Here is a 72089-nt window from a genome sequence, read left to right as displayed (position 1 = left end):
CCAGGGGTCTCTGAGATTGTCCTCAATTCTTTTCATTCTTTTTTCTTTATTCTGCTCTGCAGTAATTATTTCCACTATTTTATCTTCCAGGTCACTTATATGTTCTTCTGCCTCAGTTATTCTGCTATTGATTCCTTCTAGGGAATTTTTAATTTCATTTATTGTGTTGTTCATCATTGTTTGCTCTTTAGTTCTTCTAGGTTCTTGTTAAACGTTTCTTGTATTTTGTCCATTCTATTTCCAAGATTTTGGATCATCTTTACTATCATTACTCTGAATTCTTTTTCAGGTAGCCTGCTTATTTCCTCTTCATTTGTTTAGTCCCATGGGTTTTTACCTTGCTCCCTCAGTATTACCTTGCTCCATATTTTTCTGTCTTCTCATTTTGCTTAACTTACTGTGTTTGGGGTCTCCTTTTTCGCAGGCTGCAGGTTCGTAGTTCCCATTGTTTTTGGTGTCTGCCCTCAGTGGGTGAGCATGGTTCAGTGGCTTGTGTAGCCTTCTTGGTGGAGGGGACTGGTGCCTGTGTTCTGGTGGATGAGGCTGGATCTTGTCTTTCTGGTGGGCAGGGCCGTGTCTGGTGGTGTGTTTTGGGGTGTCTGTGAACTTAGTATGATTTTAGGCAGCCTCTCTGCTAATGGGCAGGGTTGTGTTCTTGTCTTACTAGTTGTTTGGCATGGGGCATCCAGCACTGGAGCTTGCTGGCCACTGGGTGGACCTGGGTCTTAGTGTTGAGATGGAGATCTCTGGGAGAGCTCTCACCAATTGATATTATGTGGGGCCGGGAGGTCTCTGGTGATCCAATGTCCTGAACTTGGCTCTCCCACCTCAGAAGCTCAGGCCTGACATCAGGCCAGAGCACCAAGACTCTGTCAGCCACCCAGCTCAGAAGAAAAGGGAGAAAAAAAGAAAGAAAATTAAAAATAAAATTATTAACATAAAAAAATAATAATTAAAAAAAAAAAGAAGAGAGCAACGAAACCAAAAAACAAATCCACCAATGATAACAAGTGCTAAAAACTAAACTAAGATTTACAGAAATATGAGAAAGAAATCAATCGCAGACAGCAAACCCCAAGTTTATAGTTGCTCCTAAAGTCCACCAACTCAATTTTGGGACAATTCGTTGTCTATTGAGGTATTCCACAGATGCAGGGTACATCAAGTTGATTGTGGGGATTTAATGTGCTGCTCCTGAGGCTGCACCGAGAAATTTCCCTTTCTCTTCTTTGTTCGCACAGCTCCTGGGGTTCAGCTTTGATTTTGGCCCCACCTCTGCGTGTAGGTAGCCCGCAGGCTTCTGTTCCCTGCCCAGACAGGAGGGTGTTAAAGCAGCAGCTGAGTAAGGGGCTCTGGCTCACTCATGCCGGGGGGGGGGGGGGGGTGCGGGGGGGGAGGGTACGGTAGTCATAACTGGAATGCGGTGGGAGCCTGTAGCAGCAGAGGCCAGCATGACATTGCAACAGTCTGAGGCTCGCTGTTTGTTCTCCTGGGGAAGTTATCCCTGGATCACGGGACCCTGGCAGTGGCGGGTTATACAGTCTCCTGCAGGGGGCGGCATGTGGATAGTGACCTGTGTTTGCGCACAGGATTCTTGGTGGCAGCAGCAGCAGCCTTAGCATTTCATGCCCGTCTCTGGGGTCCAAGCTGATAATCACAGCTCACGCCCGTCTCTGGAGCTCGTTTAGGCGGTGCTCTGAATCCTCTCTTCTCACGCACCCCGAAACAATGGTCTCTTGCCTCTTTGGCAGGTCCAGACTTTTTCCTGGACTCTCTCCCAGCTAGCTGTGGTGCACTAGCCCCCTCAGGCTGTGTTCACGCAGCCAACTCCAGTCCTCTCCCTGGCGTCTGACCTCAGAATCCTAGCCTCAGCTCGCAGCCACCACCCACCCCTGCGGGTGAGCAGACAAGCCTCTCGGGCTGGTGAGTGCTGGTCGGCACCAATCCTCTGTGTGGGAATCTCTCCACTTTGCCCTCTGCATCCCTGTGGCTGTGCTCTCCTCCGTGGCTCCGAAGCTTCTCCCCCCACCCACCCCCCCCCCCCCCCGTCTCCACCAGTGAAGGGACTTCCTAGTGTGTGGAAACTTTTCCTCCTTCACAGCTCCCTCCCAGAGGTGCAGGTCCCACCCCTATTCTTTTGTCTCTGTTTTTTCTTTTTTCTTTTGCCCTACCCAGGTATGTGGGGATTTTCTTGCCTTTGGGGAAGTCTGAGGTCTTCTGCTTGCATTCAGTAGGTGTTCTGTAGGAGTTCCACTTGTAGAACTACTTCTGATGTATTTGTGGGGAGGAAGGTGATCTCCACATCTTACTCCTCTGCCATCTTGAAGGTCTACCTATTTATTTTTGAGTGAGCTTTGATACTTTATTTTTTTAAAAGAATCTAAAATTGCTTTTATATTAGACTGTGGTCAAGATAATTTACCACTTAACAAATAATAGCAAAAAATCATAGGACTATCTTATAGATGCAGGAAAATAAATTAATAAAAGTTGGCAGTTTTTATAATAAAAAATTAGCAAAGCAGGAATAGGTGAGAACTTCCTTAACATAATAAAGGATAACTAACAATAGTGACAGGAGCAAAACAAATACTACAACAAACATCATGAGTTGAAGGATTTTCCTCTGAAATCACGCTTTTCTTCTGACTAGATTTTTGCTGTTATCACATATATTCAACATTTGATCATCATTTCCAGTCATACAAGCTTTGATACTTTTGTCATTCAAGAGATATATCTATTTTATCTAAGTTGTCAAATGCATTGGCATAAAATTATTCATAATATTCTCTTATTATCCCTTTTTATATGTATAGGATCTGTAGTGATGTCCTCTCTCATTACTGATATTGGTAATTTATGACGTATCTCTTTTTATCTGATCAGTCTGGAGAGAGATTTACCAATTTTATTTATCTTCTCACATTGCAGGGTGTTGAGCAGAGGAGTGACATGATATAATTTACATTTAGTACTACCACTCTAGCTACTTGATCTAAAATAGAATGCAGAAAAACAGCACGGTATTGGCACAGAAACAGACACACAGATCAGTGGAACAGAACAGAGAGCCCAGAAATAAGCCCACGCACCTATTGTCAATTAATCTATGACAAAGGAGGCAAGAACATAAAATGGAGAAAAGACAGTCTCCTCAACAGTGGTGCTGGAAAAAGTGGATAGCCACATGTAAAACAATGAAATTAGAACATTCCCTCACACCACATAAAAAAATAAACTCAAAATGCTTTAAAGACCTAAATGTAAGACACGAGGCCATAAAACTCCTAGAAGAGAACATAGGCATAACACTCTTTGACATAAATCATAGCAATATTTTCTTGGATTAGTCTCCCAAGGCAAAAGAAGTAAGAGCAAAAGTAAACAAATGGGACCTAATTAAACTTAAAAGCTTTTGCACAGCAAAGGAAACGATCAACAAAATGAAAAAACAACCTACTGAGTGGGAGAAAATATTTGCAAATGATGCGACCAACCAGAGGTTAATATCCAAACTATACAAACAGCTCATACAACTAAATACCAAAGAGATAAACAATACAATCAAAAAATGGGCAGAAGGGCTTCCTTTGTGGCACAGTGGTTAAGAATCTGCCTGCCAATGCAGGGGACACAGGTTTGAGCCCTGGTCTGGGAAGATCCCACATGCCACGGAGCAAATAAGTCCATGCGCCACAACTACTGAGCCTGTGCTCTAGAGCCCATGAACCACAACTACTGAGCCCACATGCCACAACTACTGAAGCCCACGTGGCTAGAGCCCGTGCTCTACAAGAGAAGCCACTGCAAAGAGAAGCCCGCACACCTCAATGAAGAGTAGCCTCCGCTCGCCGCAACTAGAGAAAGCCTGCATGCAGCAACGAACACACAGCACAGTCAAAAATAAAATTAAATAAAATAAATAAATTTATTAAAAAAAAAAATTGGGCAGAAGACTTGAATAGACATTTTTCCAAAGAAGACATACAGATAGCTAACAGACACATGAAAATATGCTCAATATTGCTAATTATTAGAGAAATGCAAATCAAAACCACAACGGGGTATCACCTAATACTTGTCAGAATGACTGTCACCAAAAAGTCTACAAATAACAAATGTTGGAGAAGATTTGGAGGAAAGGGAACCCTTGTACACTGTTGGTGGGAATGTAAATTGGTGCAGCCACTATGGAAAACAGTATGGAGGTTCCTCAAAAAGCTAAAGATAGAACTACCATATGATCCAGCAAGTCTACTCCTGGGTATATATCCAGAAAGAATGAAAATACTAATTTGAAAAGATACACACACTCCAATGTTTACACTATTTACAATAGCCAAGACATGGAAGCAACCCAAGTGCCCATCAATAAACAGTTGAATTAAGAAGATGTGGTATATATATACAATGGAATATTACTCAGCCATAAAAAGAATGAAATACTGCCATTTGCAGCAATGTGGATGGACTTAGAGAGTATTATGCTTAGTGAAATAAGTCAGACAGAGAAAAACAAATGCTATATGATATCACTTATATACGGAATCTAAAAAATAATACAAATTAATGTATACACGAAACAGAAACAGACTCACAGACATAGAAAACAAACTTGTGGTTATCAAAGGGGAGAGGGAAGTGGGGAGGGGCAAATTAGGGGTATGGGATTAACAGATACAAACTACTATATATAAAATAGATAAGCAACAAGAATTTACTGTATAGCACAGGGAATTATACCCATTATCTTACAGTAACCTAATGTGGAATATAATCTGCAAAAATACTGAATTACTATGCTGTACACCTGAAACTAATACAATATTGTAAATCAACTATTCTTCAACAAAAAATAATCTGTATTTTGACATACAAACAACAAAAAATAAATTAAATAGAATGTAAAAGAGGAAGAGAAAAGCAGGGAGTTCAATTAGAAAGGTATTAAAATAAACCAAAGAAGAGATAATGGTGGTGTAGGTCAGGCTGTTAGTAGTGGAAATGATAAGTGGGTTTTTAAAAATAATTATTTATTTATTTATTTATTTTTGGCTGTGTTGGGTCTCTGTTGATACACGCGGGCTTTCTCTAGCTGCGGTGAGCAGGGGCTACTCTTTGTTGCAGTGCGTGGGCTTCTCATTGCAGTGGCTTCTCTTGTTGCAGAGCACGGGCTCTAGGCAAGCGGGCTCAGTAGTTGTGGCTCGCAGGCTCTAGAGCACAGGTTCAGTAGTTGTGGCGCACAGGCTTAGTTGCTCCGCGGCATGTGGGATCTTCCCGGACCAGGGCTTGAACCCATGTCCTCTGCATTGGCAGGCAGATTCTTAACCTCTGTGCCACCAGGGAAGTCCCGATAAGTGGTTTTTGATATATTTTGATAGTAGGATAGATAGGATTTGCTGATAGTGGGAATTAAGTTATGAAGTAAAGAGAAGAATCAAGTATTGCTCCCCGTTTTTGGCCTGAACAACTGAAATAATTGTCATTTAATGAGAAGAGAAGAAGAAAGCTTTTGGAAATGGAAAGGTTAAGAGCACAGTTTTACAATTCAATCAAAAAAAATGGGCAGAAGACCTAAACAGACACTTCTCCGAAGAAGACACACAGAGGGCCAACAGGCACATGAAAAGATGTTCAACGTTGCTAATTATTAGAGAAATGTAAATCAAAACCACAATGCAAATCAAAACCTCACACCAGTCAGAATGGCCATCATTAGAAAGTCTACAGGGACTTCCTTGGTGGCTCAGTGGTTAAGAATCCGCCTGCCAATGCAGGGGACATGGGTTCAAGCCCTGGTCCAGGAAGATCCCACATGCCGTGGAGCAACTAAGCCCAAGTGCCACAACTACTGAGCCTGTGTGCCAGAACTACTGAAGCCCGCACGCCTAGAGCCTGTGCTCCGCAACAAAATAAGCCACTGCAATGAGAAGCCTGTGCACCACAACGAAGAGTAGTCCCCGCTTACCGCAGCTAGAGAAAGCCCGCGCGCAGCACCAAAGACCCAACACAGCCAAAACTAAATTAATTAATTAATTAAGTTTTTAAAAAGTCTACAAATAATAAATGCTGGAGAGGGTGTGGAGAAAAGGGAACTTTCCTACATTGTTGGTGGGAATGTAAACTGGTCCAGCCACTATTGAGAATGGTATGGGGTTCCTTAAAAAACTGAAAATAGAGTTACTATATGATCCAGCAATCCCACTCCTGGGCATATATCCAGAAAAGATGAAAACTCTAATTCGAAAAGATACATGCACCCCAATATTCACAGCAGCACTATTTACAATAGCCAAGACATGGAAACAACCTAAATGTCCATCAACAGAAAAATGGATAAAGAAGATGTGGTATATATATATATACACAATGGAATATTACTCAGCCATAAAAGAGAGCAAAATAATTCCATTTGCAGCAACATGGATGGACCTAGAGATTATCACACTAAGTGAAGTAAGTCAGACAGAGAAAGACAAATATGATATCACTTATTTGTGGAATCTAAAAACAATGATACAAGTGAACTTATTTACAAAACAGAAATAGACTCACAGACATAGTAAACAAACTTATGGTTACCAAAGGGGAAGAGGGGGGAGGGATAAATTAGGAATTTGGGATTAACGCATACACACTGCTATCTATAAAATAATAAGGACCTTCTGTATAACACAGGGAACTATACTCAATATCCTGTAATAACCTATAATGGAAAAGAATCTGAAAAAGAACATGTATATTTTTATATATATATAAATACATGTATTTATATATATGTGTAAAACAGAATCACTTTGCTGTACACCTGAAACATTGTGAATCAACTATACTTCAACAAAAAAATAAATTTAAAAAGAAGAGCCCAGTTTTAGGTACATTAAATTTGTGATGTCTGTTAAATTTCCAAGCAGGCAGTTGACTATACAATTTGGAGTTCAGAGAAGATTAGACTGTTGATATAAAATTTGAGAGTCATCAACATATAAATAGCATCACAATTTGGGTTTTTTGGGAAGCAGATTCTGAGGCAGACTTCAGTGTTTGGATGTTTCCCAGAGAATGTCCTTGGAATCAACATCTCTGGAAGGCAGGTAGAAGAAGCAGGATTGGGCAGAGGGAGTTGAGCTGTGATGCAGGCCTGACAACCCAAGTTGATTCCCTGAGAAGCTCTGGAGCTGAAATGGCCTGGCAGAGTTGTCCTATGTGAGGCTGAAATAGTAAGCCTTTATACTCTTGCCTCAACCAGTTATTGAATGTCGACCACCTCCTGAAAGACATGGCCTCAGGCAGGGAGGCTCTGTGCAGCTGAGGTTATCCCTGAAAGGGCTGACAGATGAAGGCCGTCCACTGATGGTAGCCTTAGCAGCTGGGGCACAAATCCTTCCTTGAAGGGGTATGTGGATGGTACATAATAGTGTCCACTGCTGATAGTATTTAAAATTGTAAGACTGGATGAGCTCACTAAGAGAGTGATGTAGTTAAAGAGGTACAGTGACAGGGATCTGGGACAGCTTTAGGGATCAGGGGACTGAAGTAAGAAAAAAGATGAGTGAGTGTGAGATCCTGGAAGCCAACTCAAGAAAGCATATTACTACTACTACCAACTACTACCAACTACCACCAACTACTACTACTACTATTCTTAGTACAACTTAATCTTCGCAACACTATGAATTAGATGATATTATTATCATTCCCATGTTATAGATAACAAACTTGAGGCACAGAGTTTAAAGGTCTCTCTCAAGGTTACACAGCTCGCGGTGGTGAAGCTCTAATTTTGAACTTTTGCTGGCTCCAGAGTCTACACTCCTGACTGCCTCACTACCTGGACTCCAAAGGACTGTGTAAAATGCTGCCAACAGGTGAAGTAAAAAGACCAAGAATTAACCATCAAATCTGGCAATGTGAACTTATCAGCAAAGGCAGTTTTGGTGGAATATGGGAGTGAAAGCCTGAAGAGAGTAAATTCAAACACAGTACTTACTGGGAGTTCCCTGGTGGTCCAGTGGTTAAGACTTCCCTGACAATGGACCAGACTATTGCTATCCCTTGGCCTTGAAAACTGGTTTGTTGCTATCAAATGGATTCAACCATCATTTTATTTTGATTATCAAAGACAATGCTTTCCAGCAGACATAATATGGAAGACTATGAGAAGAAAAGAAAAATCGCTTGAGAAACATAGTGATCTCTATTTTTTTGGCCACGCCGCATGGCAACCCGGGCCCCCTGCAATGGAAGTGCAGAGTCTTAACCACTGGACCACCAGGGAATTCCCTCTTTTTATATTTACTGCATGACTTTGATAGTAAGGGGAAAAAAGTTGAAACAATTTAATTGTAATAAACCAAATTATCCTTCCACCCCCCAACTCCCTCTAGTCTCCCCTTTCCTACCTCTCTGAAGAGCCTCTTCATGAATTTCAGTCAGAGAGGAAACATGTGTACTGTGCTTCCCTGTGCCGGAAAGTCTCTCCTAAAATGTATGGGATCTTTCATCTCCTCTCACCCAGAGCAGAGGCCTCTCCTTGTGGGTGGACCCACAAAAGTATCAACAGAGAAGCTGAAGGAGGAAGGGACTCACTAAAAACGGATAAATATTAAGCCCTGCTCTTAGGTACTTGAGGCAGTGCAGGCAGGAGAAAATATGGACCAAAAGCAGCACCGGTAATATGTTGCCAAGTATTAGTCAGGTTATGATACGTGACGGAAAGCTCATATCTCAGACAAGCTGGAGCCAAAAAGGGATTTATTGGCTCCTGTATTTAAAAAGTCCAGAGGCACCCTCCCTTTAGGCAAATCTGGATCAGGGACTCAAAGGATATCATCATAACTCACTCTCTCTCCCTATCTCATCTGTGTCTTCTCTGTACTGGCTTCATTCTCATACTGGCTGATCCCAAGTTGGGGCAAGTTGGCTGCCAGCAGTTCTAGGCTTATATCTTTCTACTTTCAGGTCTACAGATAGAGAACTTCTTATTCTAACAGTCCATTGAAAGTCCTAAAACTGAGTCTCATTGGCTCTGATTGGTCTAACTTGAGCACATGGCCATCCTTGAATCAATCAGTACACCCAAGGAAATATTTTATCAGTTAGAGATGCCTTCAATTTCAGACAACAGAGTACTTGATAAAACAAAATGAAGTTCATGTTCCTTATATTAAAAGATGTGGGACTTCCCTGGTGGCACAGTGGTTAAGAATCCGTCTGCCAATGCAGGGGACACGGGTTCGAGCTCTGGTCTGGGAAGATCCCACATGCCGCGGAGCAACTAAGCCCCTGTGCCACAACTACTGAGCCTGAGCTCTAGAGCCTGCGAGCCACATCTACTGAAGCCTGCATGCCTAGACCCTGTGCTCTGCAACAAGAGAAGCCACCGCAATGAGAAGCCCGCGCACCGCAACGAAGAGTAGCCCCTGCTCGCCGCAACTAGAGAAAGCCCGCGCGCAGCAACAAAGACCCAATGCAGCCAAAAATAAATAAATAAATAAATAAATAATGTGTGGAATAGATAGCTACTGCTGATGATTCAATGGACTGACATTTTTTTATAGTTCTTTGGCTTTTTCTTCATTATTGCAAGATGGCAGCTGCAGCTCCAAAAAATCACATCCAGGTTCCAGGCAGGAAGAAGGATGCTACGGGCAGCAAACGTCCCTCGTTGAAGAAAGCGAAAGTTTTCCCAAAATCACCCAGCAGACTTCTGCTCATGACTCACTGATCATAACTGGGTCACAAGGCTACTCCTACCCTCAAGCAAGGCTGGAAAGCCAAGTATTTTGCTCTTCCAGACTCTCCAGTTGAGTTAGGCTGGGAAGAAGGGGGTTGAGAATGGGGATTAGGTTAGCCAATCAATGGGATCTGCCATAAATGTAATGCTCTGATCGGAAAGGCCTGGCTTACAAGTCCACTTCTGGAGCTGGCGTGGACTCTTCTCCCCCCAGGAACAATGAACTGAGAATGATAGAGGAAAACTAGGTGCTATAACATAAAAGGAGGAATGGATGCTAGTCAGGCAAGAATAAAAGCTGTCCATTATATACGTTTAAGGCCAACTTGTGATCTGGCCTCCCCAGAAGTGCACAGTATCTATCACCAGACATAAGAAAGCAAAAGTTACATGTATTTACCTCAGCATTATCTTAGGTGATGTATCACTTTCCTTTCGATTCTAAAAGGTGAAGTAATAATAGCTACAATTACATGAGCACCTCCAATTTATTTAATAACAGTTCAATTAAAAACTTTCTCCTTTCCTCCCTCCCTCACTCAGAGCATCTGTTGGTGTGTTAAGGAATATCTGTTTTACTTAGGAGACTGTATTCAGATTAAGTAATGTATTCTGAGCATTAGTGTCAGGTGCTTCCACGTGGCTTATCTTATGAAGTTCTTACCACAACAATCCATTTACTGATGAGGAAAACTGAGGTTAGGTGACTTGTTCAAGGTCTTGTGATCCATACGTTCCAAGCTAAGTGTTTTCTTACTCCAAAAATAGTATTCTTCTTGCCATACCACAACTGCACCACAACTTCTCAGAACAGACTGGGTCCATGCCAATGAAATCAGGTCACCGGGGCAGTTTTTGAATATTCCAGAAACTTTTTTTTCCTCCATGTAGAAGTGAATGAAGTGCCAATCACTCCTGGACTGAAGGTCCTGAGCCTCTTCAAGAGGCAATCCTCTACCTTAATTTAAGCGTGGTTATTTAGGATGCCTTGCATGGGTTTTGTGACTTTTTCCAGCTGGATTCTCCAAGGGGTTCCAACCAGCCTAGTGCCCTGAAGCAAATAAGTCTACCCAAGCACTGGCTCCCCTGGCTTCTGACAATCCTCAGGGTGGTGGTACCCTCCATTATTCACAGAGAAGCAGAATTAGCTTCCTGCCACCACAGCAGACAGTGTTGAACAGCGTGTTCCCAGGGAGGGATTAGAAAGACTAACCTGTCAAGCCTGCTGGGCCTGGCTGCCAGAGACCTCCTTTGATTCCTAAGTGTGGCATTCTAGGGCGGGGGTACGAGTGCATTTTCTTAATTCCTCCCTTGGCAGAAACTTAGCTCTTTGAATAGAGATTCTTCTCCCATTGCTGTGCACTTAATATGAGCTTTTTCTTAATGTGTGGTCGACTAGGTAGATGGTAGCTCCTTTTTAAAAATCCAGGTTGTAAAATCATACACATGAGTAGATAACATAGCACACTCAATAAATGTAGAAGATTCATCTTTTTGGAACAAATTTTCTTCACATTGCAATGATCAGTTGTATGATAACCAGTGAACAATTATAGACACTTCTAGCATTTATTGTTAGTTGGGGTAAGTTATGCCCAACTATTACATATATGAAAAAAATACCTGAACTCTTATTAGATACTATTCTGATTACAATTTAAAAAGAAAAATGTCTTATATACTTCCTTCCAGCTTTAGAATTAATGTCATTGAAGTGTGACCTAAATTATAAAATTTAGACCTAATTTCCTAAAATTCCATGAGCTATTTTAAAAATCTGTTACCATTTGTGACTACTTATTTTGATCAATCATCAATCATTTCAGTACTATGCAAACAAAATAAAATGGAGAAATAAATTATTATGTAATATTCCAGTTTCAAAATTTTCTATTTATAATGATCAAAAATTTGCTCTGGTAAAGTCACTGACCTTAATAAGTTAATATTACAAATTACAACTATAAAATATAGTCATTCAAATTTTCCTGAAAAGAAAAAATACTATCAACAAATACTGAACTCTAGTTAGTGCTATGTATGCTGAACTATTGAGAGGGAAGTTTATTAATGTTTGCAATTTCCTTTGAAAGACACATGCACACTGATATTCACTGCAGCACTATTTACAATAGCTGAGATATGGAAGCAACCAAAATGTCCATCAACAGATGAATTAACAAGAAGACACACACACACACACACACACACACACACACACACAATAGAATATTACTCAGCCAGAAAAAAAAAAAGAAATCTTGCCACTTGCAACAACATGGATGGATACAGAGGGTATTACACTAAGTGAAATAAGTCAGACAGACAGACAAAGACAAATACTGTATGTTGTCACTTATATGTGAAATCGAAAAAATAAAACAAGTGAATGAATATAACAAAAGAGAAACAGACTCATAGGTATAGAGATCAAACTAGTTGTTACCACTGGGGAGAGTGAAGGGGGTGGGGAGTTATAGGGGTACAGGATTAAGAGGTACAAACTACCATGTATAAAGTGAATAATCTACAAGGATATATTGTACAGCACAGGGAATATAGCCAATATTTTATAGTAACCTTAAATGGAGTATAATCTATAAAAATATTGAATCAAAGTATTATATACCTGAAACTAAAATACTATTGTACCTCAGCTATATTTCAATTTTAAAAAAGAATACATATGATGTCAAATAAGCACATGAAAAGGTACTAAACTTCACCAGTCATTAAGAAAATGTAAATTAAAACCACAATAAGGTACCATTTCCTATGCATCAGAATGGCCACAGTAAAAAAAACTCTAACAATGTTAAATGTTAACAAGAATATGGAGCAATTGACCTGTAATACATTGCTGGTAAAATAGTACAACCACTTTGGAGGACTTAGTAGTTTCTAATGAACTTTTTTTTTTTGGCCATGCTGCAGGGCACGTGGCGTCCTAGTTCCCTGACCAGGGATGGAACCCGCGCCCCCTGCGGTGGAAGCACAGAGTCCTAACCACTGGACTGCCAGGGAAGTCCCCTCTAATGAACTTAAACATACCTTTACCCTATGACCTAATAATTCTACTTTTAGGTATCTACCAAAGAGAGAGAAAAGCATGTGTCTATACAAATAGTCACAGCCGTGTTTGTTATAAAGGTCTCAAATTGGAAACAACCTATAAGTATATAAACAGAAGAATGGGTTTAAAAAATTCTGGTGTAATCCATGAAGGAAATAATTGATAAGCTTTACTTCATTAAAATTAAAAAACTTGGCTCTGAGAAACACAGTTACCAAGAGAATTAGAAGAGAAGCCAGACTGGGAGAAAATATTTGCAAAAGACACATCTGACAAAGGACTATTAATCAAAATACACAAAGAACTCTGAAAACTGAACAATAAGAAAACCTGATTTTAAAATGGGTCAAACACCTTAACACCAAAGAAGATATACAAATGGCAAATAATCATATGAAAAGATGTTCCACATCATATATCATCAGGGAAATGCAAATTAAAACAATAAGATCCTACTGCACACCTATTAGACTGGCCAAAATCCAGAACACTGACAACCTCAAACACTGGTGAGGAGGTGAAGCAACAGGAACTTTTAAAAATAATTTATTTATTTATTTATTTATTTTTGGCTGCATTGGGCCCTCGTTGTTGTGCGCGGGCTTTCTCTAGTTGCGGCAAGCGGGGGCTACTCTATGTTGTGGTGCGCCTCCTTCCCATTGCGGTGGCTTCTCTTGTTGCAGAGCATGGGCTCTAGGTGCACGGGTTTCAGTAGTTGTGGCACACAGGCTCAGTAGTTGTGGCTCGTGGGCTCTAGAGCGCAGACTCAGTAGTTGTGGCACACGGCTTAGTTGCTCTGTGGCATGTGGGATCTTCCCAGACCAGGGCTCGAACCCGTGTCCCCTGCATTGGCAGGCGGATTCTTAACCACTGGGCCACCAGGAAGTCCCGGAACTTTTATTCATTGCTGGTGGGAATGCAAAATGGTACAGCCACTTTGGAAGACAGTTTGGTGGTTCCTTACAAGACAAAATATACTTGTACCAAACAATCAAGCAATCGTGTTCCTTGGTATTTACCCAATAGAATTGAAAACTTATATCCACCTACAAACCTGCAGAAGGAGGTTCAGAGCAGCTTTATTCATAATTGCTAAAACTTGGAAGCAACCAAGATGTCCTGCAGTAGATGAATGGATACACTAATATAACCCAGATAATGAAATATTATTTAGCACTAAAAAGAAATGAACTATCAAGCCATGCGAAGACATGGAGGAATTTTAAATGCATATTCCTAAGTGAAAGAAGCCAATCTGAAAAGGCTACATACTATGCGATTCCAACTATATGACATCATGGAAAAGGTAAAACTATAGAGACAGTGAAAAGATCAATGGTTGCCAGGGATTTGAAGAGGGGGTGGTTGGGGGGTGGAGAAGATGAATAGACAGAGGACAACAACTTTTTAGGGCAGTGAAAATATTGTGTATGATATTATATAAAGATAGATACATGTCATTATACATTTGTCCAAAACCATAGAATGTACAACACCAGGAATAAACCCTTAGGTAAACTATGAACTTTGGGGATTATGATGTATCAATGTAGGGTCATCCTTGGTAGGAAAATGTACCAAAATGTACCATTTTGGTGAGTGATGTTGATAATGGGGAAGGCTGTGCATGTATGGGGGCAGCGGGTATATGGAAAATACCATTTCTTTCTCATTTCTTTTTACCTTCCTCTCAGTTTTATTGTAAACCTAAAACTGTTCTAAAAAATAAAGTCTTAAAAAAAATGTGGTATATTCATATAATGAAATACTACTCAGCAACTAAAAGGAACATGCTACTGAAATTAGCAGCAACATGGATAATCTTAGAAATATGCTGAGTGAAAGTGTCCAGGCATAAAATAGTATATTACTGTATGATTCCATATATGAAGTCCAGGACAATGCTAAACAAAGCTATGGGGACAGAAATCAGAAGTGTGTTTCCTTGGAAAGAGGGGGAACAGACTGGAAAGGGCAAGAAGAAACCTCCTGGGGTGACAGAATGTTCTATATCTTTTTTTTTCAGGTGGTGGTTAGAGAGGAATATAAGATTGTCAAAACTCATTAAACTGATCGCTTAAGATCTACACGTGTAATTTTACCTTTATTACCTCAATTTAAAATGGAGAGGGGAGGGGGGCTGGAGGAGAGGAAATGTGATTACTGTGTTCCAGCAGCTCCTACCTTCAGCCTCACCTCCGCCTTCTCTCTGGTAGCTCCCTAGCTAGGGGATTTGTTTGTTTATTTTTTATTTGGGGGTAGAGGAGAAAGAAGAACAAATGCATGTGTTCTTATTGGATGTGGAGTCTGGCTATGGGAGTAGTACATGTTCATGTGACTGATGATTTCTGTGGAAGTATTGTTTAAAATGGTGTGTATTACTGACACCTGCAAATGAGTGTTTGGAGGAATTTGGTTGTAAGGGTAGGGCTAATGCAATCTTCTCCCAGAAAAACAAATTGTAATTCTCTAAAAGTTTTTCCAAGCAATTTTCAGAGTTGGAATAGCATAAGAATGTTTAGAACTATCCTTAGAGTTTTAATATGAAAAATGTAGCTACATGATAAATGTGATTTTCTAATTTCTTTTTTTTTTTTTTTAAATAAATTTATTTATTTATTTATTTTTGGCTGTGTTGGGTCTTCGTTTCTGTGCGAGGGCTTTCTCCAGTTGCAGCGAGCGGGGGCCACTCTTCATCGCGGTGCGCCGGCCTCTCACTATCGCGCCCTCTCTTGTTGCGGAGCACAAGCTCCAGACGCGCAGGCTCAGTAATTGTGGCTCATGGGCCTAGTTGCTCCGCGGCATGTGGGATCTTCCCAGAGCAGGGCTCGAACCCGTGTCCCCTGCATTGGCAGGCAGATTCTCAACCACTGCGCCACCAGGGAAGGGAAGCCCTCTAATTTCTTATACAATGTGACAATATCTTCAAATCAACACTTTTTCTTTTGATGAAATAATCACTGCTCCTCAAGAGCACCCAGATAATGAAAATAATAGGTTTCATTTCATTTCATTTCACACATTTCACTTCATTAGCTATTCTATATGACTTCTATTAGTAAAATTTATTCCTCTTTTAAAGTAAGATGGGAATGTAAGTTTGATTCATTATCCTGTTTCTTCCAGCTATATTTTGCCATTAAAATTTTTTAAATTTTGCCAAAATAAGCATAGGTTTGAAGATATTCTTTCATATAACATCCAAATTACCTTATTTTTTTTCTCACAAGCTTCACAACAAGCTGATTTCTCATTTCTTTTTTCATTCTATCCTCTTCAGATGGTAAAATCTGCAACAACAATAACAATGAAAAACAACCATATAAACCTCAAATTTTTCATTTAACTTGAGGGCCCTAAGTCAAAAAAGTATAAAATACTTAAAGGTTATCTTTTTGGCCCTGTATTATATGTATTTTCCACCATATATCACAACTTGTTAAGCATAGCCATAAGCAGTGCATTTTCAGATTATTTACCCGAAACAGCGAAATGATAAAGTGCTCTAACTTGTCTTAGAAAGGAAAGAGACGTGAAGCAAGGTGATGGCCCACCCAGGAGGGGCGCTGGCTGAGATGCAGGTCGCAGCTGAGCCTGGTGAGAAGACCTCCTCCAGGCGCCAGCCTGTCGGGATCCCCTTGCTAGAGCAGGAACCCGAGGAGGCGCTGGGCCTGAACCAACTGCCAGCCGAGCTGCTCCTGATGGTGCTGAGCCACGTGCCCCCCCACATGCTGCTCAGGCCCCGCCGCCAGGTGTGCAGGCGCTGGCGCGACCTGGTGGACTGCCAGGCCCTGTGGCTGAGCATCCTGCCCCGGAAACACGCCGCCCTGTGGCCCATCGTCAGCACCTGCCTGCCCGCCGCCGACGACCTCAGGCCCTGCGTCCTGGGCCGCTTCTGCGAGCGCAGACCCATAGGACGCAACCTCGTCCTGAACCCCAGGGGCCTAGATGGCTTCCCAGAACAGCCTATGCTGAGTGGTGGGGATGGCTGGACAAAGGAGGGAAAATGTAAGGGCATGCCTGCAGCTCCTTGTGATGTCCACTTCCTACCTGCCTACTACCTACCTGGTCACAGGTGGTTTCAAAGGAGGGAAGTTTTGGACCTGGAGAAGGAGGGTTTCTGGCCAGAACTCCTGGATAGTGGAAAGATTGAGATTTGTGTCTCTGCCTGCTAGATGGAATGAAGAGGCACTAACCATATATGTATATATCAGCTAATTGTCCAAATTCCAGGCTGTCCTGCATCATTTCTCTTCAAATTCTTTTCACATCCGGCGGTGGAGGAGAGTCCCCCTTTGAGGCCAGCCATGTGTTCTCCAACCTCAAGAATGGTGTTCACTTTGTGTCTTTTGAACAATGGGTGTCGAAGCTGGAGTTAGGGAATGAGCAATATGGAGTCCCTTTTACCAACTCCAGTGTGTTTGTGTGGGTCTGCCTGTCCTAGTCATGGGCTGTCCTTGCAAAACTACCTGACTGTGCCTTCCAGGAGCTGGGCCCATTGGCTGGGCCACCTCAGTAATCAAGGGCTTGTAGCTCCCTGGCATCCTGGGATCTCCTGCGTCCAGTCGAAGTTCCTGCTGGGCCCTGTCTTCAGGTTTTGGAAGCTACTAGAAGAAAGTTTCTGCTGCTTTCTAAGGCAGACCCTGTTCTACTGAATGGAAACCCACGGTTGAGCACAGGGAAATGCTGGATCCTGAGAGCTCCACCATCCCCCCAGAGGCTCTCTGGTCCAGCCCCGTGCCTTCTGCCCTTGTCTCCTCCTGTTTCTGCTGCAGAGGCTTTATTGGTCCCTTCCAGGAAGCCCTCTTTCACCTCTGAACTAGAAGCTCATCCCTATGGCTTGGAAAATTCCAGCCCCCTTGGGTGGTGAACTTAACCTCATGGGGTTTCAAGCAAGACTGGGACCAGGACTCACAGCAGAAAGTCAAACTAGCGCAAAAAATGTTTGGAGACAGAGGGTTCTGCCCACCCTGTGAACCATGAAGTGGTCCCCTGAGCCCAACTCTGCTCTGAATTGTATGGTGTATAAAATTATTTTATTTTGAAATTCTTTTCAAACATGGAGAGAATAAATGAGCAACATATCTGCCGAGAAAAAAGAAAGGAAAGGTACGAAGTCTCTGTAATTAACTAAGTTCCAGTTAATACACTTACATATTTTAGACTACATTGATGGAATTTATAATCATGACTAATGTGTAACATTTCAGTGCTTGACAAAAATTCTGGTAGTATTCTAATAGATTAAATTGTATACAGAAAACTTTGTTAATTTGAATTGTATGAAATGCGGTGCAAGAAAAGAATTTCATTGAATTCATTTATCTTTATTAAATAATAATAAGGAATTTGTCAACTTTACCAGAAAAAGAGGAAGATGAGGAGGATGAGGGGAAGAGAGGAGAAGAGGAGGAAAAGAGGAAGAGAAAGAAGCGAGGGGGAGTAATAAGGAAGGAAAGAGGCAGAAGGAGGAGAAGGACAAGGTATGAGGAGAAAGGGAAAGTAGAAGAGGGAGAAAAGGGGGAAGGAAAAGAATTAGAGAGAAAGTGACAAATAGAAAAGATCCAAAGCAAAAAACCTGAACGAACTTTTAAGTGTGGGGATTTGATGCGGGTACAAATGGTATAAGAAGTTAGGTGATGGGTAACCTGGGAGTTTATTATACTATTCTATTTCCTTTTTATGTGTTTGAAACTTTCCATAATAAAAGGTATTTTTAAAAAAGAAATTAAATAGTGTAATTTACCATATTAACAGAATTAAGGAGAAAAAACATGTAATTATCTCAGTAAATATACAGAATGCATTTCATAAAATTTAACACCTGTTCATGATAAAAACTCTTAGCAGGGACTTCCCTGGTGGTCCAGTGGGTAAGACTCCGCACTCCCAATGCACGGGGCCCAGGTTTGATCCCTGGTCAGGGAACTATATCCCGCATGCATGCTTCAACTAAGAGTTCTCATGCCACAACTAAGGAGCCCACATGCCACAAGTAAATATCCCGCATGCCACAATGAAGATCCCGTGTGCCGCAATGAAGATCCAGCGCAGCCAAAATAAATAAACAAATAAATAAATATTTTTAAAAACTCTTAAAAAACAAAAAATTGAAAGGAAATTCATTAATCTGATAAGGCTGTATATAAAAGCTTATAGCTGACATCAAACTTAATGGTGAAATATTTAACACTTCCCTCTAAAATTAAAACAAAGCAAAGATGTCCATTCTTATGTCTACTATTTACCATTGTACTGGTGGGCTTAGCCAATACAGTAAGGCAAGGAAAAGGAAAAGGGATTAAGATTGTAAGAAAAAAGTAAAACTTTCTTTTTTGCAGATGACATGATTGTGTATGTAGAAAATCCAAGGAAATCTACAAACAAATTACTAGAAATAATAAGTGAATTTGGCAAGGTTACAGATACAAATTCAATATGCAAAATAAATTTTATTTCTACTAGCAATGAGCAATTCAAAAGTTAAAATAAAACAATGCTATTTTAAAATAACCAAAAATACCTAGAATAATTTTAATGAAACTGTGCAAAACGTCTACATTAAAACAAGACATTGCTGAGAGAGCCTAAAGGAGACCTAATCAGATGAAGAGATATAATACCATATTCACGGATTAGAAGACTTAATATTGTTAAGATGACAATTCTCACCATATGTTCTATAGATTCAATGCAATCCCAATAAAAACCCCAAATGGGCTTTTCTGGTTGAAATTGACAACTTATTTTAAAATTTATACAGAAGTGGATAGGACTCAGAATAACTAAAACAATATTGAAGAGGAAGGGCAAAGCTCTAGGGCAAACTACCTAATTTCCAGACTTATTAAAATAAAAAGCTATATTAATGAAAGACAAGGTAGTAATGGCATTAGAATGGACAAATAGATCAGCAATACAGAACAGAGAGTCCAAAAATAGACCTACACATATATACCATATATTAATTTTAACAAAATAACCAAAGCAATTCAATGAAGGATGAAAAAGTTTCCCAATAAACAGTGCTGGAACAACTGGATATCTGTGGGAGAAAAAAAAATAAACACCAACCACCCCTCAACTTCACCGCATATTAAACAAAAATGAATTTGATATGCATCATAGGCCTGAATGTGAAAGCTAAAATTCTAAATCTTTCAGAAGGAAATATAGGAAAATATCTTTGCAACCTGGTGGTAGAGGAACGGGAGGTCAGAAAACATTTTTCATATAGAACACAAAAAGCACTAACTGTAAAAAACAACAACGGCCCCCCCCCAAAAAAAACAGTGGATAAATTGGACTTCATCAAAATTTAAAATTCAGCAATAAAAAAGTATCAACTGAATATATGCAATACCACAGATGAATCTCACAGATATAATGTTGAGTAAAAGAAGCCAGACACAAGTAGTACATATTACACAATTTGTTCTATGAGTTTCAGAGACATGGAAAACTAATTTCTATTGACAGAAATAAAAATAATCATTGCATTGGGCAGAGAGGAATGGGCGACTGCCTGGAAAGGGTCCCAAGGGAATTATCTGGGGTGACAAAAGTATTCTTTAACTTGCCCTGGATGAAAGTTACAGGTATGTATAAATTTATCAAACTTCATTCAGCTGTACACTTAAGATCTGTATATTTTACTCTATGTAAAGTATACCTCAATAGAGGATAGTTTAAAATAAATCCTTTTGCAAATCATGTATCTTGATAAAAAGGATTTGTATCCAGAATATATAACGAACTCATCCAACTCAACAATAAAAAGACAATCCAATTTAAAAATGGGTAAAGGATTTGTAATACATTTCTCCAAGGATATACATATAGCCAACAAACATATAAAAAGATGCTCACTATCATTAGTCATTAGAGAAATGGAAATCAAAACCACAATGAGATGCTACCTCATACCAACTGAACGGCTATTATCAAAAAAACAGAAAATAACAAGTGTTGGAGGATATGGAAAAATTGGAGCCCTTGTGCACTGTTGATAGGAATATAAAATAGTACAGCCACTATGGAAAAGAATATGGCAGTTTCTCAAGAAATTAAAAACAGATTTATATATGAGGCAGCAACTCCATTTCTAGGCATACACCAAAAGAATTGAAAAGAGGGTCTCGAAGAAATAGTTGCACACCCATGTTCATAGCAGTGTTATTCATAAAGCCAAATGGTAGAGGCAACCCAAGGGTCCATCGACAAGTGAATGGATAAATAAAATGTGGTGTATATATACAATGGAATATTATTACTATTATTATTATTATTATTTGGCCGCACCACACGGTATGCGGGATCAACCAGGGATCAAGCCTGTGCCCCCTGCAGTGGAAGCACAGTCTTAACCACTGGAGTGCCGAGGAAGTCCTACAATGGAATATTATTCAACTTTAAAAAGAAAGGAAATTCTGACACATGCTACAACATGGATGAACTTTTGAGGACATTATGCTAAGTGAAATAAGCCAGTCCCAAAAAGACAAATACTATTCCATTAATATGAGATACCCTAGAGTCATCAAATTCATAGAGACAGAAAGTAGAATGGTGGTTGAGGGGAGAGGAGAACGGGGAGTTGCTTAACGGGCATAGTTTCAGTTTTGCAAGGTGAAGTTTTGGAAATTGGTTGCACCACAATGTGAATATACTTAACATTAATGAACTATATATCTAAAATAGTTATGAAGGTAAATTCTATGTTTTGTGTATTTTACCACAAATAAAAACAAAAATAAAAAAAGAGAGAAAAAATTGATTTCAAAATTTAAAACAAACCACATGAGATACTACTTTATACCCATTAGAATGGCAGTATTAATATTAATAATAAAATGGAAAAAACAAGTGTTGGAAAATATGAGACAGTTGGAACATACATTGCTTGGTAGTTCTACAAAAAGTTAAACATAGAGGGACTTCCCTGGTGGCGCAGTGGTTAAGAATCTGCCTGCCAACACAGGGGACATGGGTTCAATCCCCGGTCCGGGATGATCCACATGCCACGGAGCAGCTAAGCCCGTGAGCCACAACGACTGAGCCCGAGTGCCACAGCTACTGAAGCCAGTGTGCCTAGAGCTCATGCTCCGCAACAAGAGAAGCCACTGCAATGAGAAGCCCGCACACCACAAGAGTAGCCTGCACTCGCCACAACTAGAGAAAGCTCGCGCACAGCAACGAAGACCCAACACAGCCAAAAATAAATAAACAAATTTTTTTTAAAAAGTGTAAACAACTCAAATACCCATCAATTGATGAACAAATAAATACAATGTGATATATCCATACAATAGAATATTATTCAGCCATAAAAAGGAACTAAGTACTGATACATGTTATAATATGGGTGAACCTTGAAAACACTATGCTAAGTGAAAGAAGCCAGACATGAAAGCTCACATTCCATTTATATAAAATATCCAGAATAGACAAATATATAGAGACAGAAAGTACATTAGTAGTTGCCAGGGGATGGGAGAGGGCGGGAATTGGAATCAACTGCTAATCGTTTGGGTTTTTTTGGGGTGTGGGGGGAGATGGAAATATTCTGCAATTAGATGGTGGTGATGGTTGCACAACATGGTGAATATACTAAAAACTACTTAAGCTTACACTTTTAAATGGTGGATTTTATGTTATGAGGACTGTATCTTAATAAAACGAAAAGTGAACCTTTTTGATTTCACTGAGTTTGTCAGTGGAAACACAACAAAAACGTATTTTTCTTATTTTCCAGATAAAATATTTGAGCAGTGTATTCAGCATAAATTTCCAATTTTGCATTTACAAATCCCCCACCCCTTTTCCTTTAATGGTGTTTCTCATCCTAGCCCCTAATTTCTCAAGTTAGAACTTGCTTGAAACCTTGAAATCTGAGTTTGCAAATAACTGTAAGGTCCTTCTCTAAGGCAGCCTAGCTTGCAGCATCTCCAATTCTTCTCAACCTTTAAAACAGAAATGTGAAGTAATGGGGATTTGTATAATAAAATAAAAAGCCACTAGAGGGCACTGTATCCCCTCTGGTTTGCAGTAAAGAAACACTTTTTATCTTAAAGGTTATGCTTTAGACAGTAAAGTCCAGAAAACTTGTCTATTCACCTGGTCAAACCATTCATTAGCTGAGTCGTTTGAAGAAAGTCTTCCAGCTTCTGGGTTTCAGCTTCCACATCTGCATAATGTCGGGGGTTGGTTACATGATTTACAGGCTTCTGCCAACTCTAAAATTCCTATCTCATACTGGCTTAAAACAAGGATGACATCTGGAAAAATAGCAAGAATTGTACCTGCTTTATTTTATCATTTTCTCCAGTTCACTCAAACTGTTTCCTCTTCCCACCTTCTCTATTTCTATATTTCCAGCTAAAATATTAGAGTAACTCTGGACCTTTCCCCCTTAAGCACCCTTTACTGATAATTTATATTAAAAAAACCAAAACAAAAAACCACTCTCAGAGCACTTTCCCAGTTTCATCAATAATTTTCTCTTTTGATTCTCATGACAGATCAGGTTTGTAGGTATTATCTCCAATGTTCCTGGTGAGGAAACTGAAGCCTAGAAGAGTTCAGTGAATTGCCCACAGAAACATAGCTAGCAAGTTATAGCACCTGGCCTTCCAACTCCAAAGCCTGTACTCTTCATAAAAATATTCACTGTCAGTAGGAAGATACAAGTTTTGTGGGGCCTGAAGTATACACATTTATGCTGTCTGTATTAGTTTTCCATCATGGCTGTAACAAATTATCACAAAGTTAGTGGCTTAAAACTACATAGATTTAGGGGACTTCCCTGGAGGTGGAGTGGTTAAGACTCCCCGTTCCCAACGCAGGGGGCCCTGGTTCAATCCCTGGTCCGGGAACTAGATCCCACATGCATGCTGCAGCTAGGAGTTCACATGCCACAACTAAGGAGTCCGCCTGCTGCAACTAGGACCCAATGCAACCAAATAAATAAATATTTAAAAAACAACAACAGCAACCTAGATTTATTATCTTACAGTTTTATAGGTCAGAAGTCCAACACAGGCCTCACTGGGCTAAAATCAAGGTGTCAAACCTTCTGGAGGCTCTAGAGGAGAGTCTGTTTCTTTGCCCTTCCCAGACTCTAGAGGCCACCTGCATTCCTTGGCTGGTGTCCCCCTTCCTCCATCTTAAAAGCCAGCAACAGCAGGTCAAGTCCTCACACTGCATCACTCTGACCTGTCTGCCTGCTCTTTCCCACTTTTAAGGACTCTTAAGTATACTGGGCCCAGACAATCCAGGATGATCTCCCTATTTTAAGGTCAGCTGACTAGCAAATTTAATTCCATCTGCAACCCTAATTCCCCTTTGTCATGTAAATAACGTATTCACAGATTCCAAGGATTAGGACATGGACATCTTGGGGGAGGGGGGTGGCTTCTGACTATCACATTGGCCCTCTTTAAGATATATAAAGTTTAAATTATAAACTTAGACACGATTCTCTTAACACAAAGAAGAAACTTCATTAAATTCATGGAAAATCTGTTTCTCCATTTATTTATTTGGTTTATTTATTGAGGTAAATTCATATAACATAAAGTTAACCTTTTTTTTTTTAATAGATATATTTTTAATTAATTAATTTTTGGCTGCGTTGGATCTTCGTTGCTGCGCGCGGACTTTCTCTAGTTGTGGCGAGTGGGGGCCACCCTTCTTTGCGGTGCGCAGGCTTCTCATTGCGGTGGCTTCTCTTGTTGTGGAGCATGGGCTCTAGGCACGCGGGCGTCAGCAGCCGTGGCTCGCGGTCTCCAGAGCGCAGTCTCAGCAGCTATGACGCATGGGCTTTGCCGCTCTGTGGCATGTGGGATCCTCCCGGACCAGGGCTCGAACCCGCGTCCCCTGCATTGGCAGGCGGACTCCCAACCACTGCGCAACAAGGGAAGCCCAAAGTTACCCATTTTAAAGTATACATTTCAGTGGTATTTAGTACATTCACAATGTTGTACAACCACCAACCAACACCGACATCAAGTTCCAAATCATTTTCATTACCCTAAAAGAAAACTCCGTATCCATTAAAAAGTCATTCTCCCAGCCCCTGGCAACACTAATCTGCTTTCTGTCTCTCTAGATTTACCAATTCTGGATATTTAATAAAATGGAATCATACAATTTCTGACCTTTTGTGTCTGGATATTCACAATTTGAGACCCTTTGTGACTGGCTACTCTCACTTAACATCTTTTCGAGGCTCATCCATGTTGTAGCATGTACCAGTACTCCAATCCTTCTGTGACCAAATAATATTCCATTGTACGGCTATATCACATTTGTTTAGCCATACATTTAATGATGCACATTGGGTTGTTTCCAACTTTTGGCTATTGTGAATAGTGCTATGAAACTCCTGTACAAGTATTTGTTTGAATACCTGTTTTCAATTTTGGGGGTATATACTTAGAATTGCTGGGTCTTGTTGTAATATTAACTTTTGAGGAACTGCCAAACTGTTCCACAGTGGCTATACCATTTTATACCCCCATGAGCAATGTGCAAGTTTTCAAATTTCTCCACATTCTTGCCAATACATATTTTCCTTAAAAAATTATTATTATAGCCATCCTAGTGGGTATAGAGTGGTATCTTGTGGTTCTGATTTGCATTTCTCTAATGACTAATAACGTTGAGTACCTTGTCATGTGCTTGTTGGTCACTTACACATCTTTTTTGGAAAACACCTATTCAAATCCTTTGCTCATTTTTTAATTGGGTTGTCTTTTTTTGGTTGAGTTGTAAGAGTTTACATATTCTGGACATTAGACCTTGATTTGCAAATATTTTCTCCCATTGTGTAGGTTGTCTTTTCACTTTCTTGATAACGTCCTTTGATGCACAAAAGCTTCTCAGTTTGATGAAACCCAATTTATGTTTTGCTTTTGTTGCTCTTCCTTTGGTATTGTATCTAAAAATCCATTGCCAAATCCAAGGTCATTAAGATTTACCCCTCATCTTTTCTTCTAAGAGTTTTATAGTTTAGTTCTTACATTTAGGTTATTGGTTAATCCATTTTGAGTTTATGTTTGTATATGGCATAAGGTAGGGGTGCAACTTCATTCTTTTGCATATGGATATTCAGGTGTCCCAGCACCACTTGTTGAAGAGACATTTCTTTTCCCATAGAATGGTCTTGGCATCCTTTTCAAAAATCAATTGGCCATAGATTTGTGAGTTTGTTTCTGGACTTTCTATTCTCTTGGTCTATACAGCTATCCTTATGCTAGTACCACACTGTTTTGATCACTGTAGCTTTGTAATAAGGAAATGTGAGTCCGCCAACTTTGTTCTTCTTCAATATTGTTTTAAGTATTCAGCGTCCTGCACAATTCCATATGAGTCTACCACTTTTGCCAAAAGAGCTATTGCAATTTTAATAGGTATTACATTGAATCTGTAGATCACGCTGGGTAGTATTGCCATCTTAACAATATTAAGTCTTCCAATACGTGAACATGGATGTCTTTCCACTTATTTAGGTCTTCTGTAGTATCTTTCAGCAACGTTTTATAGTTTTCAGTGTGTCTTCCACTTTTGTGTAGTAAGGAATCTGGCCTTGTCTAAAGAGAGGTCTGGCCTTTGTCCCAGCTCCTGGGAGATGACCGCCACACCCTTGCAATTTCCCAAGTGATAGGAGTGTCTCTGTAATTCATAGTGGGTCCCTCAGACCAACTCTGACAGTTTATGCTAATGAGGTGTCTAAGGGTGGGCCCCTTCTCAGTTCAGGCTAATGAAATCACTCAGGGTAGGGCTGGCAATGTCAGAAAGACCGACAATGTGATTGGAGAGTTAGGGCTTTGTGTCACATGGTAACAGCCCAAACTTCAGGGAGGCAGGTGACTGGAGATTTTAGTTTGATCACATGGACTATGATTCATGCTAAGTAATGAAGCCTCACAAAGCAATGGACACCAGGGCTTGAGTGATATCCCAGGTTGGCAATAGTCTTAGAGCATTGTCACACATCAGAGCTGAGAGAAGATAACTCCACTCAGGACCTCAGCTGGAGAGGACAACCAGAACTGGGAGTTTGGACCCCTCCCAGATTCTGCCCTATGCTACTCTTCCCTTGCTTGATTTCAGTGTACCCTTTTTCTGTAATAAATGTGACTGTGAACATAATAGCTTTCAGGGTGTTCTGTGAGTCTTTCTAGCAAATTATTCATCCTAAGCAAGGTTATGAGAACCCCCAAATTTGTGGCCAGATGGTCTGAAATGAGGGTGACCCTGGAGACCCCCAATCTTGCAGACGGTGTCTGAAGTAAGGGCAGTTTTGTGGGCAGTGTTTCTTCAGAAAGTAGAGTTGCCTAAAATCTTTGCAACCTCCTTAGTTAAACCTATCCCTAGGTGTTTTTATTCTTTTGGATGCTATTGTAAATGAAATTATTTCCTTAATTTCCTATTTATTCATTTTTAAAAAATACTTATTGAGCACTTGCTATATGCTAGGCTCTGTTCCAAGTGCTTCACAAACACTAATTTTATTCCCCTAGCAACCTTAATTAGGTACTTTGTTGGAAACTGGGCAGTCTGGCTCCTGAGTCCATATTCTGAACCCACTATACTGTTGCTTTACGTGCCTTCTTTGAGAGTTTCCTGGGAATCTCCTATCTACCTCTTCGCACTGCCATTCCATAGTACAGGCCCTTATAAATTTAAACCCGAGCCACAGTCTCCCACTGTCTCCCTAACTCAACTATCTACCATCTACTCTAAATGCTGCTGCCACTAACAATCCTGAAGCACTGCTGATCTAAGTCCTGGCCACTCCAGTGACCTTAAGTGCCTTTCTTCTCTGCATTTACAAAGGTAAAAAAACAATTACTGCTCACAAGCAGTACTTGACCATAGATTCTGCAATGTCTTCTACTAACATACTGAACTGTTACTGAAAACTTTGCTGTGAAACAGGCAGAGTGGTTGAGAGGAGGGCGCAAGGCCTGATCCCACAAACCCCACTCCTCCTCAACCTCAGGTTATTCATTTGCAAAACAGAAAGGCCTATAAGGCCTACTCTTAAGTGTTGTGGGAATGAAGTGTGTGTGTGAGACAAAAGGTGGAGTGGTAGAACAGGTCCTGGCATGAGCAAATGCTCAAGAAATGTGGACTGATTTGTATCTCAGTTGCCCCAAAGAATTTGTAAATTCTTTGAAGGCAAGGGGGGGCCTTGACATACTTTTTTGGTATTTCTCAAATCAAGATTATTTAATCACTTTAACAGATACACTTTGGTATCTGGACTTGCTCAAGAACCATGGCTCTTATGACAAAAACCAGGCTCTGAAGTCTGACTTCAAATGTTGGCCACTACTAGGTCAGTGGCCTCTGTAAAGTTACTCAACCCCTCTGAACCTCAGGTCCTTTATTTGTAAACTGTCAATAGTACCTACTCCACAGGGTCACGAGGATTCAGGTGAAGTGTTTAGTATATAATCAATCCCCCCAAAACTGCCAGCCATAATTACATCCTGTCCCAAACATTCAGTGTCCACAAAAATTTGGCCTCTCTGCAATCTTCATTTCTCCATCTTTCACACACGCACACACACCCTCCCCCTCTTGGACCAATCTTGCCATCCTCTTACCCGCTCTTCTTTCCCGACTTCTGTGTACCTCAAAGACCATGGAAATCTAAATGAGGTCGCTTCTACTACTGTTGCCATTTTAGGGAGCAGGAAACAGGCCCTGAGGGTTTGAGGGACTTCCCCGAGGTCACGGAACTCAAGCAGCGAGCCCACAGCCCACGCTCTTAACCTCTAGCCCTCGGCCTCTTCCCGGGTCGGAGGTGCACCCGCGTCCACTCAAACCCCGCCCAGTCCCCCACTTCAGTCACTTCCCCGCTCTTCCGCGCGCCCATCTCCCCCCACACCTGAGTCAGGCCCCGGGGGGCACGCCCCATCCGTCCTTAGCGGTTTCCCCTTTCCTCCGCCAGAGACTGAGGGTGAGGCCGACATTGGCGTCCCGCACGCGTGGTGGTGAGCGCGACGTTGCGGGGGAACACCCGACGGGAACGGGAGCCGACGCCGGCGGCCGAGGCGGAACCACACAGAAGTCAGCGCTGTGAGGGCGGGCGGAGGGGGCGGGGGGCCGTAGGGCCAACTCCGCCCCCTGCGTGCATGCTCCGGCCGGCGCGGTATAAGGCGGCGGCGCCCACCCCTCCCCACAGTGTCTGGCGAACTCCCACCGCGTGGTGGGCGCTTGGCGCCGAGAGGAGCGCCGCCCCGAGCCGCCCCGTCACGTCACGCTCACGCGGCGCCGCGACCCGCGCACAACGGTTAGATGGGTAACAGCGGGTGGCGTGCTGGGAGCTCTGGCTGCTTGGGCGGGGTGGGAGGGAGCCTCGGGGAACGGAGAGCTTGGTTTCCGGGGGGCGGGGGGCGGCCCTGCGAGGGCTTCGTGGCTGCAGCGCCGCGGAGCAGCGAGCGGTTGGTGAAGGAGGTGCGGACAGGTGTCTCGGCCAAGTGTCCCGGTCACCGGCGCGGGGAGATGAGTGAGATCGTGGTGACCTGGGGGAAATCTCTTCCTCCCCACTGGGGATGCTTTCCATCCGGAAGAGTAATGACCTGAGGCTATAAAATCTGATAGCGTTGATTAACAACTTGTCTCCAGGATCTCTTGGCCAGGTTGTGCCTGAGCGAGGGGTGGGGGTGGGGGGTGGTATGGGGTGGGAGGTTGTTTTGGCGTTGTGGCATGCCACCTGTAACCTTTTTTTTTTTTTTAACATCTTTATTGGAGTATAATTGCTTTACATTGTTGTGTCAGTTTCTGCTGAATAACAAAGTGAATCAGCTATACATATACATATATCCCCATATCTCCTCCCTCTTGTGTCTCCCTCCCACCCTCCCTATCCCACCCCTCTAGGTGGACACAAAGCACGGAGCTGATCTCCCTGTGCTATGCGGCTGCTTCCCACTAGCTATCTATTTTACATTTGGTAGTGTATATATGTCCATGCCACTCTCTCACTTCGTCCCAGCTTACCCTTCCTCCTCCTGGTGTTTGCAAGTCCGTTCTCTACGTCTGCGTCTTTATTCCTGTCCTGCCCCTAGGTTCTTCAGAACTTTTTTTTTTTTTTTAGATTCCATATATATATCTTAGCATACGGTATTTGTTTTTCTCTTTCTGACTTACTTCACTCTGTATGACAGATTCTAGGCCCATCCACCTCACTACAAATAACTCAATTTCGTTTCTTTTTGTGGCTGAGTAATATTCCATTGTATATATGTGTCACATCTTCTTTATCCAGTCATCTGTCAGTGGACACTTAGGTTGCTTCCATGTCCTGGCTATTGTAAATAGTGCTGCAGTGAACATTGTGGTACATGAGTCTTTTTGAATTATGGTTTTCTCGGGGTATATGCCCAGTATTGGGATTGCTGGGTCATATGGTAATTCTATTTTTAGTTCTTTAAGGTGTTCTCCAGAGTGGCTGTATCAATTTACATTCCCACCAACAGCGCAAGAGGGTTCCCTTTTCTCCACACCCTCTCCAGCACTTACTGTTTGTAGATTTTTTTGATGATGGCCATTCTGACCTGTGTGAGGTGATAACTCATTGTAGTTTTGATTTGCATTTCTCTAATGATTAGTGATGTTGAGCATCCTTTCATGTGTTTGTTGGCAATCTGTATATCTTCTTTGGAGAAATGTCTATTTAGGTCTTCTGCTCATTTTTGGATTGGGTTGTTTGTTTTTTTGATATTGAGCTGCATGAACTCCTTGTATATTTTGGAGATGAATCCTTTGTCAGTTGCTTCTTTTGCAAATATTTTCTCCCATTCTGAGGGTTGTCCTTTGGTCTTGTTTACGGTTTCCTTTGCTGTGCAAAAGCTTTTAAGTTTCATTAGGTCCCATTTGTTTATTTTTGTTTTTATTTCCATTTATCTAGGAGCTGGGTCAAAAAGGATCTTGCTGTGATTTATGTCATAGAGTGTTCTGCCTATGTTTTCCTCTAAGAGTTTGAAAGTGTCTGACCTTAAATTTAGGTCTTTAATCCATTTTATTTTTGTGTATGGTGTTAGGGAGTATTCTAATTTCATTCTTTCATATGTAGCTGTCCAGTTTAACCAGCACCACTTATTGAAGAGGCTGTCTTTTCTCCATTGTATATCCTTGCCTCCTTTATCAAAGATAAGGTGACCATATGTGTGTGGGTTTATCTCTGGGCTTTCTACCCTGTTCCATTGATCTATATTTCTGTTTTTGTGCCAGTACCATACTGTCTTGATTACTGTAGCTTTGTAGTATAGTCTGAAGTCAGGGATCCTGATTCCTCCAGCTCCATTTTTCTTTCTCAAGATTGCTTTGGCTATTTGCGGTCTTTTGTGTTTCCATACAAATTGTGAAATTTTTTGTTCTAGTTCTGTGAAAAATGCCAGTCGTAGTTTGATAGGGATTGCACTGAATCTGTAGATTGCTTTGGGTAGTATAGTCATTTTCACAATGTTGATTCTTCCACTCCAAGAACATGGTATATCTCTCCATCTGTTTTTATCGTCTTTAATTTCTTTCATCACTGTCTTATAGTTTTCTCCCTACAGGTCTTTTGTCTCCTTAGATAGGTTTAGTCCTAGGCATTTTATTCTTTTTGTTGCAGTGGTAAATGGAAGTGTTTCCTTAATTTCTCTTTCACATTTTTCATCATTAGTGTATAGAGATGCAAGAGATTTCTGTGCATTAATTTTGTATCCTGCTACTTTACCAAATTCATTGATTAGCTCTAGTATTTTTCTGGTAACATCTTTAGGATTCTCTGTGTATAGTATCGTGTCATCTGCAAACAGCGACAATTATACTTCTTCTTTTCTGATTTGGATTGCTATTATTTCTTTTTTGTCTCTGATTGCTGTGCCTAAAACTTCCAAAACTATGTTGAATAATATTGATGAGAGTGGGCAACCTTGTCTTTTTCCTGATCTTAGTGGAAGTGGTTTCAGTTTTTCACCATTGAGAATGATGTTGGCTGTGGGTTTGTCATATATGACCTTTATTATATTGAGGTAAGTTCCCTCTGTGCCTACTTTCTGGAGGGTTTTTTATCATAAGTCGGTGTTGAATTTTGTCAAAAGCTTTTTCTGCATCTATTGAGATGCTCATATGGTTTTTCTCCTTCAATTTGTTAATATGGTGTATCACATTGATTGATTTACATATATTGTAGAATCCTTGCATTCCTGGAATAAACCCCACTTGATCATGGTGTATGATCCTTTTAATGTGCTGCTGGATTCTGTTTGCTAGTATTTTGTTGAGGAGTTATGCATCTATGTTCATCAGTGATATTGGCTGTAGTTTTCTTTTTTTGTGACATCCTTGTCTGGTTTTGGTATCAGGGTGATGGTGGCCTCATAGAATGAGTTTGGGAGTGTTCCTCCCTCTGCTATATTTTGGAAGAGTTTGAGAAGGATAGGTGTTAGCTCTTCTCTAAATGTTTGATAGAATTTGCCTGTGAAGCCATCTGGTCCTGGGCTTTTGTTTGTGGAAGATTTTTAATCACAGTTTCAATTTCAGTGCTTGTGATTGGTCTGTTTATATTTTCTATTTCTTCCTGGCTCAGTCTTGGAAGGTTGTGCTTTTCTAAGAATTTGTTCATTTCTTCCAGGTTGTCTATTTTATTGGCATGTAGTTGCTTGTAGCAATCTCTCATGATCCCTTGTACTTCTGCAGTGTCAGTTGTTACTTCTCCTTTTTCATTTCTAATTCTGTTGATTTGAGTCTTCTCCCTTTTTTTCTTGATGAGTCTGGCTAATGGTTTATCAATTTTGTTTATCTTTTCAAAGAACCAACTTTTGGCTTTACTGATCTTTGCTATCGTTTCCTTCATTTCTTTTTCATTTATTTCTGATCTGATCTTTATGATTTCTTTCCTTCTGCTAACTTTGGATTTTTTTTTCTTCTTCCTCTAATTGCTTTAGGTGTAAGTTTAGGTTGTTTATTTGAGATGTTTCTTGTTTCTTGAGGTAGGATTGTATTGCTATAAACTTCCCTCTTAGAACTGCTTTTGCTGAATCCCATAGGTTTTGGGCTGTCGTGTTTTCACGGTCATTTGTTTCTAGGTATTTTTTGATTTCCTCTTTGATTTCTTCTGTGATCTCTTGGTTATTTAGTAGCATGTTGTTTAGCCTTCATGTGTTTGTATTTTTTCAGTTTTTTTCCTGTAATTGATATCGAGTCTTATTGCGTTGTGGTCAGAAAAGATACTTGATACGATTTCAATTTTCTTAAATTTACCAAGGCATGATTTGTGACCCAAGATATGATCTATCCTGGAGAATGTTCCATGAGCACTTGAGAAGAAAGTGTATTCTGTTGTTTTTGGATGGAATGTCCTATAAATATGAATTAAGTCCATCTTGTTTAATGTGTCATTTAAAGCTTGTGTTTTCTTATTTATTTTCATTTTAGATGATCTGTCTATTGGTGAAAGTGGGGTGTTAAAGTCCCCTACTATTATTGTGTTGCTGTCAATTTCCCCTTTTATGGCTGTTAGCATTTGCCTTATGTATTGAGGTGCTCCTATGTTGGGTGCATAAATATTTACAATTGTTATATCTTCTTGGATTGATCGCTTGATCATTATGTAGTGTCCTTCTTTGTCTCTTGTAATAGTCTTTATTTTAAAGTCTATTTTGTCTGATATGAGAATTGCTACTCCAGCTTTCTTTTGATTTCCATTTGCATGAAATATCTTTTTCCATCCCCTCACTTTCAGTCTGTATGTACCCCTAGGTCTGAAGTGGGTCTCTTGTAGACAGCTTATATATGGGTCCTGTTTTTGTATCCATTCAGCCAGTCTATGTCTTTTGGTTGGAGCACTTAATCCAGTTACATTTAAGGTAATTATCGATATGTATGTTACTATTACCATTTTCTTAATTGTTTTGGGTTTGTTATTGTAGGTCTTTTCCTTCTCTTGTGTTTCCCACTTAGAGAAGTACCTTTAGCCTTTGTTGTAAAGCTGGTTTGGTGGTGCTGAATTCTCTTAGCTTTTGCTTGTCTGTAAAGGTTTTAATTTCTCCATCGACTCTGAATTAGATCCTTGCTGGGTAGAGTAATCTTGGTTGTCGGTTTTTCCCTCTCATCCCTTTAAATATGTCCTGCCACTCCCTTCTGGCTTGCAGAGTTTCTGCTGAAAGATCAGCTGTTAACCTTATGGGGATTCCCTTGTATGTTATTTGTTGCTTTTCCCTTGCTGCTTTTAATATTTTTTCTTTGTATTTAATTTTTGAGAGTTTGATTAATATGTGTCTTGGCGTGTTTCTCCTTGGGTTTATCCTGCATGGGACTCTCTGTGCTTCCTGGACTTGATTATTTCCTTTCCCATATTAGGGAAGTTTTCAACTATAATCTCTTCAAATATGTTCTCAGTCCCCTTCTTTTTCTCTTCTTTGAGACCCCTATAATTCAAATGTTGGTACGTTTACTGTTGCCCCAGAGGTCTCTGAGACTGTCCTCAATTCATTTCATTCTTTTTTCTTTATTCTGCTCTGCAGTAATTATTTCCACTATTTTATCTTGCAGGTCACTTATCCGTTCTTCTGCCTCAGTTATTCTGCTATTGATTCCTTCTAGAGAATTTTTAATTTCATTTATTGTGTTATTCCTCATTGTTTGTTTGCTCTTTAGTTCTTCTAGGTCCTTGTTAAACGTTTCTTGTATTTTCTCCATTCTGTTTCCAAAATTTTGGGTCATCTTTACTATCATAACTCTGAATTCTTTTTCAGGTAGACTGCCTATTTCCTCTTCATTTGTTTGGTCTGGTGGGTTTTTACCTAGCTCCTTCATTTGCTGCATATTTTTCTGTCTTCTCATTTTGCTTAACTTACTGTGTTTGGGGTCTCCTTTTCACAGGCTGCAGGTTTGCAGTTCCCTGTTGTTTTTGGTGTCTGCTCCCAGTGGGTAAGGTTGGTTCAGTGGGTTGTGTAGGCTTCCTGGTGGAGGGGACTGGTGCCTGTGTTCTGGTGGATTAGGCTGGATCTTTTCTTTCTGGTGAGCAGGGCTGTGTCTGGTGGTGTGTTTTGGGGTGTCTCTGACCTTATTATGATTTTAGGCAGCCTCTCTGCTAATGGGTGGGGTTGTGTTCCTGTCTTGCTATTTGTTTGGCATGGGGTGTCCAGCACTGGAGGTGGCTGGTTGTTGAGTGGAACTGGGTCTTAGCGTTGAGATGGAGATCTCTGAGAGCTCTCGCCGGTTGATATTATGTGGGGCCGGGAGGTCTTTGGTGGTCCAATGTCCTGAACTCGGCTCTCCCACCTCAGAGGTTCAGGCCTGACACCCGGCCAGAGCACCAAGACCCTTCCTCATGTTTAGACTTCCATCACCCATCTGGCAGGGAGCAAGCCTCCTCAAAGCCCATGCAGCCGTCTTCCGGGAGGAAACACCAAACCCAACAGAAGCCTGCAAGACAAAAGCAACTCAGCAAGATCCCCTGACAGCTGAGAGCACGTTTTCTTCCTCTTTTGCTTTGATCTGTTGCTATACGCACTCTGCCCAAGACAACATCAAGTTTCTCAAGCTTTGCTTCCCATCCTATGAAAAGTTGGGCGCAGGGCCACTGTAACCTTCTAATCTTTAAACTCTTTTAAACTTTTTTCCCTCTTCCTTTGACTCATCCTGAGTTCTACCCCATTCTTGATTCTCCGTGACTTTGTCCATAGAAATTCCATTTTCTCCTCAAATCCTACCTATCCCTTGTCTCCATTGTATTTTTTAAAAATATTTATTTATTTAGGCTGCGCCAGGTCTTAGTTGCGGCACATGGGATCTTTTAGTTGCAACATGTGGACTCTTAGTTGTGGCATGCAGACTTCTTGTGGCACGGATGTGGGATCTAGTTCCCCAACCAGGGATCAAACCCAGGGCCCCTGCATTGGGAGCATGGAGTCTTACCCACTGGACCACCAGGGAAGTCCCTCCACTGTATTTTTTGTATTATGTGAATCTTTACACTTGTATCATTTTTGCTTACTTTCTCTCCTCTGTTGTAAGTTTCTAAGGTAGTAGCTGTCTTTGAAGTTCCCATAATGCATAGTTAAATGGAACAGTGTGTCTTGAGCAACTTTTTGGCTAATTACTGTGACCCATGGAATTCTCTCTTCTTGTGGATCCAGTAATATCTGTTACTTTATTTAAATTAGCACCAAACCTTGTCTTCAGTAATTCCCTCTAAGGTGTAGGCCTTTGTCATGCCAATTGCTGGTAACCCCTCTAGAGGTTGATGATTCAGATTTAGGATGCAAATTAGAAATGCACAATTTTACCTCGCTCTGTTGTGATTGCACCTTGCTGATGTTTGTCATTTTTCATACAGAAAACAGTCCCCTAAGGGGAGCAGATTAACAGTTTACTGTATTTTTTTTAGGAAAGTAAAATAGATTGTTGAAATTATTGTAAGTGTATTATAAAGTGATTTTTGTTTTACTGACAGTATATTCTAGAACTTACATCGTCAGCATTTAAAGACTTAAGTTTAACCTATAATCATATTTTGAGGTAACAAAATTTCATTTTTGATACTTTTTTAGTGTCCAGAAATGCCCTTTAAAACAACTTTGCAAATAACTATTTATCTGTGCTTAGTGTAAGTAGTGCTTATGTTAGACAAACAATACTTAATTTATTAGTCTTTTGTGGATTATCAGGTACTTTACAAAAACAACTTTGTTACTTCTTTGAAGTAGTGGGCTCAGATGTAGTAGTAATAATGATGTTCAGACTCAGTGATGGATATTAAACAATTATGTATACAGGAAAGAACTGAAAGGAGATAAATGTAATTGTCTTGAATTTGGGATGAAAAAAAATTTTTTTAATATCTTTATTGGAGTATAATTGCTTTACAATGGTGTGTTAGCTTCTGCTTTATAACAAAGTGAATCAGCTATACATACACATATACCCCCATATCTCCTCCCTCTTGCTTCTCCGTCCCACCCTCCTATCCCACAAAAATATGGACACTTCACGAATTTGTGTGTCATCCTTGCGCCGGGGCCATGCTAATCTTCTCTGTATCATTCCAATTTTAGTATATGTGCTGCCGAAGCAAGCACTGGGATGAAAACTTTAAGAATGATGAGTAAAGCATAGAGGTAAAATTTTAGTCTTTATTCATAAAAACCTATGAGATACTTTTAATAAAACCAACTATAAAACTATTAAAAATTATGAAGCTAATTATAGTGTTAAATATTTCAGTAAGCAGTTCAAGTCATACTTTTTTTTTTTTTTTTTCAAGAAAAGGAAGAACAACTTTCTCTGCTGTCTTCCTCCTTGTGACTACTTATTTTCCCAACTTGGCCTGAAAGAACTAGGTGTGAAGTAGATACCAGCAGTGGTATACTAGCATTTCTATTCAAAAGGAGTAATGTAGATGACCATAACCCTAACTCCGTACCTGTTTATTTATTATTTTAAAGTAGTCAGTACATTTGTGCTTCAAACCCTGGGACAAAATCAGTCATATATTAATAAATAAAAATAGTGTATTTAGGTTTTGGAGAGTCTACTTTGGATTACAGAAAATAATGTTTATAGATTATAGTCTAGATTATAATCTGGAATTCTACTGAACAAAATTATCCTATACAGTGTAAAGGACTTCAAAGGACACAGTCTCTAACTTCCCTTTCTTCACTATTACTTCAGATTTTTATGTCCTTTCTAAAATGTGAAGAAAATTGGTATTTAGAAATCATGCCAAAATAAAAAATTTCAAATAACAAAGACAGGAATTTGGTAATTTGGCAGAATTGTGTTGAGTCCACGTCTAGGTTTTGAATTTTTTTATCCATAATTTTTCTTTTGAATGCTCGTATTTTATTCCCTTTCTTCTTCTCTCTGAATCTTTTTCTTCCTGAAGATACTTGCAGTTTTAAATTTAATTTTGACACTGTGGAATAAAGTTTTTAATACAAGACAGTGTTATTATTAAAACTGATGAAACAGTTCTTGGTGACCAAAAATTGTGACCTTAAAAGGCAAATTGTGGGGCTTCCCTGGTGGCGCAGTGGTTGGGAGTCTGCCTGCCAATGCAGGGGACGCGGGTTCGTGCCCTGGTCTGGGAAGATCCCACGTGCCGCGGAGCAACTGGGCCCGTGAGCCGCAATTGCTGAGCCTGCGCGTCTGGAGCCTGTGCTGCGCAACAAGAGAGGCCGCAGTAGTCAGAGGCCCGCGCACCGCAATGAGGAGTGGCCCCCGCTTGCCGCAGCTGGGGAGGGCCCTCGCACGGAGGCGGGGACCCAACACAGCCATAAATAAATAAAAATAAATTAATTAATTAATTTAAAAAAAAAAAAAGCAAATTGTGGGAGTTCCCTGGTGGTCTAGTGGTTAGGACTCGACACTTTCACTGCTGTGGCCCGGGTTCAATCACTGGTCAGGGAACTGAGATCCCGTAAGCCAAGTGGCATGGCCAAAAATATATAAATAAACAAACAAACAAATAAATAAATAAAAGAAATTGTAAGAAATCATAACTGGCAATTAAGCTCAAAGCTTAATCACATTCAACAAGTATTACATTAGCTGTTCCAACTGAACCTTACTGCATCAAACAGCTCTGGTATAACGGAGTATGTATGTAAATTTAAGTGTAAATATTCTGAGATTAATTAACCTTTAATTTTTTTTTACTCTTAATTCAGAAAAAAATTTGTGAAATTCATGCCATGGAGCATTTCTATTTAACCTCAGAACCCAGATTGTTTCCTTTGAACTGAGTTGTTATAGCTTCTATTAACTCAAATGGAAATTTTAGAAATCTTGGAGATATTTTTATTATCCTACCTTCAGCATACGTAGGTGAAATGCTCTGGGACAGGTAGTCTTCATTTTCAGATGGTGGTATAGTTTTATGGAATTATTTTGCAAATCCTCAGTTTCATATGTACCCTGAATTTAGAATGAGCTCTCCTAAGATGAGACTGGATGCCTCAGGACTTATTTAACTGACTCATTTTATGCAAATCCCCTTCTCCATCATTTTTAAAAAATTTCTTATTGAAGTATAGTTGATTTTCAATATTGTGTTTCAGGTCTATAGCAAAGTGATTCATATACTGTGTGTATGTGTGTGTGTATATATGTATAAATATATATATATATACTTTTTCAGATTCTTTTCCATTATAGGTTATTACAAGATACTGAATATAGTTCCCTATGCTATACAGTAAGTCCTTGTGATTCCAAATGTGATTCTTATAAAAAGCCTGTAGTTGTGGAAGAGAATTAATTTGGTAGCTCTATCTAAAAGGCCCCAGGCAAAGGACATTATGGGATGTGACAGTATTTTCCTGAGCAAAAACAGAAACTAAGCTAGGGACCAAATTCCTGCATCAGAACCAACCAGGACCAACAGAGACCTTTACCAAGGATGAATCATGCTTTGGGAGATGAGGGCCCAGTGGCATTGGGGAAACTTTGAAGTGGCTCTTACATCAATCATATCTCTTCTGCAGGTGAAATTTACTATATGTCCTGTACTCACTCGAGGACTTTCACTTATCCTTGTTTGTCTCCGTCAGTGAATGGGAATGGGCGGAAAATTGTATTTCTAACAATTTCATGGTATAATCTTACCCGTTCTGATGAACAGTCAAAATAAACGGAAATCTCTGAAGGAGATGAATCTGTAATTGCTACCAGGCCATAGAGTAATGGTGCTTTCATGTTCTGATTTGATTCCATCAATTTCTGGGCTTGAGCAGCTACTTAGAAAGTTGTAAATGTGAGGAGGAGATATCTGGGCTATTTGTGCCAAATCACTTTAAAGGACTTGAAACAATCTGATTGTGTCTGAGCTCCCGTAAACAGGACTATCCTAGTGGAACTTGCTGGCCGTGGTCATATCCCAGTCCTGTTTATCTGACCAGGAGACCCTGGGGAAGTTTGGAACAAGGCCAGAGCCTCTTAAGGAACATTGTTGAAGAAGTCTCAGATCCTTCTGGAGGAACAGGAGGAGTCTGAAAAGTTTGCCCAGGCTCCTGCTTTTTGTGGTGGCATTGCCTTGGGGGGTGTGTGTGTATCTGTTTAAATGAGATTACAAAATATGTCTTAGATATTTGTGTTCATGTGTACATATTATTAGGGATAACTAGTTCTGTAGGAGAATTTTTCGTATCTTGTATTTGTTTTTACTTGACAATCTAAAATAGATTAAGTATTTTCTGGATATTGTGGATGACCATTGTTTTGAAAGGAAAGTACTTTGCATTTGTATTTGATTAAAATTAATACAGGTACCAAATAGTATGGATTTAATGATGCAGGCTAGTGAAGAATATGGATGAATACTTAATATTTAAATGATGGGTTTATACAAATGTAGACCAGATGATTTTATGGCATACTCTAAACTATGTAAAAACAAATTCAATATTAGTTTAGAGAAAAAGTATATAATAGGATAAGCATATTCACTATGACAGCACTAATCTGATCACAGCATTAATTTATAATTATAAATTACAATTATATAATTATAAATTAATGTTTGTAGTGCTTTTGTTTAGTATTACTATATCTAATATGTATATATGTAAGTAGCATTACAAATAAAATAATTTTATCAACCCAGCGATCCAGAAGAATTTTTATCTTTCCTCTTTTAAAAATGGTCTGTACATTAAAGTACATGTGTTTTGGAACCAGACTCACTTGAATTTGGATATGGGCTCTACTGTTTAACAACTTTAGGCACATCTTCACCAATTAAATGGGGCTTCATTTAATTTTCCAAATAATATATTTGCCTGGTATCTGCCAGAACCTATTCTAGAAGTATATCATTGAACACAGTAGATATGGTGTCTGCTCACAAGAGCATACACAGTTTAATGGGAGAGCCGGGCAAACAAATTATACTACAATGTAGGTGTTATGATAGAAGTAAGACTGGGGTCCTATGGGTGCACATAGCAGAGATGACAAGCCTGCCCCTGGCAGTTCAGGAAAAATGAGACCTGAAAGACAAATAGCAGTTAGCCAAGTGATGGGAGAGCCAGAACTAGGCACAAGGAACAGAAACGTGCAAAAGGCAGAGGATGAGAGAGGATGGCACTTTGAAGAAGTTCAAGTACTCCATTAAGGCTGGAGCATAGTGTGTGATGGAAATCAGGAAGAGATAAAGTTGAAGAGGCAAACAATGGTGAGATTAGAACAGGTTTTGAATGCTTTGATAAATTATTCAGAGGGTGATATATCTGGAGCCATAGAAGAATTTTAAGAAAAAGAGCAAAATGACCAGGCTTTACTTTCAGAAGATCACTTGGACTGCAGTGTGGAGAATGAAAAGGGGAGACCAAAAGGTGGAAAGTAGGGAAACCAGTTAGGAGGCTATTGCATTAACCCATGAGAGATTGGTGACCTGATCTAAGGTACAGTGGCTGTGAGGGTGGAGAGGAAGATAAATACAGAGCTATTCAGATTGATTAGATATGGGACATGAGGGCAAATGAGAGAAGGATGACCCCCAGATTCTGGACTGGCTAGCTGGAACTATGCAATTGAGTCATCACATAGATGATAAGGAAACCACTGGAACAGATAAGCTCTCAGTTTGCAGTGTTAATTTAGGGCAGCCTGTGTGTAGTACATGTTTAAGGATCCATTTTCCCTTCTGGCTATATTGGCATCTTTTATTTGTTCATCAAATATTTGTTGAGTATCTATTATTACATGCCAAAGGTCTAGAGATATATCACTATAAAAAGTCCCTGTTTTCATGCAGCTTATTTTTTGGTGTGGAGAGACTGACAACAATAAGAGGTAATGTGGTCTAGTAGTTAAAAGCACAAACTTGGGAGCCATTCTGATTACGTTTGAATCCCAGCTCTGCCATGTCCTGAATAAGTTTCTTAACCTTTCTGTTCTCCGTTTGCTCAACTCTAAATTGGGAGTAGTAATAGTACTTACTTCATAGGGTTGTTAGAGCATTAAATTAATAAAGTAAAGTGCTTAATCTAATGCCTGCTGCATAGAAAGCACTATATGAGTATTTGCTGTTATTTTATATATTCTTTTAGATAGGTACCATGGAGAAAAACAAAGCAAGGTAAGGAGTGGGAAGTGGGAGGTTGATCTAGGATTGATCTAGGATGATCCAGAAAAGGCTCCCTGATATGGGAACATTTGAACAAAGATTTAATTGAAGTGATATCTGGGTTAACAAAATTCTAGGCAGTGATAACCGTAAATTCAGAAACCCTGAAGGGCAAGTGTGCTTGACATCCTTAAAGATAGTAAGAAGGCCAGTATAGCAGGAGTGGTATAAGCCAGGAGGGACAAAGGTAGGAGATGAAGTTAGGATAAATTATATAGGCCTTTGTAGCATTTAAAAACTCTGGCTTTCCAGTCTGTCTGTTCTGTGACTGGACCCCAGGCTTCAGAATTAGGCATATGAAATAGATCCAGCCAGTCAAGGCTCACACAGTGATTAGACCTGACCAAACCAAGTATTTACTTAAAGCTAATTATGTTGCCAAAGTGAACATTCTGGGACTTCTGTGGCCTGGAACGAAGCTGGGATTTTATGGAAAGTATGTAGGCTTGGAGTTACTGGCAGTCTTCTTGCCTCAGTGAGTTGAGGACCTACTTGAAAGTGAAATCAACACAGAAGAAAGTAGAACCACAAATAAGGAAATACCCCTGACCAGATCATTTGGTCCTTGTATCAAGCTGTGCCAGAACCACTGCCTTAGATTTCTTGGTTACATGAGCCAAAAACATCTTCTTTTTGGTCAAGTCAGATTGAGTTAAGTTTTTGGTCACTTGCCAACCTGATTAACAAAATAGGCAGAAGAAATGGAGTAACAATCAAACTGAAAAGGAGTGAATGGCCTGCAAGAAAGGAAGACAATCCAGAGAGAAGATAAAAAAGAAAGCACTTGAGAGTGCATTTTCAACAATTTGAACAATGAATGAAGAAATTAATGTCCAGGCAAGGACACAAGAAGCTTGTCATATAAGCCTGGTGAAAGTATCTAGCACAAAATAGATAATTAAAAAATAGTATCTATAATGGTAATAGCTTCCGTTATCTGCCACTAAATTATAAATTCTTTGGGAGCAGGAACCATATTTCAATTTTTATTGCTTTTAGTAAACTGAAGTCACTCAGATATTTGAATTTAGTTTACTTTGTGCTATGCCTTGCATACTTGGGCTAGTAATTGGGAGGTAAGCCTGGGATCAGCAGCAAAGGAAAACTAACCTTAGCTCCCACATTACGCCAGGAATCCTGGCTAAAATCATCCAGGTCCATAGCATTCCTAGCTTCTGGGAGATGCAAATTTTTTTTCTGGAAGAAAGTGCCCTCAGTTTAGGCCTTCAAGTTTCTCAGAGATTAAGATCAACCACCTAAGTTCATAAGCATTACCAAAAGAACAACATGGAAAAATTGAGAAACACATCGTCATTAGGAGATTTCAACATACTTCTCTTCAGTTATTGATAGATGAAGCAGAAAATAGAAAACTAGTAAAGATTTAGAAGATTTGAAAAAACAAAACTTTGATTCAACAAATAAATAATTCAACCCAACAGCTAGAAAATGTATATTCTTTTCAAGCATACATGAAATATTTTCAAAAATTAATGTACCAGCCCATAAATGCCAGTCTTATAAAATATCAAAAAATTGAATTGTACCAACCTTGTCATCTTACCACAGTGTTGTTAAGTATAAGTCAATAAAGTCAAACAAAAGATTTCCTTTGGAGAGTTAAAAACCCCTGAATAGCTCTGGGTCAAAGAAGAAGGCACAATGGAAATTTTTAAAACACTTAGAACAAACAATAGTAAAAATACTGTATATAAAACTACATAGTATGCAGTAAAGGTGATAAATAGAGGGAAATTTGTAGTCTTAAATGCTCATATTAGAAAAAATTTAGGGCTAAAAATTAATCAGCTAAGTAGCCATCTTATGTTTGAAAAGGAATAGAATAAATTCCAAATATGTAGGAATACAAATGATGATAAAAAGTAGTAACGGAAATCAATGAAATAAGGGGAAAGTATCATAAAATATAGATAAAACTGAGAATGTTCTTTTTTATGGGTATGCTATTAACATTTAAATTTTACCATCAATCAAGTATATGCTGGCCATATGTTCAGATTTTTGAAATAAAGATAAATGGACAGCTTTAAGGGTCCAATGTATTAAACACTGAACAATATATTCAACAATTAGAAAACATCTAGGGGGTGATATAACTAAATATACTAGCACAAGTATAGGGCCAAGCCCTGCAATTGGAGGAAAAACCTGTTCAGGACAGAGAGGTTCTTGTGAAAATGTTCTTTGAAGAAAACTTATAAGATAGATAAATTCCTGAGATTAAAGGGGGGGGGGGGGGGAAAGAAGGCACAAATATCAATGATAAAGAGGATATACCTATACCCATAAAGAGATTAAAATATAAAAATTCTATGCCAGTAATTTGAAAACTTTGACAAAATGGAAGAAGCTATAGAAAAATACCCTAAAAAGACAGACTCAAAATGCAATAGAAGGAATGAATAGACCTATAATTGTTAAGAAAATTGAAGGAGATGACATGAAATCTTCCAAAAAGAAAATAAAGTGCCCAAATAGTATTACCAGTAAATTCTACCAAACTTACAAAGACTAGATCATTCTAGTCTTATATAATCTCTCCTGAGAGGAGGAAAAAAGAGAACATCTCCTAACTCACTTTATGACTGAAATCAGAAAAGGACAATATGAGAAAGGAAAATTATATTTCCAAATACTTTATGGACACATTTCAAAAAATCCAAACAAAATATTAACAAATTTAACTTAGAAATGTATTAAAAAGATGTATATTGTGACCAAGTTGGGCATATTCTAGGAATTCAAGGGTGGTTTAACATGTAAAAGATCTATAAATGTTACTCACTACTTGTACAGATGAAAGAAGAAATGCCTTGTGAAGGTATTATGAAAAAAAACAAAAAACAAAACCTGAATTCAATGGTCAATGGATTTAAAATAAATTCTTAATGAACTAAGAATAAAACTTCCTAAATCTGATAATGTATCTGCCAAACTCTGGAGTAAATACTTTTCTTGATGATGAAACACTATATACATTATTTAACTTATTAAGTAAAATGAGGGTTACTTCAGCACAAGCACTGCGATACCATGAAAATCGATCTGAAAACTGAGACAGCTACTAAGTGGCTAATGAGCTGGTAGCATATACAACATGGATACGCTGGCACAGGAATGATGCACGTCCCAGGCAGGAAGGAGTGGGATGGTGTGAGATTTATCATGCTTCTCAACACAGCATGCAATTTAAACTTATAAATTGTTTATTTCTGGAATTTTCCACTTAATATTTTCAGACCACAGTTGACCATGGGTAACTGAAACTGCAGAAAGCAAAACTGCAGATAAAGGGGGACTACTGTATACAAAAATCAATTGTAGTGGTACTTCTGGAATGGTGAAGTAAGGTCCTCTGAAATTCTGCTCTTTCATAAGAGCAATAAGAACATTGGTAAAAAAAAAAAAAAAATCAACTTTTCAAAACTCAAAATTAACCAGAGGCTTGCAATAATCCAAAGAGAATATATTCAAGAAACAACTGAATCTCAGAACAGCAAGATTTGTGGTGGGTTTTTTTTTAATTAATTAATTAACTTATATTTTATTTTTGGCACATTGGGTCTTTGTTGCTGCACACGGGCTTTCTCTAGTTGCGGTGAGCGGGGGCTACTTTTCGTTGCAGAGCATGGGCTCTAGGCACGTGGGCTCAGTAGTTGTGGCTCAAGGACTCTATAGAGTGCAGGCTCAGTAGTTGTGGTGCACGGGCTTAGTTGCCCCATAGCATGTGGGATCTTCCTGGACCAGGGCTCGAACCCGTGTCCCCTGCATTGGCAGGCAGATTCTTAACCACTGCGCCACCAGGAAAGTCTGATTTGTGGTGTTTTAACATGATCTATTCCAGTTCTCATCTCCCCAACTCTAGTAGAATTGAAACAAAAAACCTCACGATCATAGGAGCCATGAAAATCAGCAGTGTAGTAACCACTGGTGGGGGCAGAATGGTTTGGAACCTTCAAAAAAGCCTCATTCTTAGAGAATTATCATTATTCAACATGTCTGGCAGTTTCCTCGAAACCCCCACTCACAGGGCTTGTCTTTCTTTGACCTGATTCAGAGCTTGCTCAGTGCAAACAGCTTTTTCCCCAGGACATTTGTTGAAAACAATCGGGGCAATTATTTGAAATCTCAGCTGCCTGAGTTGGAAAAACAATTGGGGCAAACAAAAAGCTGACCAAACACTTCAAAGCAAAAGCTAGGAAGTGAGATGTCCATAGAGGGCTTTGAAAAGCTCTGACATATTCCCAGGATGCTAGAAGGTCATGCACATGTGCACACTGTGCCCATGCTCAGGAAATACCTGAGAAGGCCTGAATCTCCCTCCTCTGACTGAACTTGAAGCTCTATACAAGCAGGAATTGAAAGCTAAGGCAGAAGTGTAAGCTGCCTGCTGGAAAATTGAAAGCATGCCTGAACATACACATAATACCCTTTGGTGAAGCCTGGGAGATATACTGATTCAAGGCATTTTAAGGAAATTTTTGTCCAATCATTGGCTGATCACTAAGCTAACCAAGCAAGATTTCAATAGCCACATATGACAAAAAATACAAACTTCACAGAATTTATTTAGGAAATTCATTAAACAAACAAAAGGCAATAGGAGTAGTATCAACATGAACAACCAATAGCAATAACAACTAGCCCTGGGGAGGGAGGGAATCTGATTTCCACAGTTGCCACATCGTATTATTATTTTTTTTAATTTATTTTTATTGGAGTATAGTTGCTTTACAATGTTGTGTTAGTTTCTACTGTACAGCAAAGTGAATCAGCTATGCGTATACATATATCCGCTCCTTTTTGGATTTCCTTCCCTTTTAGGTCACCACAGAGCACTGAGTAGAGTTCCCTGAGCTACACAGTAGGTTTTCATGAGTTACCTATTTTATACATAGTTTCAATAGTGTATATATGTCAATCCCAATCTCCCAATTCATCCCACCCCCGCTTCCTCCCTTGGTGTCCATACATTTGTTCTCTACGTCTGTGTCTCTATTTCTGTTTTGCAAATAAGATCATCTATACCATTTTTCTAGATTCCACATATATGTGTTAATATATGACATTTGTTTTTCTCTTCTGACTTACTCTGTATGACAGTCTCTAGGTCCATCCACGTCTCTACAAATGACCCAATTTCGTTCCTTCTTATGGCTGAGTAATATTCCATTGCATATATGTACCACATCTTCTTTATCCATTCCTCTGTTGATGGACATTTAGGTTGCTTCCATGTCCTGGCTATTGTAAATAGTGCTGCAATGAACATTGGGGTGCAGCCACATCATATTATTTTAAATGTCCAGTTTTCAACAACAACAACAAAAACAACAAACTATGTGACACACAAAGAAACTGGAAAGTATGGTCTATACACAGAGAGAAAAGTCATTTAATAGAAACTATCCCCAAGGAAGCCTAGACATTGGACTTACTAGACAAAGGCTTTAATTTAGGTATTATAAATTTTTTCAAAGAATTAAAACCATGTCTAAAGAACTAAAAGAAATTATGAGAACAGTGTCTCACCAAATAGAGAATATTTATAAGAGATAGTTATTACAAAAAAAAAAGAGACAAATAGAAATTCTGGAGCTGAAAAGTACAATAACTGAATGAAAAATTTGTAAGAGGGGCTCAAAAGCAGACTTGAGCTGGCAGAAGAATCAGTAAACCTGAATATAGGTCAATTGAGATTATCAAATCTAAGGGAAAAAAAGAAAAATGAATGAAAAATAAATAGAACCTCAGAGACAAAGACAAAGAGAGAATCTTGAAAGCAACAAGAGAGAAGCAACTTATCACAAACCAAGTATACTCAATAAGAGTAACAGCTGATTTTTCTTTAGAGACCATAGAAGCCAGAAAGCAATGGGACAATACCCAAAGTGCTGAAAGAAAAAGACTGTCAACCCAGAATTCTATATCCAGCAAAATTATCCTTCAAAATGAAGGGGAGATTAAGACATTCCCAGATAAAAACTGAGAGAATTTGTTGCCAGCAGGCCTTCCCTACAAGAAATACCAAAGAGTGTCCTTCAGGCTGAATTGAAAGGACACTACACAGTAACTTGAATCCACATGGGAAAAAATAAAGAACACCAGTAAAGGTAACTACATAGGTAAATATACAATAAGACAGTATGAATGTATTTTTTTCTTTGTAAACACTTTTTTTCCCTTCTACCTGATTTAAAAGCAATAATTATACAATTTTTAATGGGCTTATAGTATATAAAGATGTAATTTGTAAGACAATAGTGTGAAGGGGGAGACTGTACAGGAGCAAAGTTTTTGTATACTATTGCAATTAAATTGGTATTAAACTATACTAGACTGTTTTAAGTTAAGATGTTAATTGTAATCCACAGGACAACCACTAAGAAAATAACAAAAAACATAGTAAAAGAAACAACGAGGTAATTAAAGGGGCACACCAAAAATATCTATTTAACATAAAAGAAGGCAGTGATGGAGACATAGAAAAACAAAAAAGACATAAGACAGAGAAAACAAATAGTAAAACAGCAGACCTAAGTCCTACCTTATCAGTAATTAAATTAAATGTAAATAGATTAAACACTTCAATCAAAAAACAGTGACTGGCAAATTGGATCCAACCCTATGCTGTCTACAAGAGGCACATTATAGATTCAAAGACACAAACTGCTTTAGAGTATACAGATGAAAAAAAAATATGCCATGCAGACAGTAACCAAAGAAACCTAGGCCAAATAGACTTTAAGACAAAATTGTGGGCTTACCTGGTGGCGCAGTGGTTGAGAATCTGCCTGCCAATGCAGGGGACATGGGTTCGAGCCCTGGTCCCGGAAGATCCCACATGCCGCGGAGCAACTGGGCCCGTGAGCCACAACTACTGAGCCTGAGTGTCTGGAGCCTCTGCTCCGCAACAAGAGAGGCCGCGATAGTGAGAGGCCCGCGCACCGCGATGAAGAGTGGCCCCCACTCACCGCAACTGGAGAAAGCCCTCACACAGAAACGAAGGCCCAACACAGCCAAAAATAAAAATTAAAAAAAAAAAAAATTAAAAAAAAAAGACAAAATTGTTTTTAGACACAAAGACATTTTATAATGATAAAAGGTCAATCCATTATGAAGACATAACAATTATAAACATACATACATCTAACCACAGAGACCCAAAATAGATGAAGCCAAAACTGATGGAAATAAAGAGAGAAATAGACAATTCAATAACAATAGCTGAAGATTTCAACAGAACTTCAATAAAATAACTAGGCAGAAAATCAACCAGGAAATAGAAGACTTGAACAACCAAGTATGTACCAAGTATAAACCAAATAAATCTAACAAACATCCATAGAACATTTTACCCAACAACAGCAGAATACACATTCTTCTCAAGTACACATGGAACATTTTCCAGGATAGACCATCTATTAGGCCATAAAACAAGTCTCAGTACATTTGAAAGGACTGAGTATGTTCTCTGATCATAATGAAGTAAAATCAGAAATGAACAACAAAAGAAAATTTGGCAAATGAGCAAATATGTGGAAATTAACAACACATTCCTAAACCAATGGTTCAAAGAATAAATTATAAAGTCAATTAGAAAACACACTGAGATGAATGAAAACAAATTACAAAATACCAAAATTTCTGGAATACAGCTAAAACAATGCCTAGCAGGAAATTTATAGCTGTGTACATCTATATTTAAAAAGAAAAAAATCTGAAATCAATAACTGAAACTTTTGGGACTTCTCTGGTGGCACAGTGGTTAAGAATCCACCTGCCAATGCAGGGGACATAGGTTTGATCCCTGGTCCGGGAAGATCCCACATGCTGCGGAGCAACTAAGCCTGTGCGCTACAACTACTGAGCCTGCTCTCTAGAGCCCACATGCCACAACTACTGAGCACACGTGCCACAACTACTGAAGCCCGCATGCCTACAGCCCGTGCTCCGCAGCAAGAGAAGCCACCACAATGAGAAGCCCATGCACCACAACGAAGAGTAGCCCCCGCTCGATGCAACTAGAGAAGGCCCACATGCAGCAACGAAGACCCAGCACAACCAAAAATAAATAAATTAAAATAAAATTTAATTTAATTTAATTTCCATCCTGTTGGGAAGAAGTCTCTTAAAAAATAATAATAATAACTGAAACTTTTACCATAAGTAACAAGAAAAAAAGGGTAAATTAAATGCAAAGTTAATAGAGGGAAGGAAATAATGAAGATTAGAACAGAAATAAATGAACTAGAAAGTACAAAAACAATAGAGAAAATCAATAAAACCAAAAGTTTGGTTCTTTGAAAAAATCAATAAATTTGACAAACTTTTAGCTAGACTAACCAAGAAAAGATAGAGAACTCAAATTACTAAAATCAGAACTGGAAGAAGATACATTATGTATAGTGAAGAATTAACCTTACCAATAGAGAGGTTTGGCCTTTGTCCTTGGCTACTGGGATATGATGTCTAGTCCTCTGAAAAGTCCTGCCTGATAGGAGTGTCTTTGTTTGCTGGGCACTTTAGCTATATTTTCTTATTTCCAATCTCCACAAGAACTGGAGACTAAAGTATTAGCCCCTGGTAAGGGCTCTAGTAAGGGCTGGAGACTAAAGGTCAGCACTCACGTGAGCAGTATGTGATCAAGCCCTACTAAATTCTAGACACCAAAAGCTTAGGTGAGTTTCCCTGGTTGGTGGTACTCTATATTGTCACACATTGTAAGTGGGAGAAGGTAATGCTATCCATGACCCCATGGAAAGAGTATGATCAAAAGCTCCACACTTGAACCTCTCCCAAACTCTGTGCATCTCTTCCTGTGGCTAATTTCAACCTGTGTCCTTTCCCTGTAATAAATCGTGAATATAATAGCTTTCAGTGAATTCTGTGAGTCCTGTTGAATTGCTAAAACTGTTTTGGAAACCACCCCGCTCTGCACCCCCTGACCCCCGCTGCCTAAATTTGCAATTGGTGTTAGAAGTGAGGTCAATTTTGTGGGGCCTGTTCCCTCTAATTGTACTGTTGGTTAAACTCTTCATGTATCACTACTAACCTTATAGAAATAAAAAGGGATTACAAAGGAATACTATGAACAATTGCAGACCAACAAATTAGATAACCTAAATGAAATGAACATATTTCTAGAAAGGCACAAACTATCAAATGACTCAAGAAGATATAGACAAAGATTGACATAATCATCAAAAAACTACCCATAAAGAAAACCTGAAGCCCAGATGGCTTCACTGGTGAATTCTATGAAACATTTAAAGAACTAACACCACTCTTTTACAAGTTCTTCCAAAAAACAAAAGAGGAGGGAACACTTCCCAGCTTGTTCTTTGAAGCCAGTATTACCCTGTTACCAAAACCAGACAGACATCACAAGAGAAGAAAACTGCAAACCATTATCCCTGGTAAATATGGACGTAAAAATCCTCAACAAAATATGAGCAAACAGAATCCAACAACATAAAATGGGAAATATATCATGACAAATTGGGACTTACCTCAGGAGTGAAGGAATTCATAAATGGTTCAACATATAAAAATCAGTCAAACCATACCATATTAATAGAATAAAGGCCCCAAACCACAAGATCATCTTCATAGACACATAAACAATTTGCTACAATCCAATATCCTTCACGATAAAAATACTCAACAACTAGGAATAGAAGGAAGCTTCTCAAACTTAATAAAGGGCATCTACAAAAACCCACAGGTAACATCATACTTAATGGTAAAATGCTGAAAACTTCCCTGTAAGGTCAGAAATAAGACAAGGATGTCCACTTTCACCACATGTACTGGAGGTTTTACCCAAGGAAATTAGGCAATGAAAGGAAGATGTAAAACTATCACAGATGACATGATTTTGTAAATAGAAGATCCTAAGGGATCCACACACATATATACATATATATACATAAGTCTATTAGAACTGATAAATGAGTTCAGCAAATTTGCAGGCTGCAAAATTAACATACAGGGACTTCCCTGGTGGCGCAGTGGTTAAGAATCTGCCTGCCAATACAGGGGACACAGGTTCGAGCCCTGGGTCTGGGAAGATCCCATGTGCCATGGAAAAACTGAGCCCGTGCACCACAACTACTGAGCCTGCACTCTAGAGCCCACGAGCCACAACTAGAGTCCACGCACCACAACTACTGAAGCCCACATGCCTAGAGCCCGTCCTCAGCAGCAAGAGAAGCCACCGCAATGAGAAGCCCGTGCACCACAACGAAGAGTAGCCCCTGCTCACCGCAACTAGAGAAAGCCCGCATGCAACAATGAAGACCCAACACAGCCAAAAACAATTAATTAATTAATTAATTAATTAATTAAATACTACTTTAAAAAAATTAACATACAAAAATCAATTGTATTTCTAGACACGAGCAATGAAAAATCCAAAAGTAAAATTAAGAAAACAGTTCAATTTATAATATCATCAAAAATAATATTCAGGAATAAAATTAATTGCTAATGGGTACAGGATTTCTTTCTGGGGTAATGAAAATGTTCTGATATTAGTGATGATAGTTGTACAGTTTTGTGAATATACTGAAAACCACTGAAATACAAACTTTAAAAGGGTGAATTTTATGATATGTGAATTATATCTCAGTAAAGCTATTATTTAAACAAATCAATTGTGTCTTTATACACCAGCAACTAACAGAAAATGATTTTTTTTTAATTACCATCTACAAGAGTAATGAAAGCTACCTTGGAATAAATCTAACAAAAGTTGTGCAAACCCTGGGAATTTTATAATTTTATAAAGCTTTTAGAAACTTTACTTCTATAAAAGTTTTATTTAAAAAACCTAGTCTTGGGGCTTCCCTGGTGGTGCAGTGGTTAAGAATCTGCCTGCCAATGCAGTCGACACGGGTTCGAGCCCTGGTCTGGGAAGATCCCACATGCCACGGAGCAACTAAACCCGTGAGCCACAACTACTGAGCCTGCACGTCTGGAGCCTGTGCTCCGCAACAAGAGAGGCCGCGATAGTGAGAGGCCTGCGCACCGCGATGAAGAGTGGCCCCCGCTCGCCGCAACTAGAGAAAGCCCTCGCACAGAAACGAAGACCCAACACAGCCAAAAATAAATAAATAAATTAAAAAAAAAAAAAAAAAACCTAGTCTTTTCGCTTCTTAAGCAGAACTCTTCGTAAGAGTTGTTTTTTTTTAAAATCACTACAGGATCACTTTCTAAATTATATTTGAAGTGTTTAGATTAGTTAGAAGGTGAGCTATTTAAAAGTTGATTTCTATGGATAGGAAGGTAGGATTTGTATTAAAGAATAAGGAAGAGTAAAATATATTATTGTCATTGTTGACCTGTACAGTATTAATACTGTACTACATCACTCCAGGTAATGTTAGGGTGGCCAGAATGAGTATGATAACATATTGTTGGAAGGTTTATTTTGACATAAAATAGAAGCTGGTTTAAGTAAATCAAAGGAGAACTTAATTTCTCTAAAGTAGACTGGTAAACCTTTTAGCTCTCAACTTCTCCCACCTGCTAGTAATTCATAATCACATTGTATTTCATTTTCTAACTATGTTTTTCACTAATGCTGGGGCTTAAGAAGAAAAGGGGAAATCTTTGGTTTAAAACTACTAGTTTGGGCTTCCCTGGTGGCGCAGTGGTTGAGAGTCTGCCTGCCAGTGCAGGGGACGCGGGTTCGAGCCCCGGTCTGGGAAGATCCCACGTGACGCGGAGCAACTGGGCCCGTGAGCCACAGTTGCTGAGCCTGCGCGTCTGGAGCCTGTGCTCTGCAACAAGAGAGGCCACGATAATGAGAGGCCCGCGCACCGCGATGAAGAGTGGCCCCCGCTTGCCACAACTAGAGAAAGCCCTCGCACAGAAACGAAGACCCAACACAGCCATAAATAAATAAACTCAAAAGTTAAAAAAAAAAAAAAAAACTATTAGTCTCTGATATCAGGGTTCATTTTGCAGGTTTAAACAGTATTGGTCAGCCATCGTTTAGGAATCTTTCTAGTCACATATTAGTTAAAAAAATACCTTAAATCTAAGCAGCTAGACGAAAACCCAACTTTACTGAGCTAACTTTCCAGCCCGTTAAATGAGAATCTAATGTTTGAAATCACCTTTTATTTAGAAAATTGCTATATGCCTTTATTTATTTAATAAATGTAAGGGATTTTATGGGAGTGCTTTGTTATTGACCTACTTGTTATGTACTATTTTAATTTCATACCCTTTAGATATTTGGATTTGAACTGCATTTTAGAATTCATCTTTACTTACAATGCCACCATCAAACGGAGGTCCAGTTGGATACACGCCCCCAGATGGAGGCTGGGGGTGGGCAGTGGTTGTTGGAGCTTTCATTTCCATTGGCTTCTCTTGTGCGTTTGGCAAATCTATTACTGTATTTTACAAAGAAATTGAAGAAATATTTAAAGCCAGCACCAGCGAAGTGTCATGGTTATCTTCCATCGCGTTTGCTGTCATGTATGGTGGAGGTAAGTACTCATGACCTGCTCTTTTAACTTTCAATGGGTAGACAAAAGCTCTGTAGTAAGTGCTTTTTGTTCTTGATGCCTTTATCAGTGAGATATTTGAAATGTTAGTTCTTGGAGTTATGTGATTAGAGTCATGTTTTTCATTGTCTTTAACAATAAAATCTACATAGCAGCTGTGTGCTCTGTTAGGTCACTTATAAAATGGTGTCATTATAAAGGATAACTTTCTTTAAAAATGTGTTTTGTATTTGCTGCTGGGTATAGAAAGGTAATTGATGTTTGTATTTTAATCATATATCCTGTAAGCTTGCTAAACTCTTGTTATTTCCAATAGTTTATTGGTAGATTTTTTGTCAAAAATTTTTGATAGACAAATCTTCTGCAAATACTGATAGTTTGGTTTCTTCATTTCCTTACTCCTTTTTCCCCCCTGTCTTACTGCTGGCTCGGACCTCCAGTATAATGTTGAAGAAAAGTGGTGATGGTAGGCATTCTTGTTTTGTAGTTCTGTTTTGGTTGTGTTGTTGTTTTCTGTGAGAAACAATACATTTTAGCTAGTTTGTAAATATGCCCTTAAGTCAGAAGTTTGATCAGACTTGCTCATAAATCTCTTCGTTCATGTGTGTTTGCTCTAGATGACCATCTAAAAATTTAAAACAGAGCAAACTTGCTACATATATGTGGATAATATCCTAGATACATGAAGAATCCTGTAAACACCTATAATCAGGGTATTCGCAGCCTCTTCTGCCTTAAAATGATTAGATTATGGTCTTGCATACTTTAGTTAAAACCCATCTAATATGTCCTAGGTATATAGAAAATGTACAATCAATACTATATGTATTCCATTACACAAACCTGTGACTCCGAAATAAAGATAGAAAGTAATATTCCTAACCACTGTCTTCTGTTTTATCTGTTTATTTTCTGGGGTGGCATCCTGTCATGTTGGTAATGTCATATGCAGGTGTGGATGAGGGCTGGGCTTCTCCTCTGTATGACTAAGCTGTTTGTTCTCTCCTAGGTCCTATCAGCAGTATCCTGGTGAATAAATATGGCAGTCGTCCAGTTATGATTGTTGGCGGCTGCTTGTCAGGCTGTGGCTTGATTGCGGCTTCTTTCTGTACCACTGTGCAGGAACTTTACTTGTGTGTCGGAGTCATTGCAGGTGAGTTGCTACTAATGTATTTTCAAGCATTAATTTTTGTGTGGACTATTTATAGCATTAATTTGCCAATTCTTTTGAAAAATGAAAGTTCTTTGTTAGAAAAATTACTAGGTCACTATTTTTTAGAGCTGTTGATATGTTAATTTAAAAAAAGCAAGTCTTTAAAGAAAGTTCTGGCACTTAATGGGTGATTATTTTTATTGAATGAATAAATTGAAAGAGCTTCTTTCCTTTCGTCCTTTCTTTCTTCTCTCCCTCCCTCTCTTTCTTTCTTTTCTTTTCTTTCTTTTTTTGTCTTAAGAAAGAAGATAGTGGTGATAGGTAAAAAGTTGTTGAAAGGGAGGTCATTAGCTATTCCCACTCATTTCCCATTCTACCCAAGAAGGAATTGGCTCAAATTAGAGAAAGAGAGAATGTCAGATATAAAGCAGTTTCTGATAGAAAAGACAGATACATTTTCAAGGGATAAAGGGCATGCATGAGGAAACCCCCCTTTCTAATAACTAAATTAAGAAAATAAAATTGCTGAATATAAATACAATCGACACCCATAGCTCTACATTTCAGAGAAAACTACCATTAATATTTTGATGCCATATCCACTCATTTTTCTATGCACACATAGAATTTTTAGAACAAAAAGGGATGAGATTAGTGAAGTCAAACAGAGAAAGACAAATATCATATGATATCACTCATATGTGGAATCTAATTTTTTAAAATGATACAAATGAACTTATTTACTAAACAGAAACAGACTTACAGATATCGAAAACAAACTTATGGTTACCAAAGGGGAAAAGTGGGGGTGGTATAAATCAGGAGCTTGGGATGAACATACACACACTACTATATATAAGATAGATAACCAACGAGTACCTACTTATAGCACAGGGAACTCTATACTCAATATTCTGTGATAACCTATAAGAGAAAAGAATCTAAAGGAGAATGAATGTATGTATATGTATGACTGAATCACTTTGCTGTATACCTGAAACTAACACAGCACTGTAAATCAACTATACTCCAATAAAGTTAAAAAATTTTTTTAAAGGGATGAGATTATGTATAATGTTTGTAACCAATTTTTTCACTTAATAATACATTATGTATTATACATAGTTTCTCCATCTCAGTAAATATACTTTAGCAGCGATTATTTTTTCATGGGATAGATGGATATACCATAATTTATTTCACCATCCTCTAATTGAAGGACATTTAGATTGTTTATATTTTCACTCTTAATAAACAGTATTTGCATGATAGTGCTTCTGTATGCATCTTTGTGAAAATGATAATTTCCTTTGGATAAATTTGTAGAAGAGCAATTACTGGGGAAAAAGGGTTTTGATACCATTGGCCAAATACTCTTTTGGAAATGTTATAATAATTTACAGTCCCACCTGCAGGACCTGAGATAATGCCAATAATGGGTATTATCTTTTTGGATCTATACTTTTACTATATTAATTAAATTTTTAAACATTTAACTATTTTAACTCATCTGGATTATTTGAATAACATAAGGAAGGAATAGAACTTTATTTGTTCCCATGTGATTATTCAGCCTGTTCATTATTTCATTTATTAATTCACTCAACAAATATTTATTGAGTCCCTAACTATATGCCAGGCACTGGTCCAAGCTCTGTGGGGAGAGCCAACATGACAGGCAAGATTCCCACTGTTTAGTGGAGGGAAGCAGACAATAAGCAGACCAACAAATAAATGAATAAATAAGAAAAATATTGGGTAGTAATAACTGCTTTGCAAAGACTTAAAACAGAATGTTGATAGAGAAAGATTGAACTGTCCCTAAAGGGAAGGCTTCTCAGAGGTGGTGATTTTAAGTTGAGATCTGAATGAAAACTAGGAGAAGGCTTTGTGAAAATCTAGAAGAACAGTTACACGTAGCACAAGTAAGAATAGACTGAGATGAGGGCAGGGAGGTAGGTTAGGGCCAAATCATGGGACCTCTTAATCCAGAGTGAAAAGTTATGGATGGGCAGTCATTAGAGAGATTGAAATGGGCAAGCATCCTAACCTGGTTTACCTAGTAGGGAAGCAAGATTGGGAGACCATTTAAGAGGTTACTGGGATAGTTACTGTCCCAGCCCCATTAGCTGGAAAATCCATTCTTTCCCTATTAATTCAAATGTATCTTTTGGTTCTGTTTCTGGACTTTCTGCCCACTTTTAGTAATCAGTTTTTCTAATTTTGAATAAGTGCCACACTATTTTAATTACCATAGCTGTACAATATATTTATATATCTGTTAGGGTAGGCCCACCAATTATTTATCCTTTTCCAATATTTCTAATGCATTTGTTCTTCGGGTGTATTTTAGAGTCATTTTACCTCATTTGAAAAATAAAACACATTGAAATTTTCATAGAAATTTCATTAAATTAATGGATTTACTAAGGTAGTGTTAGCATCTTGCCAATGTTGTGTTTTACTATCCAAAAACATTTTTTCTCTCTCTCCCTCCCCCTCCCTCTCTCTTGTTTCCCTTCCTTCTGCCCCTTCTCCTATCTTGCTTTCTGAATTTATAAGATTTATCCTCTCTCCTTTTTGCTTTCAATTCCCTATTCCTCAGGAAAGCTAAAATTATGAAATTAGACAAAGGATCTTACATTTATTGTTCTTTTTGTTGCTAAAGGAAAAAGAATTATTTTTTAAAATATACATTTTTTAGGGACTTCCTGGTGGTCCAGGGTTAAGACTCTGTACTTCCACTGCAAGGGGCCTGGGTTCGATCCCTGGTCGGGGAACTAAGATCCTGCATGCCACGTGGTGCGGCCAAAAAATATATACATATATATACACATATATATACAAATTTTTTATATTATAAATCTAGTATTTGCTGCATAAAGAGACTTTATGTCTGTATTTATTTGATAACAGTCCACTTAATGACCTACTAGTTATAATAGCCTCTCATGATTTTGACCTCTTTCCACTTCATTTCTTTGCCTAGTTAATTAATTCCAAATATGTTTCTGACATTTATTGGAGTATGTGATTCTTTTTTCCCCTCTCGCCAGGTCTTGGGCTTGCCTTCAACTTGAATCCAGCTCTGACCATGATTGGCAAGTATTTCTACAAGAGGCGACCATTAGCAAATGGACTAGCCATGGCAGGCAGCCCTGTGTTCCTCTCCGCCCTGGCCCCCCTCAACCAGGCTCTTTTTGCTGCCTTTGGCTGGAGAGGAAGCTTCCTAATTCTTGGAGGCATCCTACTAAACTGCTGTGTGGCTGGAGCCCTGATGAGACCAATAGGGCCCAAGCCAACAACTGCAGGGAAAGAGAAGTCTAAAGAATCCCTTCAGGAAGCTGGAAAATATGATGCAAACAAGGGGGCAGGTGATGCAAATACAGAAGTTAATGGCAGAAACCCCCCAAAGGAGAAACAATCCATTTTTCAAACAGTTAACAAACTTCTGGACTTATCCCTATTCAAACACAGAGGCTTTCTGCTGTACCTCTCTGGGAATGTGATAATGTCTTTTGCGCTGGCTACACCTTTAGTCTTTCTTAGTAATTATGCCAAGAGTCAACATCACTCTAGTGAGAAGGCTGCCTTCCTTCTTTCCATTCTGGCTTTTGTTGACATGGTAGCCAGACCTTCTATGGGATTTGTAGCCAACACAAAGTGGATAAGACCTCGAATTCAGTATTTTTTTGCTGCTTCTATTATTGCAAATGGAGTGTGTCATACGCTAGTACCCTTATCCTCTAGCTATATAGGGTTCTGTCTTTATGCGGGATTCCTTGGATTTGCTTTTGGGTGGTTTGGCGCCGTGTTGTTTGAAACGCTGATGGACCTCGTTGGATCCCAGAGGTTCTCCAGTGCTGTGGGATTGGTGACCATTGTGGAATGCTGTCCTATTCTCCTGGGGCCACCGATTTTAGGTATAGTATGTCTCCTTATTTCTATGGTTCTATTAACATAAAACAGACAGAGAAGATTAGGAAGGTGATAGAAAGCAGAAATCAGTGAGCTGCTTGATAGTCTTTCTTCGCTTCTGTACCCTCAGTGCTGGCACAATGCTTGGTACAGCGTAATTGCTCAAATACTTAATAGAACTGAATTAAAGTGAATCATCAAGCTGAAAGAGGAATAAAAAACTATTACATACTTAAGTATGTATAATAATTTTTCCTGATAAAAAACCTAACATGTTTATTGTAGAAAAATATATAACCACCTTTAACATACTGTTGGTGATTTCTTTTTAATTGTGGAATTTATCTCAGCAGTAATATTTAAAATAATAACAATAGGTACCAGGTGAGGGCTCACAGTATACCAGGGACTGTCCTAGTCGTTTGCTATATTCTGTCATATATTACAAGTCTGTGATGCAGGACAATTATTGTTCCCGCTTTATAAATAAATAAATAGAGGCTTCTAAAAGTGAAATAATTTGCCCAAGATCACGCAGCTAGTAAGTGACCATAAAACTTGATGTATTATTCTCTTAAGAATGCTAAATGGTGAATGGATAGAGAAGATGTGGCACATATATACAATGGAATATTACTCAGCCATAAAAAGAAATGAAATTGAGTTATTTGCAGTGAGGTGGATGGACCTAGAGTCTGTCATACAGAGTGAAGTAAGTCAGAAAGAGAAAAACAAATACTGTATGCTAACGCATATATATAGAATCTAAAAAAAAAAAAAAAGGGGGCTTCCCTGGTGGCGCAGTGGTTGGGAGTCTGCCTGCTAATGCACACAGGTTCGAGCCCTGGTCTGGGAGGATCCCACGTGCCGCGGAGCGGCTGGGCCCGTGGGCCACAATTGCTGAGCCTGCGCGTCTGGAGCCTGTGCTCCGCAACAAGAGAGGCCGCGATAGTGAGAGACCCCCGCACCGCAATGAAGAGTGGCCCCCGCTTGCCACAACTGGGGAATGCCCTCGCACAGAAACGGAGACCCAACACAGCCATAAATAAATTAAAAAAAAAAAAAAAAAAGGTTCTGAAGAACCTAGGGGCAGGACAGGAATAAAGACACAGACGTTGAGAATGGACTTGAGGACACGGGGAGGGGAAGGGTAAGTTGGGACGAAGTGAGAGAGTAGCATTGACATATATACACTATCAAATGTAAAATAGATAGCTAGTGGGAAGCAGCTGCATAGTACAGGGAGATCAGCTTGGTGCTTTGCGACCACCTAGAGGGGTGGGATAGGGACAGTGGGAGGGAGATGCAAGAGGGAGGGGATATGGGGATATACGTATGCATATAGCTGATTCACTTTGTTATACAGCAGAAACTAACACAACACTGTAAAGCAATTATACCCCAATAAAGATGTTAAAAAAAAAAGCTAAATGGTTTACATTTTAAAATTATTATTAATACAGAATGCAACAATAATTTGGACTTCTGGATGTGACTCATGCTTTTGAGATTATGCGCTATGAAGTAAGGAAGGATACATAACAGAAGATCCACTACTGACCTGTCCACCCTCTGTCCTCCCTATATACACCCAAGGAGAGTCCAAATCCTGTCCGTTTTCGCTTCCTAAATCTCTTTCTAATCTGCCTGTTTTCTCTCCATCACAACTACCACTTTTATCCAAATCTCCTATCTTCTATCAGTAGCCTTCTAACTATACCCATATCCACTCTAGCTGTTCTTCGTCTCTTAGAACACTCCAGTTGCTTCCCACATTCTCAGTGAAGATCAGATTCCCTGCTGTGGCCTACTAGGTCCTGCGTGGCCTGGCCCACCTGTGTCTCCAGCCTCATTTCCCACTACTCAGTTTGCTCTCTGTGCTTCTCCTCTCACACCCTGTGCTTCCTCCTACAACCTGCCTTTGCACTGGCTGTTCTCTACCCTGAGCCTTTTCCCATCACCCTTCTCCTTGATAACTCCTATCCTCCTGTAAGTCTTGGCTAAGTTTACACTTTAAGAAAAGCCTTCCTGGGCTTCCCTGGTGATGCAGTGGTTAAGAATCCGCCTTCCAATGCAGGGGACACAGGTTCGGGTCCTGGTCCGGGAAGATCCCAGGTGCCATGGAGCAACTAAGCCCGTGTGCCACAACTACTGAGCCTGCGCTCTAGAGCCCGTGAGCCATAACTACTGAGCCCGCGTGCCGCAACTAATGAAGCCCACACGCCTAGAGCTCGTGCTCCGCAACAAGAGAAGCCACCGCAATGAGAAGCCCAAGCACTGCAGCCAAGAGTAGCCCCTGCTCGCCGCAACTAGAGAAAGCCTGCGCACAGCAACAAAGACCCAATGCAGCCAAAAATAAAATTTTTTTTTAATTTTAAAAAAAGAAAAGCCTTTCTGACCCTACTTGCTGGTCTAAAACCCCTATTTTCTGCCTTCAAACCTTCCTTGTAGCACTTGTCACAGTCTGTGTAGTTATTGGATTAACATTTCTCTTCTCCACTGAACTGTGGACGTTACCTCCTTTGCTCACCCTTAACTCAGGACCTAGCAGACCCAGGGCCGTGTGTATATTTAGAGAATCAGTAAGTATTGCTGAGTGCGTGATGCCCTGCATTGGAAAACCATATGGAGTCATATTTGAATTGGTTATTATGTCCTTTATATGGGTAGTATTTTCCAAAGTTTATTTCTTTTATTTATTTATTTGGCTGCGTTGGGTCTTAGTTGCGGCACGCGGGATCTTCACTGTGGCTCTTGGGCGCCCTAGTTGTGTGGCATGGGCTCCAGAGCACGTGGGCTCAGTGGTTGCAGCACGCGAGCCCTCTAGTTGTGGCTCGTGGGCTCTAGAGCGTGCAGGCTCAGTAGTTGTGGCGCGCAGACTTAGTTGCCCTGCGGCATGTGGGATCTTAGTTCCCTCACCAGGGATCGAACCCGCATCCCCTGCATTGGAAGGTGGATTCTTAACCACTGGACCACCAGGGAAGTCCCTCCAAAGTTTATTTCTTAATACTAGTTTGAGATACTAATAAATTTTATTATTACAAGGATTTCATGGCCAAAAAAAGATTGGGAACACCAAAGTAAATAAGTTTCTTTACCTCATAAATAAGTTTCTTTACCTCATAAAGCCTTTAATAGAAAAGACTATGTGTCATTTCCAAACTTACTTGACTTTGGAAACATTAGGGAGTATCCTGTAGAACAGAAATTATGGTGCAGACCTCAGAGTCAGACTTGCTGGGTTGAAAGCCAACCTGTTTCATTTACAAGCTTTGTGACCTTGGACGAGTTACTTAAGGTTTCTGTACTTTGGTTTTTCTGTTATACAATGGGAATGATGATAGAACCTTCCTGTTGTGAGGATTAAGCACTTAGAATGGTGGAAAGGTGTTGCTGTTAGTTAATGTTAGCAGAGGATGAGTGTTCACAGGAACGCCCTTTGGGAAATGCTGATGTCAGAGAAAGTGCATTGGCCTGGGAGACTGAAATTAGCTCTGTGGCCTTGGGCAAGACTACTAAACCTCTTTTGAGCAACAAATTTTTCCATTGAATATTGAGAGGATTGACTCTAGGTGATCTCTAGGACTTCCCCAATTCAAATTTGCCAAGATTTAATTACTTTCAAGTTGCTAAAGTTAACAGACTACGCAGGGCCATCCAAAATCAGTTGACATCATAAACAAAAGATCAAATAATTTTGAGCAGTTTCTATTTAGACTAATTTGTCATTTATGAGCTCTTTGAGTGGATCCTTAAGCTTTATTTGGGAAAGGGTATAATTGTTTACCCACATAACTTTTTTTTTTTTTGGACATCCTTAGGTCGTCTCAGTGACATACACGGAGACTACAAATATACATACTGGGCATGTGGCATAATCCTTATTGTCGCAGGCATCTATCTCTGCATTGGCATGGGCATCCATTATCAACTTGAGGCAAAAGAACAGAAGGCAGAGGCGAAGCAGAAAAAGGAAAGTAAAGAGATGGAACCAAAAGAAGTTATTAAAGGTGCGGAATCTCCAGAACTGAAAGGCACAGAAGGAGAACCCAAAGAGGAGAAATTTTCAGGCTGAAGTCAGGGATAAACAGAAGCTTTGGACCAAAGATACTGAAAAATTCTACTGAATCGTGTTCTACTCTTGGTGCTCACAGTGGACAGTGGACATTTGTGTGGAAGTCATACCAGGTGTTCATTGATAGAATTTTTATTTCCTTCCTTTACAACAGTCATAATAGATATGTCACGTCCTTTAGGGGCAAGGAATTTGCAAAAGGTGACAGAAGGAAATACCTTTTATTTGAAGTCATATTTATTAAGGTATATCTTAAATACTGTACAAATCCCTTTTATAAGAGTAAAGTTTAATGAATTTTGACACAGGTATTTTGTCAAATAACTACCACACTAATATAGAATATTTCAAACAGCCAAAATAATTCCCTTCTGCTCTTTTGCAGTTAATCCCCTCCCCTTAGCTATAGCCCCTGGCAGCCACTGATCTGATTTCTGTCCCCTATAGTTTTGTCTTTTCCAGAATGGAATAAATGGAATCACATAGTATGTAACTATGGCACAATAGTATATATATGGTCTTTATCCTCAGTTCCTGGTATACAGCTCCTAGAAGCCTTGGCATCTCTGGAGTGATAAGAGTATCTTTTGCGTGCTAATTAGGTGACTGGTGGCTGGAGACCCCTTTCTTAACTTCAGGATAGGGGCTAGTCTCCAGAAAGGCCAAAGCATGATTAAAGGGTTGGAACTTTCAGCCCCATCCTTTGACCTCTGAGAAGGTGAGAGGGGCTGGAAGTTGGGTTCAACTATTAATGTCCAATGATATAATCAATCATGCCTATGTAATAAAACCCCCTAAACTACAGAGAGCTTCCTGGCTGGTGAATACTTTGAGGTACTGGGAGAGTAGTGTGCCCAGAGAGGGCATGGAAGCTCCCTACCACTCCTCCCCACCATATTTTACCCTATGCATCTCTTCCATCTGGCTGTTCTGAATTGTATCCTTTATAATAAATCAGTGAACGTAAGCAAAGTGTTCCCTGAGTTCTGTGATCCATTCTAGCAAATTATCAAACTTGATGGAGTCATGGGAACTCCCAATTTATAGCTGGTTGGTCATAAGTACAGGTGGCAACCTGGGACTTGAGACTGGAATCTGAAGTGAGGGCAGTCTTGTGAGACTGAGCCTTTAAATCTGTGGAATCTGACACTAACTCTGGGTACTTTATGTCAGAATTGAATTGAATTGTAGGACACCCAGTTGGTGTCTGGAGAGTTGGCGAAATGGTTGTTGGTGTGGAAATAACCCACACATTTGGTGTCAGAAGTGTTGTGAGTAAAAACAGTTGGGAGTAGCCTTTTGTGTCTGGCTTCTTTCACAATAGCATAATGTTTTATGGTTCATCCAGGTTGTTGTATTTTTCAGTAGTTCATTGCTTTTTATTGCTGAGCAGTATTTCTTTGTATAGATGTACTATAATTTGTATATCCATCCACCAGTTGGACATTTGAGCTTTGTTCTAAGTAAAGATGCTATAAACATTCACATAGAGATCTGTGCAGACGTATGCTTTCATTTCTCTTGGGTAAATGCCTAGGATTGGAATTGCTGGGTCATATGGCAAGTGCATGTTTAACTTTGTAAGAAACTATCAAACTATTGTCTCAGTGGCTATACCATTTGGTAATCCCACTAGCGATGTATGAAAATTCTAGCTGTTCTACATCCTTGTCAGCACTTGGCATTGCCGATCTTTTTAACTTTCCCGCTCTAGTTGGTATGTAGTGTGTGACATTTCCCTGAACAATAAAGATGTTGACCATTTTTCCATGTGCTGTCCTCCGTATATTTTTAGAGAAGGTTTTTTTTTGGGGGGGGGGGTTGTGCTGCGTGGCATGTGGGATCTTAGTTCCCTGACCAGGGATTGAACCCGTGTCCCCTGCAGTAGAAGTGTGGAGTCCTAACCATTGGACTGCCAGGGAATTCCCGAGAAGGTTTATTTTTTAATCCTGACATTTAACAGTCTTAAAAATATTTAGGTGCCTTGAGGTTTTGTCTTTCAAACTCTTTAGGTGACTTTTCCTGGCATATCTGACAGTGAAATGAACAATATATTTGAACATCCTTAAATGTGTGGCAGTGTATTTAAATAGATGGTTATGAAGTCTAATAGCACGGAAAGATCCTTCTGTTATAAGCATGATACAATGTTACATGAAAAAAGCAGAACACAAACTAGATAAGTATATACAATATACTCTCAGGGAAAAAAAGAGGAAAGAGATAAACACAAAATTCCAACCATACTTGTGTTGGAATGGTGACTTTTTCCCTATATTCATTTTCCTTAACGTGAATGTGATTGTTATATTTTCACTAATAACAGAGGAAAAATGAATAGATTTGAAACAGAAGAGTTCTGACAAGAGGCACTTATCTCCTTCGAAAATAAAGCTAATGATTATTATAAGCCATTATCTATTTGTTTATCTTTAAGAGTTGCATTCTGGTGAAAGGGAGGCGAGTGTGACATGGAAGTTGAGAGCACAGAGCACGAATAGCCTCAAGGCATGATTTTGCTTGTCCTGCACAAAGCTGTGGAGGGTGGAGTCCACAGGCCACCTGAGTCAACCATCATTGCTTCCCTCCTGGAGACAGTGCTCTTGGGGACAGCATTCCTGTGGTTCCCCCTCCAGTCATCATTCAGCTGCAAATGCATGTTTAACTCAGGAAGCCAGAGCTTTCTGCACTTACCCACATCACAGCGTTATGCTTTTGAACATTATCTTACTGAGATCAGCATCGGAACTTCCCTGGTGGGAAGTCCCTGAGGGACTTCCCTGGTGGTCCAGTGGGTAAGACTCTGTGCTCCCAATGCAGGGGACCTGGGTTCGATCCCTGGTTGGGGAACTAGATCCCTCTTGCATGCCACAACTAAGAGTCCGCATACCACAACGAAGATCCCGCATGCCGCAAACTAAGACCCAGCACAGCCTAAATAAATAAATTTTTTTTGTTGTTAAAAGGGTACAATGATGTCACAAAAAGACAGGGTGATGTGGACCAAAGGAGGAAGTCTACCTTTCCATACATTCACTCAACAGATATTATTGACATTTACCCTAAGTGTCAGTTCTAAGCAGGGTTCTAGGCATTGAAGATTCATTCTGTGTTCCACAGATCTCACTTTCTGGTAGGGGAAGGCAGACAGTTAACAGTAAGTTGTAAGGAAAACAGCAGTTTTCAGAATAGAGCAATGGTTAAAAGATCAGCCTTCATTTATTCATTCATCTAAGCAGTGATTTTTTTTGAGTATCGTCTATGTGCCTGACTATTTGCTGGATAGAGGGGATAACAGTGAACAAAATCCAGTTCCTGGAACCCACAGCTTCTAGTCTAGTGGGGAAGACTGCACAGTAAGTGCTGTGATGAGACAGCACGTGAAAAGGTACCTAACTCTACCTTGGGAGGGCCTAGAAAGCCTAAAAGTATATCAACTCTGAGTCTCATAACAGGAGCATAATATAAGTGTTGTGAGGATTAAAGTGCCCAGCATATGGTTTTAGTCATTTTAATAATGAAATTGGAATCCACTCACACTGAGCCGTGCAGTGAGGGAAGCGTCAGTATGTTTCACCCTTAACCAGAACAACAATGAAAAAGAACTGCTGATAACACTTACATCGTTCATGGTTTACGTAGCCCTTCTACGTGCAGTTTGTCATCCAATCCACACAAAACCCCAGGGAGGTAGCTATAATTAAAAACAATGCATGTGATCTCCTGGATTGGGTCCTGGAACTACAAAAGGATGTTAATGGAAAAACTGGTCTGTAGTTAATAGGATTGTCCAGTGTTAACTTCTTAGTTATGACCAATGTTCCATGATTATGAAAGAAATTAACATCAGAGGAAGCAAAATATGTATAACTAAATCACTTTGCTGTGTACCTGAAACTAACACAACATTGTGAACCAACTATACTCCAATATAAAATAAAACATTTAAAAAAAATAAGTTAATTAAATTTTAAAAAAACATCAGAGGAAGCTAGGTGAAGAGCATATAGAAACTCTCTGTACCAACTTTTCTGTAAATTTAAAATTTCAATGAAAAGTGAAGAAACCAAAAACCAAAAAATTCACAACACAACCCCTCCATCCTAGCAGGTCATCTACTGTCAGAAGAGCATGGCAGCTCAGCGGCTAGAGCTGAAGGTGGGGCTGGATGGAAACTCTGGAAACAAACACTAGAATGGAAGAGGCGAGTCCTGTGTAATCCCGGAGGGTAAATAATGGCCAAAGCAATCACTCAGGTCCTGCACCAAAAAGAGCAAGATGATTCCTGGTCCCCAATGAATTTGCAATCTGATTTACAGTCCTTTTCTTTGGCACTGGAATTCATAATGTGATTTCTTCACTTGTGGATTTCCTTTCCTACCATGCTTTACCATTTCAAGAATTAAAAGAGCTTGCATTGCTGAGCTCTTGCCGGCTGGGTTGCAGGAGGAGGTGGCCAGCAGCCATTAAGAAGCCAGAAGGGGAAGTGGGCTGGGACTAAGTCCCTCGGTAGGCTGACAATCTACAAATGTGTAATCAAGAGATGTTCACCCTGGGGTGTTTTTCTCTTTTTGCTGTGCTTCATTCTCTGTACCCTCCCACCCCCCTTAAAAAAAAAAGGAAGAAAAGCACCTGACTGCTTTTCTGACTATAATTCTGAATACTTTTCAAATCTGAGGCTGTACAGACATTTTTAAAAATTTTATAAGTATTTCTTTATTCATCTTATATGTAATATCTGAAGGCCAACTGCATGCCCAACACTGTATAGAGCCTTGGGAATACACAATAGTGACTAACATGGGGATGTTCCCTCGGAGAGCTTATAGTCTAGAGGGTGAGAAAGACATTAAACAGAGTACATAATCTGTAATTAAATTTAAGGAAAGACCAGGGTTAGACACTATGCTGCTTCTTACCACCTGATGATTATATTTGATCTGTTACTATGTCACTTTGTGAAACACCTGGATAAAGTCAGTAAATTCTAATACTTTTCAGTCTATCAAAACAGTTTTTACCTAAAGTAGCTTTTAAAAATCCTGCTCACCCATAAACAAAACAAAAAGACATCCTATGGACTGGGAGAAAATATTTGCAAACAATGCAACCAACAAGGGCTTAATTTCCAAAACATACAAACAGCTCATACAACTCAATAACAAAAAAACAACCCAATCAAAAAATGGGCAGAAGGACTTCCCTGGTGGCACAGTGGTTAAGAATCCGCCTGCCAGTGCAGGGGACACGGGTCCAAGCCCTGGTCCGGGAAGATCCCACATGCCGCGGAGCAACTAAGCCCATGCGCCACAACTACTGAGCCTGCGCTCTAGAGCCTGTGAGCCACAACTACTGAGCCACATGCCACAACTACTGAAGACCATGCTCCTAGAGGCCGTGCTTCACAACAAGAGAAGCCACTGCAATGAGAAGCCCAAGCACCACAACAAAGAGTAGCCCCCGCTCACTGCAACTAGAGAAAGCCTGCGCTCAGCAACGAAAACCCAAGGCAGCCAAAAATAAATAATAAATTAATTAATTTAAAAAAAATGGGCAGAAGACCTGAATAGACATTTCTTTTTCTTTTTTGGCTGCCTTGGGTCTTCGTTGCTGTGTGTGGGCTTTCTTTAGTTGCAGTGCGCTGGCTTCTCATAGCAGTGGCTTCCCTTGTTGCGGAGCATGGGCTCTAGGCACACAGGCTTCAGTAATTGTGGCTCGCAGGCTCTAGAGCACAGGCTCAGTAGTTGTGGTGCACGGGCTTAGTTGCTCCGCGGCATGTGGGATCTTCCCGGACCAGGGCTCGAGCCCATGTCCCCTGCATTGGCAGGCGGATTCTTAACCACTGTGCCACCAGGGAAGCCCCTGAACACACATTTCTCCAAAGAAGATATACAGATGGCCAATAGGCACATGAAAAAATGCTCAACATTTCTAATCATCACGGAAATGCAAATAAAAACTACTATGAGGTATCACCTCACAGCTCTTGGAATGGCCATCATCAAAAAGTCTACAAATAATGTGTTGGAGAGGGTATGGAGAAAAGGGAACATTCCTACACTGTTGGTGGGAGTGTAAATTGGTGCAGCCACTATGGAAAATAGTATGGAGGTTCCTTAAAAAACTAAAAATAGAGCTGCCATATGATCCAGCAATCCCACTCCTGGGTATATATCTGGAAAAGATGAAAACTCTAATTCGAAAAGATACGTGCACCCCAATATTCACAGCAGCACTATTTACAATAGCCAAGACATGGAAGCAACCTAGGTGTCCATCAACAGATGAATGGATAAAGAAGATGTGGCATATATATATATATATCTATATAAAATAAAAAAGGAATATTACTCAGCTGTAAAAAAAAGAATGAAATAATGCCATTTGCAGCAACGTGGATGGACCTAGAGATTATCATACTAAGTGAAGTCAGAGAGAGAAAAACAAATAATACATGATATCACTTATATGTGGAATCTAGAATAATGATACAAATGAACTTATTTACAAAACAGAAATAGACTCACAGACATAGAAAACATATTTATGGTTACCAAAGGGGAAGGGGGGAGGGATAAATTACAAGTATAAGATTAACAGACAGAGACTACCATATATACAGTGGATAAAAAACAAGGATTTACTGTATAGCACAGGGAACTATATTCAATATCTTATAATAACCTATAATGGAAAAGAATCAAAACAAATATATACCCAAATCATGTTACTGTATACCTGAAACTCATACAATATTGTAAATCAACTGTACCTCAACTAAAAAAAGTAAAAGAAATAAATAAAAATTCTGATCACTTGGACACACCCAAGACCAGATAAGTCAGATTAGGGTGGAACCAAGCATCAATGATTTTTTTTTTAATTGATGTACAGTTAATTTACAATATATTAGTTTCAGGTGTACAACGTAGTGATTCACAATTTTAAAAGGTTATACTCCATTTATAGTTATTGTAAAATATTGGCTATATTCCCCATGCTGTACAATAAATCCCTGTAGCTTATCTATTTTTTACATAGTGGTTTGTACCTATTAATCCCCTGAGGCTGTAGAGTCATTTAGTAACAACCAGTGCCTCAGTCCTAGAACCAGGTAAATTCTAAGCATTATCCACTTTCTCAGATGCTGAGGGTAAGCACAAGCCAAGGAAGACTTGGACCTGCTGGGCTAGTTTTCTGAGCTGGAAGCTCTGGAGAACTCTTAGCCTCTCTCCCACATGGAAGGAATGCCTCCTGCTTACTTCTCATCACTTACCAACACCCAAAAGTTGTTGTGCTTCAGCGTCTCCCCTGTCCACCCCCTCCTCACCTGTTTTCCCTGCTACAGCCTTGGGTCAGGCCCTCACACACTCATCAGAATTCCTGAAATAGCCTCCAAAGGACCCCCCCAGGCTGCGGTCTCACTCCTCACTTCCAATCCACCCTCAACACTGCTACTGTCAAAGTATAACCATGACGAGGTTAAAACATGCCCATCATACACATATATAAGGAGCATGTGGCAAAGATTAGTTTAACTCCTTAACAAAGGAACTAGCAGAATAGTAAATCCAGTTCAAAGGAAAATTCAAGAAGCAATATAGTCGATGAAAAAAGGAATGCCGGAATGATTGCAAACTTAGAGATAACAATAAAACTAACTAACCTTTGCTCTTTCACACATTTACATTCCTCAGCCACTGCCTTCATTCCCAGGTCTCTTTATCTGAGGCCTCGGTTGAGGTCCTCCTCAGGCACTTCTGCCCAGGCCTCCTTGCGGGCAGCGGAGGGGGGAGGGGAAATCCAGTCCTCAGTGCCCAGGTCTTTCCCCAGCTCACCCTTCCCCAACCCCAGAGTCCATCAAACTGCTGGAGCCTTTTGTTGGGCGCTCCCTCAATAGTGAGATGACCCCACATCTGTGCTCACCCACCTGAGCTTCAGGAAAATGGAACAGGGAGAGCTGCTGCTTCCTCAGTTTTAGCTTCTTGTTTACACCATCACAGCAAGTGGTTACAGGCTTACCTCTTCCATTTAGGGCTGGTTGCTTTAACTGGCTACTCTGACACCTGACAGCTCTGTTGCTCCTGTCTCAGCTGAGCTCCTGCCAGGGTTATATATTTTTACTGGACGAGGGATCATTTGCATCTCTGCAAGGCAAAAACTATGAGTGAACAGAGAGCATCCCAGAGCCTGGGCCCTAAACAATAGTAAATAGATAGCAAAGGTTTATTCTCCTGATACTACTCAGTCATAAAAAAAGAGTGAAATAATGCTATCTGCAGCAACATGGTTGGACCTAGAGATTGTCATACTAAGTGAAGTAAGTCAAAAAGAGAAAGACAAATACCATATGATATCACTTATATGTGGAATCTAAAGTATGACACAAATGAACTTATCTACAAAACAGAAACAGACTCACAGACATAGAGAACAGACTTGTGGTTGC

At 39.6% G+C, this 72089-nt stretch overlaps 1 protein-coding gene, 1 non-coding gene and 1 pseudogene across 3 annotated transcripts; 2 read left to right on the top strand and 1 right to left on the bottom strand.

Moving 5' to 3' along the window:
* Positions 1-16357: 16357 nt before the first annotated feature.
* Positions 16358-16987, top strand: LOC137760626 (F-box only protein 27 pseudogene; annotated as a pseudogene).
* Positions 16988-28984: 11997 nt separating this feature from the next.
* LOC137761228 (monocarboxylate transporter 1-like) lies at positions 28985-64983 on the top strand. Of its 2 annotated transcripts, none has more exons than XM_068538132.1 (5): positions 28985-29118; positions 54216-54476; positions 55504-55647; positions 58704-59570; positions 63387-64983. In XM_068538132.1, exons 2-5 carry the CDS (start codon positions 54260-54262, stop codon positions 63638-63640), a joined length of 1482 nt encoding a protein of 493 aa, XP_068394233.1. In that variant the 5' UTR covers positions 28985-29118; positions 54216-54259; the 3' UTR covers positions 63641-64983. The 2 variants fall into 2 exon arrangements, with proteins under 2 accessions (XP_068394233.1, XP_068394234.1); XM_068538133.1 differs by lacking the exon at positions 28985-29118 and adding an exon at positions 54935-54960 and having other exon boundaries at positions 54437-54476.
* LOC137763266 (U6 spliceosomal RNA) lies at positions 36795-36901 on the bottom strand. The gene has a single exon (XR_011073808.1). It is a non-coding gene; the product is annotated as a U6 spliceosomal RNA (small nuclear RNA).
* Positions 64984-72089: the final 7106 nt, after the last annotated feature.

Source organism: Eschrichtius robustus, chromosome 3, assembly GCF_028021215.1.
Source record: "Eschrichtius robustus isolate mEscRob2 chromosome 3, mEscRob2.pri, whole genome shotgun sequence".
NCBI classification, from domain to species: Eukaryota; Metazoa; Chordata; class Mammalia; order Artiodactyla; family Eschrichtiidae; genus Eschrichtius; species Eschrichtius robustus.
The sequence above is the reverse complement of the archived record's forward strand: the minus strand, read 5'-3'. Positions and strand labels throughout refer to the sequence as shown.

What these genes read in the sequence shown, in the direction of transcription:
- LOC137761228 (XM_068538132.1), top strand. Translation starts at nt 54,260, where the DNA reads ATGCCACCATCAAACGGAGGTCCAGTTGGATACACGCCCCCAGATGGA. An exon ending in GTGTGTCGGAGTCATTGCAG is followed by an intron (nt 55,648 to 58,703) that starts GTGAGTTGCTAC and finishes CCCTCTCGCCAG; the next exon opens with GTCTTGGGCTTGCCTTCAAC. An exon ending in CCTGGGGCCACCGATTTTAG is followed by an intron (nt 59,571 to 63,386) that starts GTATAGTATGTC and finishes GGACATCCTTAG; the next exon opens with GTCGTCTCAGTGACATACAC.